Raw genomic sequence first — 72089 nt, forward strand, 5'->3', positions numbered from 1 at the left:
CAAGAAAAGAAAAAAAGGGTAAACAATTCAATGCCGTCGTTGACGTCTGAACTTCTGGTTTCCTTTTTTAATTTAACTTTATAATTAGGAGTACATTATTACTTTTTGGTTACTTCCTACCCTTCCCTTTTTCTACGGTCATTTTTCCCTCTTATAATAATGAAATTAATTGAACATTTTGAAAAACAAAATTCAAAAGTGCATTCTGTTTCGAATCCTAAAAAAGTACATTACATAAATCGTTAAGATATTATGTAACTTTCTTAGTTTTTATCTTTAAGGAAGTTTTAGATTTTAGGCGAGATTTTAGATTCTAGAGTCCCTTATAAAACCAAGGGAAAGAGGCTGAGATAAATCACTTTATGGAGTATATAAAGCATCTTATGGGCTGATAGAGTGTTTTTGGACACGTTAAAATATGAGAGCTATAAAATCACAAAATTATAACTTATTTACGGAAAAAATAAATATGTATGTAATTATGTTGGAGATATTATAGTGCAGAAGTGTACTCCCTTACACTTTAAATGGAAAGTTTAGAGCATTAATTGTATGAGGAATTAAATATAATATTTAGAAAATCAGATGGAGTTTTCAAAACTTATAGTATAAAAGATTGAAACAAATAGAAACAACATTTTTGTGATTTTTAACAAAACAAAAGAAACTGCCGATATTATATTTACAACTAAAGGTCTCATAATTTTTGTTAAAGATATTTGAATACATTAAAACTATACAATTGTGACGAGAACGGGTAAAAATGTAGTTTTGTTTATCATTTATGTAGGAGTACCGTACATTTTTTTTCATTTTTGTGTTTGTTGTATTTGTGTTAGAAATATATGGTTTTCATAAATTTAATGAGGTTTTGATAACTGCGCGAAGTTGGGCCAATTTTACTAGTTAGAAAATATAGCAGCACTATCCACTTAAAAGATGTCACTTTTGGAACTCAACCAAGAATGTGTCCCAAACAGGCTAATTTCTTGGAAACTACACTGGTGGGCACATCTTTTCTAGTAGATTGCATTGGGTTACTTTCTTGAGAAAGTTAACATATATATATTAACCAGCACCAAGGAGGTGCTTGTATCAATATTTACAACTACAAAAAGCCTTAATGGATTTCGGAAGGAATGTAGTACTCCAAGGACCAAATAACAATAATGTCAAATAGGACTAGAAGCTACCATTTACATGCTCCTACTTTACATGATTGTGTTCGTCTCCAACGTATTCTTTTTGTCCATTTTTCTTTCTTTGGATAATAGGTTAACTGGCTGAACTTATACCAAACGTGGTCATGTTTGTGTACTTTGATTCTGGTGTGTTTTTCTTATCACTTGGATGATTGCTTTTCTGACAAGTATAAACTTAAAATCAAGAGCAGTATGTCCAGGGCTTGTACCTTTTATCCCAACAATTGTTTGTGTGTGAGGGTGGGGTGGGGTTAAGAGACCACAAAAAATTGCCATTGTTTTCCTAAAATTGTATGTGAATGGGAGGTCCTCAACAATTGCGGTTTCCGGAGATTGATCTCTTTTACTAGCTTCCTAGAAGTGTGTGGTCTTGTTAATTTAGTTATGATATATTTGCGTTTTAATGCTTCTAAAAGTCAAGGTCTCTTTCTGGCGCAAAGTTTCTTAGCATCTTATTGAAGAAGACTAACGTGTATAGATCTTAATTTAGGAGCGTGCTACTGGTCGTTCTCGTGGATTCGGCTATGTCACATTTTCTACAGTTGAGGATGCTAAGGTGATTGTGGTTTTTATTTGTTGGTTTTCATGTCATTGTTGCAACCATGTTTGTTTACTGCTCTCGAGTAAAACCTTTGTACATGTTATGGCCTTGTTCCTTGTAGTTTTGATGCAAAGTTGACTCTCTATTCTTATGCATTTGTATGATGCAGAATGCGTTGTCCAAGGAGCACTTTCTTGGAAACAGAATGCTAGAAGTGAAAGTGGCGACACCTAAGGTGCACTGTTTTTACACTTTCATGACAACACTTTCTTTGTTACTTTAGGGTTTCTTCCAATGCTCTGCCATTACTTTCTAGGCCAACTATTAATATATTGCAGTGGCTATATTTGATTAAAATGGAATGGGTGACATGATTTTATTATTGATCTCTTTATTTGGTTGAGCATGAAAATTGCACTTGATCAAGTAAAATCCTAATTTTATAGTTATTGTGCCTCTAAAGGTCTTAGTTAAGGTCTAATACAGATGCTACTCATTCTTTTGGCAGGAGGAGATGAGGGCTCCTGCAAAGAAAGTGACCAGGATTTTCGTTGCTAGGATTCCGCCATCTGTGTCTGAAGCTACTTTCAGAAGGTATCTTGGAAGGATTGCTTAATTATGATTATTTTTAGCTGGTTGGTTGTTTTATTATTAGAATTTAGATCCTAATTTGAGTTTCTTTTGCAGTTATTTTGAAAAGTATGGTGAAATAACAGATCTATACATGCCAAAGGTTCACTTGTCTCTCCGTGACCTCATTATTATTACATATTTGCGTTGTCTTGTTCAGGCACTAAATTTTAGTATTCATGACTAACTAATCTTACCCAATCTGCAGGATCCATCTACTAAGGGACATCGTGGAATCGGGTTTATTACTTTTGCAAATGCTGGTATGTGTCCTGTCCTTTTTTTTTTTTTGTAGTTATTTTTTCCCCCTATTTTCCAGGTTTTTTTTTCTGGCCACCTTCAGTTATTCCTCTGCTTAATCCAGCTGTTAGGAACATGTTTTAAATTAAAAAATAGGTATCTTATTTCTGGCGGGAATTGTGTCTGATAGGAACTCTGTTTTTTATAGGAACTGTGTGAGAGAATCCCATGTACATCTTTCTATGCTTTTATATAGACTTGTTTAGACACTCTTCTTATATTTCAGGGAGGGAAAACCATGGAATTTTCTAGTTGCAGAGATAGTTTTCCTTCTCTCTAGTATGTGAGGGTATAAATTCTTGTAATTGCTTTAGATATGAAGATCTTGGACCTTTCTGCTTTCATCCATTACTCCTAAAACTTCACTTTCTTGATGATAGAAAAGTACCCTTTGCTTCAGATATTAGTGGTTGAAATATTTCTGTTATTTTTGGAGTAGACAGCTCACTGGCAAATGCATGAAAGATAAGTTTTAACCCGTCACCTAACAACGGGAAAAAAACAATCTGGGGAATGACACTTTCTTATTTATTCTATGCATGGTATATTGCCTTTCGGGGTGCTTACTTTGAACCTGATCATGGGTTGATGAGAAGGAATTTGACATTTGAGGAGTTTTTACAGTAGCAAAGCAGAAGTTCTGATCTAATCTGAGTCTTGATTCGTCCTCTAGTTCTTTTGTCAATTTGTATGACCCCCCCGTAACAGTTACCATTGGCAGTCTAGTTATACACCCTCGGTATTTTGAGTTACATATGCGTCTCACCTTTTAACGTCCTGTACTTGTGCTTCATCGCATAGAATTTTTCCTAAAGATTCAGTTTCTGTTAATTTGTGTAGGCATGTGGTAGGTACCACCTTGTTTTTATTTTTTTTACCCTCAGAAGGCAGTCTCCTACATGCATGCTCTTATCATATGTCTTCTAACAGACTACAGTTTCTAGTCCGTTTTGTAATGATTTCCTATGAATTGAGTCACTCTTGGTTTCTTTCCCAGAATCAGTTGATGATCTGATGAATGACACCCATGAACTGGGAGGTTCCACAATTGTGGTCGACCGAGCAACACCCAAGGCAAGTTAAACATAACCAAATTTTGATGTATCCCCGGTGCAACACCAGATTTCGCTGGACTTCACATTTTCTGCTGATGATTCATATCATTGACATTTAAATTTTCTGCTGATGATTCATTAACATTTACATTTTCTGCTGATGATTCTAGGAAGAAGATTTCAGACCTGTTAGTCGGATGTCTCAGGGTGGAGGAGGATATGGTGCATATAATGCATATATTAGTGCAACAACTAGATATGCTGCGCTTGGTGCTCCCACCTTATATGATCATCCAAGCTCTATGTATGGAAGTAAGTGAACAATGATGAACAACAAATAATGATAAATGTCTTAAGCATGATGCAACATCAATCATGCTTCTCATTTAACATAATTTCTATACTAAGAGAACTTAATTAAATAAACCAGGAGGAGGAGGAGGAGGAGGAGGATTTCCATCTCGTGGCGGCATGGGCAACAAAATCTTTGTTGGTCGACTACCTCAAGAGGCAACAACTGAAGATCTTCGCCAGTATTTTGGTAGATTTGGCCGTGTTTTAGATGTTTATGTTCCAAAGGTAAGAATTTCTCTTATTTTATTCCTTGTTGGTAACAGATCTTGTCTTAAATAATTTAGTGAATTGTATTATTCTTTTAAGATGGTAATGCTTATCTGGTGTAGGATCCCAAAAGACCAGGGCACAGAGGGTTTGGTTTTGTCACATTTGCTGATGATGGTGTTGCTGATCGTGTTTATCGAAGGCCTCATGAGATATGTGGACATCAGGTATTTGTTGGGATTCCTAGGGCCAGCTTCTTTATCTTTTGTAACTCCATCCCCGAAAGAAAACTATAGACACTGAAGTATCAGTTAATCAGGTTTTGTAATGAGACCATGGGTGAGGAGAACCCCCGCACCCGCCACAAAAAAGAAGGAATTATAGAAGGCATATAATTTAACTGAGGACCAGATGCAAGTCTCAAAAAAAAAAAAAAAAAAACGGAGGACCAGATGTGCGTGAAATTCTTGTCCAAACCTCTAGAGCACACTTGGTGGGGGATATCTTAAATTTCCCTGTCCATTACCTAGGATGTTCTACGACAAAATTAGGGCATTGGAAGATTGTTCAAAAGGCTATAGAATTGTACGAACTGTTTCTGCAAGACTTATAGCTTATATTGGTTGAAACTGACCTAGCCATTTTCGTGGATGTACTGCTACTAAAGGAGGCTACTAAAAGATTGTTCTAAAGACGTTAAAGTTGTATCTGCTTTTTTCGCAACACCTAGATAGATATATACATCAATGTGAAGTTACCTTTTGGGAGTTTGAACTTTTGCCTTTTGAATTCTTACCCTCCTAAAAGGAGAGCAGCTTGTGGTACCCCTTTTGGCTTCACTATTATCAGTGACATTCATGTTATGCTGTGTGGATCCTTATTCCTAGTTCGACCTTGCTTTTTAGGTTGCAATAGATTCTGCCACTCCCCTTGATGATGCTGGTCCAAGTAGTAATTACATGATGGATCCTCCTCCTGCTCCTGAAGCATATGGGGGATACGGTGGTCCTATGCGTGGCTATGGCAGGATGTACGGGGGCCTAGATTATGATGATGTAAGTATTTGAACCTTACTCCATTGGATAAACTTCTCTCTATGTTATCCTAACTTTTGACTTGATAAAATTGCTTTTTTATTGTTAACATTATTGTCATGGAAAGGCAACCCTCTGTTCCCTTGACTTTTTATCTGGGTGGATTTAAACTGCCAATCCTCCCGTACCCCTCCAGAAAAATGGTCAATTACTGGACCTAATTCCTGATTATTTCAGCTGTTCTGCCTGGAAAAAAATTCGTTGGTGAAATTTGTTCTCCTATCTGACTGACCTAGGCACGACAATGCATCGTGATGCTTTTCTTGTGAATGATTGTGAATGGAAGAACTCTGTCATGTTGACGACATCTATCCATCGTTCAGTGCCAATTATTTCAACTTAAGCAGCAATTTTTTTTTTATCTTGTTGATATTTACCATTCTCACAAAATAAAATTATTTATCCTGTTCATACCTCTTATCTTTCAGTTTTTTCCCGCACATCTATAGCATAGATAAAGGGCAGGATTGTACTGATAAACATATATTCAACCTTAGGCTTATGAACTGTCTGTTCCTTGTTAGTCCTTAACTTGTGAATAGATGAGAATTCTGATGACAACCTTTAACTATGTGACTTTTCTGGTTGACAGTGGGGCTACGGCCTGGGTGGAGGGAGACCTTCAAGATCAGATATGAGATACAGGCCCTACTAGCGGGCGTGCTAGTAGCTTTGTGTGGAAGCTTGGTGTCGGGTGTCGACATAGACATGTCATATTTACTCAGCTTATTAGGTAGACATCATAAGACGTGCTACTGATATTTCCTTAATTTAATTGAAGGAACAGTACTGATGGATTGTGCAATTCACTTCATGCTTGACCCTTTGTATTAGAAGTATAAAATAAACAAAGAACAAGTTTTTAATTTCCATCCAAAAGTACGGTAGTTGTAGTGAAGTGGCATACATAGACAACTGGGCAATGTTTTATACTTCTATCTCGATGGCCTAAATTTTTTCTTGGGATATCGGTCAAAAGAGTGATCCGACTGGTCGGAAGAATGATTCTGCTTCGCCCCTGCCTAATTAACGTGGCTGGGTGCAAAAAGAATTTAATTGTAGTTTTAAAATACAGCTGATACTGTCAAAGCTCCGTATCATTCGAAATTGGAACACTGAAATCTGTCATGAAGAGTATTTCACTTGTACAAGTACGATCTAGGACTTCTTTTTTTAATTATATAGGTGGTAGGGGAAGGGAAATGGGGGGAGGAGATTTGAAGTCTCACTAATAATATGAAAGTTCAGATAGCCAACTGAATTATTAGATCTCTACTACGATCTAGGACTTGGTACTTGTTAGACGAATTTTTTTTTTTTTAGTGAGTAGGATTTTGCCAAAAAAAAGGTTTCCATTGGTTTCTTGATTATAGATAGTTTGTACCAGTGAAGTATATTAAGTTGGCCTTCTAGTAAGGGTGGTCGGACATCATTAGGACATGCTGCACTTTTTACGAGCAAAAGAATGCATCTGATACCCCCACTGCATTTTTATTTTACCATAATTGGTTTTGGCGTACGTATTCTTGCTGCGTATTTCATGGTCATGAGACTGAGAGGTATCATCTGTACAGAATTCCGCCAGATTCAGTGACAAGGCCTGAATACATAATACTGAATAGAGCAGTCGGCTATGAGTTATCAGTTCCTAAAATCACCAATAACAACAGATGCTCCAGGATTTGACTTGAATTTTACTTTAGAATGCCTGTACACAATTAAGGGATACGGCAAACAAAGCAACTGCTAAATGAGGCAATCTTGAAATACTCCCGAAACGGAATGGTTCTCTGAGAATCCCTTCGAGACTGACGGGGCTGGCTTTCCGAAGTTGCACGTCTCATATCTTGGGCCTTCAGCTGAGCATATCTAAGCCTGTTCGTAATCTTATCCATGGTTGCTGACCTTCTCCTTTCTAGTTTCATCTGAAATGCAAACAATAGTTAAGTCCTTTGATGCTAGTCCTATCTTTTAGACAAGTTCCTGGATAAATATGCATAAATATCTTCAACGGACCTCAAGCTTTTGGATTTCTGCTTCAGCTTTGGCCTTCTGCAAGTTCTCCCAAGCAGTTATCCTGGCTTCCTCTCTTTGCGACCTTCACAATGAGGAAAGACGGAACCATTATGCATATTTAGTATCATTGCTCTTTGATAATCACCTACTAAGGTTATATTTTATTTGGGAATCTAGAGGTGAAGGCTAGTTATTCCGCTACTTGTCTAAATAGTTTCTACAATCTTTTGGAGAAGTACTACCAGCTCCCTTGAGAATATTTGGTACTGAAGGACAGGTTAGCTGCCCTAGCAAACATAAGAAGCAAAAATAAACTTGAAATGAATGCATACTTTGAAATGCTGTTTACTCCATCTGCAACATCCCACGGTGAAATTGACTCACTCACATCTGGTAATTCTTTCTCGGGTTTCCTTGCCCGGCTTTTCCGAGATAGCCCAGAAAAGGGGGCTCCTTTGTCAACCTGCACGTCTCTAATCTCGATTTTTGCAACATGCTGCTTGCTCTGCCCTACTCCAGGAGGGATTGAAGGTGACCTTTCTTGGGGAGAGGCATGTGTACTGCTATCAGGGCTCATTTGTGTAGCCATGTCTCTCCTCGAAACTGTGCAGGAAACAGAATCTGGCTCCTTGGTGTCATCATCTGGCCATTTGGATTCACCAGCAACAGAATATCATTGAATTATAGTGGTGTCCTATGCTAAAGACAAATCTTTCCCAACACCTTGTCTGTTGGTGATTTTACAATATGTTCTATAACTGAACAATGGCGTTTCGCTTGTCAACTAAAATAGTGCTTAACAAATCTCAACCGAAGGGTGGAAATCAGGAAGGGACTTCGGGTGTAGTTAAGAAGCATGATTAATGTCAAAAAGTCATGTCGACACTGCTTGTAATCCTAGCATAACAAGACGATTATTCATCTAAATCAATGATACAATTGCATACAGCTTTTGCATCTGTCATAGCACATAATTAATTGATTCATATGATAGAAAGTCCTCACACCTACCTTATGATGAGTTTGTTGCTTTAACTTTGATTAACCTTCTGTTTTAGAGAACACTTGTTACAAGATCCATGTATCACTGTTAGTTTATTTACTGTTTTTAAAATGTACCAGTTAGTTATTCCCAATCCAAATGCTTTAATCTGCAGGCTAGAACTTCCTCCTCTCAAGCATCAATGTGGAGACTAGAGTCTTAGTAATTAAGTTTAATCTATATGCATTTAAACCTGATACATAGACAGTACGATCCATCGAGGGCTTCTTTTGCAAGAACTAAGAATACTATTGCTAATGCTCTTTGATAACCAATTAAGATTCAAGAGATGAAACAAAATTATGGTAAAAACTAATGAAAGTATAGCTTATCTATTGGATAACAACCAACATTCAACAATTTGTCTAAAGAATCATATGCATTCAAATGCATAGGCTAATGCGGAAGACTCTAAAGCACACAGATTATCTGCAAACGGGAGGAAATTCATACCTTGGGAGCTTGTTTCTGAATATTCACTGGACAAATCTGACAGACGGGAAGCACTAGTTGCTCGAGCCATATTATCCTCAGCATATAGAGCACCAGGGATTCCAACACCTCTGGCACCATAATGAATGGATACACCATTAGGCACAAGTACGCCTGTTGTAAATGGTGAATTTGCAATGAAGTTACTTATACTTCCACCTTCTAACACTGGCATGGAGGGTGAATAGTTCGGCAAGTACATAAGCCCAGGCGCCCCAAGCGGTCCACTTTTTGACTTGGGGCGCCTGTAGAGTTGCGTGTTTGGAGTCTTCCAAACACCGTAACTCGACACTGGGCTAGTAATCCACCTTTCAGCATCATCCCATTTTGAAGGCACTGTCCTTCCACTATTGAAAGGCATCAATGCAGTGGCACTAATATGCCTGTTAATTGGCAATGGGACTCGTTCAGAACTCCAGCCCTTTTGATATCCTCTGACATGATTAATATCTCCATATTCTGGTGTTGCTGGGCTAGTATACAAACCCGAATTCCTCAAGGAAGTAGAATTCTTCTTCATGACTTTCAATAATGGCAAAATGCAAGCCACATTCCTTGGTTAAATCTTGCAACAATGACTCTATCCAAATAGGTAAGAAATTAAGAGACCATAAAAATTAAGAGACCATAAATCCAAAATAGTTTCAAAATGTTTCAGCTTTTGCCTATCCAAAATTTACAAATTTTACCTAGGTTATGGCCTGTCTTAAACAACACAGGGAAGCTATTTTTTTTTTTTTTTACAAGAAAAATATGAGATACTTAAATCCTGAAATTGTGGTCAATTTTGGGAATTAATTTAGAGGTCACAGTCATCAAAAGTGAGGACCACTGTAAGAGCCCGTGTGGATTGGCTTATAAGCTGTTTTCAGCTTTTTTGAGTGTTTGGCTGGCTAGTTTAAAGTCATTTTATGCTTAAAATAAGCTCAAAAAAATAATTGGACCCATTTGACTTAGTTTATCTAAAGCAGCTTATAAGCTGAAAATAGCTTATAAGCCAAAAAAAATAAGTTGGACTACCCCAACTTATTTTTTTCAGCTTATAAGCTGCAAACAGCTTTAAGCTGTAAGCCAATCCAAACGGGCTCTAAGAGTTTTAAAGTCCAAATACTGCCAGCATTGGAACAAATTTATTACTAGTAAGTTCAAAAGAAAGTCGACAAAACCTTACAGAGAAGGCGATTTCAAACCCCCAGAATTTAATTAATTGTATCTCCTGCCCCCAGAGTTCAGAACAAGAAGTAAAAAAAACCAATCAGCAAGAAAGTTGGTTATTCCAATTGCCACTTATGTACTTCTATATACACAAAATTAAAAAGGAAAAAGTGCTTCTTGCAGAACCCCCTAAAAAGGATGAGAGATAAAGGGGAGAAGCAAAAGCAGAAAAAGTTTCAAACTTTTAAAGCAAATGTGATTAAGTAAAGCTTACCCTTTAACTAATGCAGAGAGTTCAGCTTTTACCAACTTCTGTTGTGGTGCTCAAAGCTGATTAAAGAGTGTGAATAAAAGTTATTGGTAGTGACATCTGAGACAATTATTTAATACCCACAGAGTAAAAAACATAAAAAGGAATAAAGAAAAGGAGAAGGGTCACCTAGTGTGAAAAAAATCAAGAATTTAATAATGTAAGATTATAGTAACCGGGGATTCAATGATTATGGGATGTTTGAGGATTGGACCCTGCTCTTTATTTATTTTAGTGAAAGAAGAGTGAAGTGCTGAAGAGAGTGAGATTTTTGTACCATAAACTTGAGCATTAAATGAGGGAATAGAAGCGAGGTTTTGTAAGTATCGAAAAGGAAAGGAGGACCGACAGAGAGGAGAAGAGCCAAGAAATGGTTGAAAGTTGGCACAAACAAGTTTGTCCAAAAGAAGTGGGCATTCCCACGTGAGTAACCTGCCTAAATTACGGGTTATGCTGTTTGGAGCATTGCCCCTAATTCCATGCATTTCTTTTTATTTAACTTTTTCTTTAAAAAAAAAATGTTGTTCTCTTTTCGCGCATCTCAACTATTCATTGCTTATCTTGTACTTCTCGTTAGTATATGTACTCGATAATTTTGAGCACCAAAATTTAGACCGATGAAAAAATTACTCGATGTTTTTTTTATCTTTATTGAGATTTGAGCCTGATCTTTAAAATTTATATCGACTTTATTGACCTCTAGGTCACATTGATCCTAATATATAAATTTCTTTACTTAGTGGTACTATCTTCTCTCTTTTTTTCTTTTTTCTTAAAAGGTTTTTGAGGTGGGGGCCTGTAATTAGGAAGGAGAATGGTCAATGGATGATTTTGATGACATTTAAACCCATGCATTGAATTATGATTTTACAGGAGATCAAACAAATGGGCAGGAACTCCTAGGGTCCTAGCATACATGGCTAAAATCAGCTTATAAGTATCTGATCATTGAAAAAGAATGGTACTTTATTTAAAAGATCTGGTTATCTATCTCCCATATTATGAGACTCAGGGCTACCTTCTATTGGGTTTTCATGATAGACAGTGTGGGAGCATGTGGTATTTACTGATATTCATGGTGTAAGCTAAAAATACTGTCGAGTTTTTTGACTTGGTATTAATAATGAGTTCTCTTGGAAGAATAAATGATGGACATAGTTCTGTTAAATTAAGTGATATTCTATTCTAGTAGTATATTCTTAATTTATAGTACAAAGAGGCCTAAGAGGGTGGTACAACTGTCGAGCAATTGGGCACTAACGAATACATGCAGAAATGACACTTGAGAATTTTTTAATCTAAGCTTTGATGGGAAAGCTTGTTTGTCCTTATCTAGTGTGGGAAAGTGGTAGGTACTCGATAAATGACTTATAACATTGTAAAAAATGATATACTAAAAAGAGACAAGTCATATACTCCATAGTATCTGGTAATGTATTTTTTTCGAATAAGCTTAGCATGGAGGCAAAGGCTAGCTTTAATTTGGTTATAGTGTTAGGATTTCAAAGAACTTTTTATGTTTTCTTGAAATCGCCAATCTAACCATAAGAACAAAAAAAAAGTATTTTAGCACGGTAACATAGATTCATTATTAGAACCACAGTTGACATTATTCAATTAGTTAATAATTCAAATGTTGAAAGAAATACTAAGGGACTCACATACGGAAAAATGAAAAGGGAAGTACAGCATATCTTAATCCATTATTCTTGAAGGAAGGCTATGTCGACATTGCACGTGAAAAGTTCCTTTTTTTGTTAAGAATATATGGGTAAAGCTAGATACTCATAGTCCCACAATTTAGTAGACAGAGATATGAAATTTTGCTTATGTAGTTGGAAAAGCAAATTTATGAGCATCTCCAACAATTCCAAGTCTGATCCTAAACAGTAGAAATTGACAATTCCGATGTACTAATCTTGTGTATAAACTTTCAAACTTGCAAAACCAGTGTCATTTGCGAGAACGTCAATTCTATGCATTTTGATTGAGATATCGTGTATATATGATTCTAGCTAGGAGTAGTGGTGTTCCCTTAAACCAAAGAAAATGGAAAATGAAACTTTTTACGGCCCCGTATGGACATGATTTGAATTCAATGATTTGAAATCAGTTTGATTAAATTTTGTTTGGATATGCAATTTGAATTTCTTGAGTTGTAAGTTTTCTCATAAACATGAAAACCCCAAAAGTTGTGAAAACTATCAAAATCTCCCCAAATCTAATAAGGGCTTACCAAATGAGCAACCTATACTTCATAACAAAGTTAATATGTACAACATCTATTAGTCAAGCTTTAGTTCAATAAAAAGAAAAATTGAACATGAGTTGTAGTGTAACTACTCTTTAATATAATCCTCTCACGTGGCACTAACAATCTCTTCTCGTCGAGCCTGCATTTCTGATCAGATGACTGAGAAGACGAACCAACATTGTTACTTTGAGTCAAGTTTTACATTTTAAAAATATATCTACCAACTTATGAATCTTTTTTTATAAAATATAAACTTACGAGTCAAGTTTTACATTTAAAAAAAAAATTGAAATCATGATTTGAAATCTCAAACCCTACTTTTAAAGAATTTTAAATTTTGTGCAAATTTCAAAAATCAAAATACGAAATAATGATTCCAAATACTAATAAGTGGCTGAGATTGTTTCAGTCATGACTACAAATTGAGCTTTCATTAATAGGGAATCATTTAACAATCAAGCCGAGAATTTGGTACCAGTTGGTTCTTATTTTGGCAGACAAAAAACGAAGAAATGGATTAAATGTGCGGCGGCATAAGATTCCGTCTGGATTAGTTGAAAAAAAATGACTTTTAAACATAAGTACTTAAAGTATTTTTAAGTGATAAAAGTTATTTTATAAATAAGTAATTACGTATTTAGATAAAAGTGCTTAAAGAGTTTTTAGAAGTAAGAATATTAATAGAATTAATTGAAAATATAAGGAATAAAAGGATAAAATTGTTGGTCAAACCAAAATGACTTTTAAGCTAAAAAAAATAAGTTGGGGTTGAGCAACTTTTTAATTTTGGCTTATTTTAAGCACTTTTTAACTTAATTTAAGCTATTTTTTATTTTTAGCAAACGTTTAAATAAGTTAAAAATAACTTATAAGCTGGTCTGACCCACTTATAAGTTAATCCAAACGGGCTCTAATTCTGGTATTCGAGCTATATTTTAAAGTAAAGTAGCGAATTACTTTATGTTAAAAATGGAAGTATTAGCATTTTCAACTAAGCAAAGGACAGGGTATTGTATATTGGTTTCATTTAATTTGTCATTATCCCTTTTCTTTCTTTGGCCCTGCCTTAGCTTGTTTCGTCTCGTGACTCGTCTGTGATTTATAAATTGTTACCGTTTGAAAAGAAAGTTTTCAGAAGCTTGGCTGTGCTCGTATGACCAAAAATATATTTCGGAAAATGATGTTTGGTGTCGTGACTCTTGTCTGTGATTTATAAATTGTTACTGTTTGAAAAGAAAGAAAGTTTTCAGAAGCTTGGCTGTGCTCGTATGACCAAAAATATATTTCGGAAATTGATGTTTGGTTTCTAGTCCAGAAATACTAGATAATGTGAAGCCCGTGCTACACGAAAAATGAGTCGGTCTGATAACAAAATTATGAAAGTTTTATTATATAAACATAATTACAATACAATTCAAATAACATTTGTTATAATCCTATACTTTTACGTACAGACTAAAGGATTGAGCGCTAGCTTTGACGAGCTCCTTGTCTTCCACGGTTGAAATGAAGGGTTCAAATCCCATTAATTGTATATAATTCCTTTTTCCTAATTGCTCTCTCTTCGGATGTAATACGAAGAATTTTTTTTTACAAAACAACTACTGTATCTTAATCCTTTTAAAATAATATGTGTACACAAGTCTTGGTGTTTGACGGGTTCAATCTAAATCCGCCTTTTTTCTTTTAGTTTTCTCTATGTTTAGCTTTAATTTTTCATGAACTTATTATGACTCAATTTCGGATACACCCCTTATATTTTAAAAGTCAAACACTTATACCTCCTATGCTACAAAAATTATACACCTTCACCCTATGAGGTATATTTGTACTAAGTATATTAAAATGTAATTATTAAAAATAAATTACAATTATGAATAAGAAGCTATCATTTATTTATTTTATGAAATTTAATAAAGAAGATACATATTTCTTTGAATATCTTTATTCACGCATTTAATTAAAATAGAGAATAAATATTTCTAAAACATGTATCTTTAGAAACTTATTAATAAGAAATGAATACAACTTAATTATAAGATATACCAGACTATTAGTAATAATTTCCTACACTTTAAACATAATTTACTTTTATTTTATTAAAAGACATAAAAATCTTTTAAATATTAATTAACACATTTTTTTTAATATTCTGTTAATTTTGTACAATAACCAAATGTGGAAGTAAAATTTAATCATACCTTATATCTAAATTTTTTTCTTTGAATGAAATAAATAAAAAATTTTATCGTAAATTTTTATTATTTTATGCCTATATAAATGGAGCAGTGATGATCCGGTCCACACAAAATATCACTGCATCATTGAGGACCCCACGCATGACTTCTTTATGTAATGGCTTAAATAAATGTCCTCAAAATGAATTTTAATCTCCAATAAGTAACATGCACACGTGTAGAAAGCCAAAAAAGAGTTGCAAATGAAGCATGATTTACTCATACTATTGAACTTATATACGTAAATGCCATTCGGACGAAGACGATCTTGATTCTCACTCACTTTTCTATTATAGTAGAAGTTTTCCAAGAAAATTATTTTCCGCTTGAAGAAGGGAAATGATAAATGACCTCGCTCTGTTGGACATAAGTTATTTTCCTTCACAATTATCTCAATATTTTTTTAATTTTACATCTCTACTTTATCCTTTAACTAACATCTAAACACATTTTATTAATCTTTAATGCTTAGAAGTTTTCATCAAACGCTATTCGATGTGATAATATTATTATCAATATTTAACAAGTTATTTTTATGAAATTATTTTTCACTCATCCAAGCAAACACCGATAAAAATAATTATCCTCTGAAAAGCAACTTACGTTATCATCAAGCACACCCTGACTTTCTCTTAAAATTTCAAGGAAACCTCTAAGGATTTGAAGGTTTGAATTACGTAATGTTCATGCTATCAAAGGACCAAACTATAGGGCTTGGTGGAGTAACACTAGGAGTGTCCTAGAATTTAATATGTGTCCAGATACTTGTTTTTTGGTTGATGATGGATTGTCGACTAATGTTGATAAGATATGATAAAATTTCGATGAGAGTAATTCTGTTCTTATTACTAGATTATGTACACACTCAGATTCTCTTTGAATCTCGAATCGTGACATGATCAAGCTTCAACATTAGTTTCTTCTAGCTATTCCGTCAAGTAAATTGCATTTTACAGGTCCATAAGACCATAACCCAATAAAATAGATTTGATGAATATTCTTCAATTGCACAACTTTCAGCGAAAGGAAAAAAAAGGGAAGGGAGATACAAAGCAAAAAGGGGGAAAGCCTATATTTGATTATTCTATTCTTAACTAGTCAATTTCATTTTAAATAATAGGAAAGCCATTTCTAAAATATCTTGGCAAGAAAACAGAGACGTTTTAGCTTCGTACCACACGATTGCTTTACCACAAAAATACATGTGGATGAAGACTTGGATCAAATTTTCCACCACAAAACCATCAAAAAATCTAAAGCCAATGTCTATCTTCCTCAAGCCTAGGATAAGATCTTGTTCATAAACCAATTTCTTTGTAAACAATAAAGTCTAAACTCTAACGGTCTAACTCGTCAATTTCTGGAACCCCATACATGGTGGAGTAAATATCTCAAAAGGTCACTCAAGTATGAAGAATTATGTTGTAAAGTCATTGAACTTTGTTTTGTATTAATAAAATCACTTAACCAAATTTGTCATAAAAAAAACTACACGTCACTCTCTTAACATTTTGGATTTGGAAAATAATGCCCCTTCAAATGTTGAATGGGATAATAAACTCCCTCGATCTTAAACCCCTCAACTCTTGCAAAGTGGAGTTTTTCATGAAATAGCATATCCTTGTTCATGAATACTCATAGGAAATTATACAAAAAAGAAGAAGATAAACTTACCTGATTTGACCCTCGTAGAGTAGATTTGTACGTTGCAAGAGGTAAATAGATAAACTAAAATTAATATTTTTGAAATTCATATGAAAGGTAGAGAATTTCAATTGATTTTAAACTCTACTAATATGAGCAAATCTTTGTCAGAATTTAATTGGTTATTGATGGGTTTCTTAAAAGGAAAGAGATTATTCATTAATAGCTTAAGTTTGTAACTGATGGTTTTCTTCGACTGATGAGGAAATTGATAACTGTAATTTTCAATTATAATTACTCTACCCATTACAATATGAAAGGTTGTACTTTTTAACGCACAACCATTAATTATTATCCATTACCGTATAAAAAAAAAAAATCCACAAGCTTAGAAAATCTTTACAGAGAACACCATATTCATGGGTTGTCTTTCTTTAATTTAACTTTTTCTTTTATTAATCTTTATTAGGACGTGTATTAAAGAACCTAATAATGATCGGTACTGGAAGAGCCTCATTAGCATCATCTTTTTATGGGTAATGAGGTATCCAAGGAGCGATGGATGAAGGTGTGATGTTGAAGAAATTTTGCCTCAAGGGTTTGTGGTTAGAGTCAAGGAGAAAGGATTAGTTGTGTCAAAAAGTGTGCCTCATGCCCAAATAATAATTTTAAAAAAACACAAATTAGTTAAATCATAATTTTTTATATTAATAGCAATCAAGACATTATAAAAATATGTGTAGTAATCTAACTCATTTCTAACCATTGATTTAAGATTAAGAGAGTTTATTATCCATTCAAAATGTGAAGGGGTATTATTTTCCAAACTCAAAATGTTAAGGGGGCAAAGTGAAGTTTATTTTATGGTAAATTTGGTTGAGTGATTTTATAAGAGAAAAATCCTAAGTTAAGTGATTTTATTAATACAAAACAAAATTCAATGACTTTACTACATAATTTTTTATAATTGAGTGACCTTTTGAAATATTTACTCTACGTGGTGTTACATTACGTTAAGAAAGTTTAAGATATTCTTGACAAAGGGCTAGCTTTTCTTAAGATACAAGGGAATTTTTTTTCCCCAGCTTACTTAGCTACAGCAGACTGTAACAACAATTTACGAGTTTGAAGGACTTAACATTGTGACAAGGGGTATTAGAGCCAAAATTGTGAAAGTAATGACCTACTCGGAGTCCGCAACTTAAATGACTTAAAAAGTGGGTTCGAGTACCAAAATAATGCATTAAAAAAAAAAGTAACCAAAGTATCCTTTGCACACTAAATTAGTGCGCAATAGAACTAAACTACAAATTTACAGTTAATTCCTATTGCGTACTAAATTAGTGCGCAATAGGGGTTATATATATATATATATATAACCCCTATTGCGCACTAATTTAGTATATTTGTACAATTTTGTACTATATATATATATATATATATATATATATTTGTACAATTTTAAAGTTCTCAAATTCATATTTTTTTCATACTTTGATCAAAGATTAGTCATGTTTTAAAACGCCGGAATATCAATATTTTATATAGAACCTGATATATTTTTCTGCAAACAATATTGTAGGCTCAATACATTAAGTATACGTAAACGTTTAGATTGTTGTTTTAGGGGTTGTAAAGTGCCCCGAAGTAAGTTTTGTTTGTTTGAAAACTTGTCATCTTTAGCTTTAAGTGTTTTATTTTATAGAGCAGTAATCTACTGCGTTAAGGACGTCATTAAAAGAAATATTTGAATAACGCAGTAAATTAATGCATTATGCAAGTCCCATAATTTTTTTATCCAATAGACTTAAGTAGTTATAAAAATAAGATAAAATTATCAAATAATGAATATAGAGAGAAAAAATAGTTGTAAATTGGTGAAACTTTAAACAGTCATAACTTTGCGCTCGGACGTCCGATTTACGCGATTTTTTTTTTTTTTTTTTGCATTTTTTCCGAGATCTAGCTGCGCAAACTTTCGCAAGGAGGTTTGGCCAGGCCAGTTTTTGGAAAGCGTCTTTTATCCCATTAAATTTGAATTTTGCCCCAAATCGGTGCACAATTTTTATTCATCTTTAGTAAAAATCTAGTGATAAAAAATATATTTAAAGATGGTAATCCCGTGATAATGATGTTTTGAATGTCAATTTCAAGGTTCGAAATTCAATATACGAAACCAAGTTAGATAGCATTAGTGAACATTATAAAAAGTGTCTACATTGTAGCTTTCACTAACTTGGCTTGGTGGTTTACTTCTTTTTTATGCCAACCACCTGGGATTAAATCTAGATGGGAGCATTGAGAAAACAACTTGGGTGCATGAAGCATGGTTTAAGTAAAAATTAAGTATACTTTTATATTATTTTACTCTTTGTTATCATTTATAACTAACTCACGTGATATCTTAAACTATAAATAAAACACTTAAACCTTTAGATAATAAGATTCAAACAAACAAAACTTACTTCGGGGTACTTTACAACCCCTAAAATGACGATCTAAACCTTTACGTATACTTGATGTAATGAGCCGATATTACTGTCCGCAAAAAAAGATATCAAGTTCTATATAAAATATTAATATTTTAGAGTTTTGAAGCATCACTAATCTTTTATCAAAATATGAGAAAAACGTGAATTTTAGAATTTTAAAATTGTACAAAAAAATATAACCCCTATTGGCTATTGCGCACTAATTTAGAGCGCAAAAGTTACTTTGATAACTTTTATTTTTTATTGCGTTATTTTGGTCCTTATAACCGCTTTTTGAGTCATTTAAATTGTGGACTCTGACTAGTGGGTAACAGTACGTACTCCAGTGCTGTCGAAATGGATCAACAGTAATGGACTTGGATTTCCTTCTTACACAAATGGAAGGAAAAAGGGTCATAAATACCTTTCTATTTTGAAAAAAAGAAAAAATATCTTTTTCATCCTTAAAATTTTCAAATATATTCTTGTCTTGACGGAAATTATTCCCAAAAAGAACTCAAAATTATTTTTTAAATCTGCTCCATCATTTAAATCGGATCCAACTAAATAATAACCCATAAGATTCTCTTGTTCCCCCCAATTCCTTCAAACTTCAAACCTACGTATTGGGGGAATAAGGGGATCTTATGAGTTACTAATTAGTTGGTTCCGATTTAAATGATGTAGCGAATTTAAAAAATGATTTCGAGTTATTTTGGGAGATAATTTTCGTCGAGATAGAGTTATATTTGAAAACTTTAAGAAGAAAGAGGTATTTTTAATTCAAAATAAGTTCGGAAGATATTTTTAGTTTTTTTTTTTTTATAAATAGAAGGATATTTTTTATCCTTTTCCCTAAATTGGATGGAGAGATTTTGCGCCAAGTCTTTTTTTTTTTTTTAGATTTTTTTGAAAATTGTTTTTATTACATAGGGGGTAGGGAAAGAGGATTACAATGTGGGGATTCGAACCCTCACCAACAAGGTGAGAGTTCAGACAGTCAACCAACTGAGCTACTAGATCTCTATTTTTTTTTTTTTTTAAAGGAGGGTAAATATCATAAGATTTATAACCAGAAAACTGCTAACAGAGTTTCAAAAGAGCACAGAAGCAGAATTTGATTAGGTGCCATCAGCACTAAAACACTACAGAATATAACTGCAAAGTTCTGAAAAGGAACACAAAAAACTGCAATAACCTAAGGCCAAATAAGCTTCTACTTAGATCTCTGTCTCATCTTGCGCCAAGTCTTATTGCCTGTAATGTAACGTCCAATCAATGAAAGTTTGCAAGACTTGATGTCCGTTATAAATCAATGAAAGTTTACAAGACCTACTGTTCGTTATAAATCGCTTTTCGAAACTTGTTTCATATTTTTAAGGAGAAGAAAATTATGAAACAATTAAAAAAAAAAATCACCTTCTTTAAGTTCCGTTAACATATACTAACTTTTTTTAGTCTAATTATTTTCTGGCTGTGGTATGGTCTGGTCTGAGTTTGCAAGACTTGATGTCCGTTATAAATCAATGAAAGTTTACAAGACATACTGTTCGTTATAAATTACTTTTCGAAACTTGTTTCATATTTTTACGGAGAAGAAAATTATGAAACAATTAAAAGAAAAAATCACCTTCTTTAAGTTCCGTTAAAATATACTAACTTTTTTTAGTCTAATTATTTTCTGGCTGTGGTCTGGTCTACGTTGTGCAGTGTATGCCACGTAATCTATTTCCAATGTTCTTTTTATTGTTTTTGTAAGTTAGTCAATTACAAAATATCCTTAAACCAATTTTAGGTAATTACCACCAAATTTTAGGGATACCAAATTTTAGGGATAATATTTCTAAGTCGTTCGCATGAGAGAGACTTATCAGATATTTCTTCCTCTTTTATTTTAAGGTTGGTCAGATTATAAAACTACATAAAACTAGCACAACCACGGGCGGATTTAGAGGGTGTTCACCCGAACACATTCAATAAAAAATTACAATAACACGCTCGGCAAAAAATTACATTATATATAAGATAATTTTTTTATATTTATGTACATATATTAATTTAAAAATATCCTAAATAAATATAAAAGGCTGGCTCAAATAGTCTAGGATGCTCAAAATTAGGGCTGTTCACGGTTTTGGTTAAAACCAAAACCAAATCAAAAATTTAACCAAACCGAATAAAAAACCCGATATTTGGTTTGGTTTGGTTTGATTTGGTTTTAAATTTTTAAAACCGATAATATTTGGTTCGGTTATGGTTCTATTATAAAAAAACCGAATAAATAACTGAACCAAACCGATAAATTATATACATAAATTTTATAATTATTTATATGTATAATATTAGTTTTTCATAAATAATTATAAATATTTTATACCTTTTAATCATTAATTTAATTTTTGATTTACTTATTTCACATGATTGTTTAAGGAGAAAAGAACAACTCTATAGTCAAGACCCTAGCCTTGGGGATAGGGTCTGAAGTTTGGGATCATTACACAAAGTTTTTTAATAAAATGAGAGAATTGAGGGCAAAATGCAAGTACTGCCCCCAAAGTTTGGAATCATTACACAAAGTTTTTTTATTTCATATGTTTTAATTTTAATTTTAGGTAGTCTTTATGTTTAATTTATAATATGTATGTTTGTAACAACAACTAAAAGCTCATACACTCTACTTTATTTTCAGGTATGTGTATTAAGATGACAAAAATGGTGTAGCCACTACTAAGTTAGTTCTTAGCTCTATATGTAATAATTTAGCAACTTTGGATAACTTGAGTACTACACTATCACTAATAGTGAAAATATTTCTATGATGTATGTTTCACCTTAAACTATAAATAAAAGTTATCGTTTGAACCAAAAAAGGACAAGTATTTTTCAACTTTTTAATGTTTTACTGATAAGTCTTGTGGCTACTAGTCATAAATCGAAAAATTAAATCAAACCGACAATAACTAAACCGGTGGTTATTATTTTATTTGGTTTGATTATGATTTTAGACATTTAAAAACTGACTAAATTAATTTAGTTATAATTTTAATCAATAACCAACCCAAATCGAACCATGAACACCCCTACTCAAAATTATCTCTTCAGAAATAATATTACTTTTTATATTGAGCTTTTATTGTTTTTTCTAAATCCAAACCATGGTGGGTGGACCACCGAAAGGGAATCAAAAAACAAAAAAAGGAAAATAAACATCCACCATAAATGAGTAAACAAACGTCAAACATCTGCCTCAGCTTAGTAACCCAAAGAAGCAACAATGAGAAGCCACCTGGCAACATGCAATGTGCATCATTGGTTCATCTTCTCCACCATGGATTTTTCAGTCTTCCTTACCCCACCACTGTACTTATCACACACCACAATTTTCCACTTTCTTTTTTCCCTCCTCTATTGCTTAACTAACGCACTTTGGCCTAATTAACAATTCCCATAAATCATCCTCCACTTCTTTTCAAGAATCATACATTGATAGAGAAAAAAAAAAAACCAATCTTTCTTGAACTTGGTTTCAAGAAAGTTCAAGTAAAAGATGTATTCAACTGTCTTTTACACTTCAGTTCATCCCTCCATTTCAAGAAAGCAGTTGCCTTTACTAATTTCCAAAGACTTTCCTGCAGAGTTGTGTAATTATTTACCTTGCAAGAACTTAGAAAATGGACATATCAAGAAGGGTAAAGTAATAAAAGCAACAATAGCTGAAGCTCCAGTTACTCCTACAGAGAAAAGTGGCTATGGGGTTAACGGTAAGGTACCACAGAAGAAGCTGAAAGTACTTGTGGCAGGTGGTGGGATTGGAGGGTTAGTTTTTGCACTGGCTGCAAAGAAAAAGGGGTTTGAGGTATTGGTGTTTGAGAGAGATTTAAGTGCTATTAGAGGGGAAGGGCAATATAGAGGTCCAATTCAGATACAGAGCAATGCATTGGCTGCTTTGGAAGCAATTGATATGGATGTTGCTGAAGACATCATGAATGCTGGCTGCATCACTGGTCAAAGGATTAATGGCTTGGTTGATGGTATTTCTGGCAACTGGTAATATTCACATCACTCTTAATTTCTTTGTGCTAATTAAGTGCTTGTCTTTTTTGCACTGTGGCTGAATAGATTAATAGACATTAATTATACACACTTTTTTGCTGCATGATTCTTTTCTCTGAAGTGAAACAGCTATTGAATGATTGGATCATCTGTTATTCCACTCTAAAATTCATAACTAAGGACAATTTAGCAATACCTAATTCTTAGATATGAAAGGTTTGCTTTTACTGTTCAGATTCACTATTTAATACTCCCCTGTACCAATTTGCGTGACACAGTTCCAATTTCGAATATCAAGTTTTTTAATTTTGACTGTGAATTTGGATATAGAATTGCAATTTTTTTTAAAATAAATCATATATTTAGAAATTACATACAAGTACTATAAGTCACAATAATTAATAATTTAAAAATATTTAGAAGGCATTTAAAAGATTACGACCAAAGAAAAACTTGTTTAACTCTCAAAATCAGAAAAGTGCCACGTAAATTGGGAGGGAGGGAGTAGCGTTTAGATTTGAAAACCCTTTATTCTTTACTTTTATTAGTAACTATCACAAATACGCTTTTTACTTAGGAAAAAACAAGAAAATAATGAATTCTTCGAAATATTTAGCCTTTCAGAAACTATATTGGAATTAGTAGAATGGGGACATCCTTTAGAAATTAATTTAGTCGAAAGTTTATTGAGTCATAATTCTCAAACTTATGCCGGAAAAGCATTCATTTTTTTTTAACTTCAACCTTATTGATAAATTGGTCTCATTATTGTATAAGCAGCTTTCTTGTCTGAAAAATCTTTATTTATTACTTGAACTGCATGCAGTGACAATAGTTGAGTTTCAGGTATTGCAAGTTTGATACGTTTACTCCAGCAGTGGAACGTGGACTTCCTGTGACAAGAGTCATCAGCCGCATGACTTTGCAGCAGATCCTTGCATGTGCTGTCGGGGAGGATATTATTATGAATGAAAGTAATGTAGTAGACTTTGAGGATGAAGGGGACAAGGTAATGCTAGATTGGGTCTTTTTGTTTTCTAATATTCTCAATATTTCAAGAAAGATTATAACTTTTGTTAGTTTCATTCAAGATCGTGAAGATATTTTATTTGAAGTTTGCATCAGTGTCAACTCTAGCTAATTGTTCCGTCTTATTCATCAATTTTCATTATAGCTTTTCATGTGTTGTGTGAAATCAGGTTACTGTGACTCTTGAGAATGGACAGCAATATACAGGTGATCTTCTGGTTGGTGCTGATGGCATAAGGTCGAAGGTATTCAAAATTGGTCTTCTTTCTATTTCCTTTTATTTTTACTACTTTGCTTAGATATACTGACTTGTTTGGTTAATTCTACTTCGTTTAGAAGATCTCAAACACTGGCCTTTTATTGTAGGTACGGACTAATTTGTTCGGACCTAGTGAAGCTACATACTCTGGCTACACTTGTTACACTGGAATTGCAGATTTTGTTCCTGCTGATATTGAGACAGTTGGGTATGATATTTTTACTTATTGGATTGTGTTTTCCCACTTCATGTCCTTATCTGTGCTGGTCCAGTTATGCTCACGCTATGTTTTCATAGTAGAGGTTAAATTGTGAATTCTTTTCTGAAGGTACCGAGTCTTTTTGGGCCACAAACAGTACTTCGTTTCTTCAGATGTGGGTGCGGGCAAGATGCAGTGGTATGCATTTTACAATGAACCAGCTGGCGGTGTGGATAGTCCAAATGGTAAAAGTTTAAGGCCGCTTAAAGCTATTTACTATAATTCAGGATATAGACGTACTTACTAGAAAACATTTTTGAACGCTTGACTTTTATCATCACAGTTTAAATTGCCACTATGATGCTCAAGAGGTTGGGAAATATTTATAGTCATCTTGTGATTACATTGGTTGTTCAATGTTTTCTTTGTTCATGCTGCAGGTAAAAAGGAAAGATTGCTTAAAATATTTGGGGGGTGGTGCGACAATGTTATAGACTTATTGGTTGCCACAGATGAAGATGCAATTCTTCGACGTGACATCTATGATAGACCACCAACTCTTAATTGGGGAAGAGGTCGTGTTACATTGCTTGGTGACTCTGTCCATGCTATGCAGCCCAATTTGGGTCAAGGGGGATGCATGGCCATAGAGGTACACTCGTAATATTAGCCTTTGTGACTTTGTTTACTTAATATGGCATTATTAGTCGACTGTATCTCTTAGTCCCTTCTTGCTAAGAAGCAGGGCTGACTGAGGACTTACTAAAATCATGCAGACCACAATTCCTATGTGGACATGTTTAGGGAGATTGTAGTTGAGAGAACCTAAAAGTTTTTAGTTTAAAGCAGAGGTATGGCCCTGAACTTTTCCTTTTACGACTACAGGATAGCTATCAATTAGCACTAGAACTTGACAAAGCATGGAGCCGAAGTGCCGAGGCAGGAAGCCCTGTGGATATTATCTCTTCTTTAAGGAGGTAATCCATCATTTATTGGCTCAAGTGCTATATAGTTGTGGTTGGTTGAGTACAGGTTGCAACTTCATGATAATTAAAAAGTTAGTTCCAATCGGCCTGCTTGAAATGTCATAACTGAGCCAGTGAAGGAGACGAGTCATAATATTCACATAATATCTAAATGGAACTTCTGAGCTCAAAATTGTGAATCTATTTGAAAAGCTACTATTTCTGCCAATTAGCTGATTTTTTATGATTTCCATTGTCTGCAGCTATGAAAGTGCTAGAAAACTTCGAGTTGGAGTTATCCATGGACTGGCTAGAATGGCTGCAATCATGGCGTCAACTTACAAGGCTTATCTTGGTGTCGGACTTGGTCCATTATCAGTATGGAAATCTGTCTATCACTTGAAATTGAAGTAGCTAGTTTGTCTGATTTAGCCGAGTTTTTTCTAATATGGTTTTCTATTATTTTTGCAGTTTTTGACCAAGTATAGGATACCACATCCTGGAAGAGTTGGTGGCAGAGTATTTATTGACTTGGGAATGCCTCTAATGTTAAGCTGGGTTCTAGGAGGCAACGGGTAGGAATATGCAAGGCTTATCTTGCTTCAATATCTTAAACGTCATCTTGGTTTCCTAATGAGATCTGCCAATAGCTGGAGAGTAAAACTGCAAAGCTAAATAATTATTTTTGCTTCTCCTCCTAATAGCAGCTCTGGGGGTGACTCCCGCCTTTTATCACAGTTCATGATTATTCCGTTGATTCTTTTTAGTCAGAAATTTTACCAGAAATTCTTTTATTATATCTATAGCTTTGAATTGTTCGTTTATTTTTTTTTAAAGAAATATTAGAAATTGAGCTTTTCCTTATCTTATCAGGGGAAAAAAGGAATATTAGAAATTGACCCCCTCTATAGTTAGTTAGGGCAATGTCTATTGTCTAGCAATTGATTTGCTGGAATTTTCTGTATCTGGCACTACATCTTTGAAGACATTAATTACTGGAATTCCTGGAAGTTGATATCCTACGTCGTTTGACTCAAGTCTTTTTTTCTTGCAGCGACAAGCTTGAAGGCAGAATACAGCATTGCAGGCTATCTGAGAAAGTAAGTAGTGGAAGGAACTATTCACTCAGTACGCGAATGCAAAAAATATTTGTGGCTTCCATTGTTATTTAACTAAGGTCCAAGTATGAATTTTATGGGATTATTATTGTACTGTATTGTGGTGATGAAGGCAAACGACCAATTGAGAAAGTGGTTTGAAGATGATGATGCTTTAGAGCGTGCTACTACTGATGCAGAGTGAGTTTGAGAAGCATAACATTTACGAATTTTATTTTTATGTATGTCCTATTTTCTAGTTTTCTTGCTGAATTTGGTGTTTACTTTTCATCTTTCAGGTGGTTACTGTTACCTGCGGGGAATGGCAACGCTGCTTTACAACCTATTGTTTTAAGCAGAGATGAGGGTATCCCTTGCACTATTGGGTATGCTTCTATGTTATGGTTTATTGGATTTTAGATTGTTCACAGCTGGCTGCATTTCTTTACCTGAACTCTTATTACTTCAAGCTCCAAGTATCCATAATTATTCAAAAAATCATGCATTATGGTGCCTTCGTTCCAAATATCGCACCATCAATCTTCTCTAATCAACATATCCAATCAAAAGTGTGAAGCAGACAGGAAAGGAATGTCATTTAGCTGAACTTGGCTGTAACGGAAGAATCTATAATGCAGTATTGTTTCATTAGAATTGTTCCTGACAGTCTTTTGGTTTCAGGTCTGTCTCGCATACAAACATTCCCGGAAAATCAATAGTTGTCCCTTTGCCACAGGTGATCGCAATATGATTCTATAGCTAAGTATCTTGGACATTCTGCTGGTGAATGCATGCTTAGATTGTCTATTTTCCTTTTTAAATCTTAGGTGTCTCAAATTCACGCCCGGATATCATGCAAAGACGGAGCTTTTTTTGTAACTGATTTACAAAGTGAACATGGTACATGGGTTACAGAGTAAGTTCGACTCATCCCTGTATACAACTGTACTACTATTTATCACAATTTATTAAGACAAAAATAATGATTGTTCTGCTTTATGTAGTAATGAAGGCAGAAAATACCGGGTGTCTCCAAACTTTCCTACACGTTTTCATCCATCAGATGTTATCGAATTTGGTTCTGATAAGGTGAGATTCAAAAACTCTTCCTTGATATGCTTTTACATGAAGTATTGGCGTTAGCATTATTCATGAAGAACTTGTTTATTGATGTTGCCCAGGCTGCATTTCGTGTAAAGGTAATGAAGGTTCCTCCAAAAACTGCTGGAAGGACGGAAGAGCGCAAAGCAGTGGGGGCAGCTTGAGAATTATAAAAGCTTGACCTGATATAAACGGGAAATTGTACAGCATTTTATAGCAACAGCAGAAACTGAGCAATTTAAGCCCAGCTAATTGTATACTGTAGGTTCAGAAGATTGATAAGCAAACACCATGCAAGAAAATACAGAGATTATATGTTTCTCTAAAGAATTCTGGAGAAATTCATGGTCATTGTTTCTCTCTACCATTGCTAAAAATATACTTCGCTATGTGTATATATATATTTATAAGCCTGTGTCCTACTTCATAAGTTTCTTTTATATATTTTCTTATGAGTCTTCAATTCAAAGTTAACTGCTATTTTAGTTTTTGTCTTTCTCCTACTGGGACTTATCATAGTTACTCCAATTTTGAAGTAGCAGTTGAGCTGCATATCTAAACATAGGGTGTTTTGGTATAAAGGAAAATATTTGATCTTAAAAAGAGGAAGATGCATAACCACAAGAACAATAGTCAAGCACCGAAAGGGACAAGAAAAAGGAGGAAAATAAATATCCAACATAGATGAGTGAAGAAGCAGCAATGGCAAGCCACCTGGCCATAGAATCTGCGTCATTGGTGCAGCTTCTCCACCATGGATTGGTTCTCAATCTTCCTTGCCCCCCACCCCTGGCACTGTTTTTGGTTAACAATCACCGCTCTCACTACTACAACAACAACATGGCTAGTGTAATCTCATAAGTGGGGTCTGGGAAGGATAGGATGTAAGGTGAGCGGAGCCAAGTAGAGCTTAGGGGGTTTGTCCGAACAGTGTTTATACATGGTCATAATTATTTTTTATGAATATATAGTGGATGTTGGCTTTTTCGTGCGTTAACTTCTTCATATTTTGAACCTCTTAGTTGGCTCCACCATTGTGTGCGCGCAGGACCTTACCCCTATATTTGTGTGGGGGGGGGGGGGGGGGGCAGAGAGGCTGTTTCAGAAAGTTTTTTTTTTTTTTTTTTAAAAAGAAAAAAAGGAAAGGAAACTAAAAGAAATGGAATTCCATGCAACAACCAGCGCTCTCACTATCACCCTAAATTTTCACTTCCTTTTGTCCCTCCTCTCAAAGGCCTAACCTACGCACATTGGCTTAATTAACAATTTCCATAAAGACTTCTTCTTTCCACTGAATCATACATTGATAGAGAAAAAGCTAATCTTAATTTTCTTGAACTGTGGTACAAGCATGTATTCAACTGTGTTTTACACTTCAGTTCATCCCTCCACTTCAATTTTTTCAAGAAAGCAGTTGCCTTTATTGATCTCCAAGGACTTTCCAGCAGAGTTGTTTCATTCTATACCTTGCAGAAGCTTGGAATGGGCATATCAAGAAGGTAAAAGGAGTAAAAGCAACACTAGCTGAAGCCCCGGTTACTCCTACAGAGAAAAGTGGCTCTGGGGTTAACGGTAAGGTACCACAGTGAAGCTGAAAGTACTTGTGGCAGGTGGTGGAATTGGAGGGTTAGTTTTTGCACTTGCTGCTAAGAAAAAGGGTTTTGAGGTATTGGTGTTTGAGAGGGATTTAAGTGCTATTAGAGGAGAGGGCAATATGGGGGGCCAATTCAGATACAGAGCAATGCATTGGCTGCTTTGGAAGCAATTGATATGGATGTTGCTGAAGATATTATGAATGCTGGCTGCATCACTGGTCAAAGGATTAATGGTTTGGTTGATGGTATTTCTGGCGACTGGTAATATTCACATCACTCTAATATCTTTGTGCTAACTGCTTGTCTGAAGAGAAACTCTTGGTGTTACATAGAATCTGTTTTGCAGTAACAATCATATTACTGAAGAAAATCCAAGAAAATCATGAATTCGTTAAATATTCGAAGGCGTTTGGCCCTAAATTCCAAATATTTTTCACTTTATTTGAAATTTATGAAACAACATACAGGGGCGGACCCGTGTACTATTTTTTGGTGCTCAAGCACCCATTAACCGTGGCGGATACTCTATGTAGACATATAGCAAATATTGAAATTTTGGTATAAACTAATAAATAGCACCCAAGAACCAATAAAAGATCTTGGTGCTCTGGTTAAAAGGTTGTAGGCTTTAGACTAAGCCATGGAGGAGCCAAGTTCGAATCTCACTGAAAGCATATATTTTTTGTTGATTTTAAGGTGAGCACCCAGGACCATTGAATCCTTGGTCCACCACCGAACATACCCAGTGTAATCCATGGGGTCTGGGGAGGATAGAGTGTACGCAGACCTTGCCTCTACCTTGGAAGGTAGAGAGGCTGTTTCTATAGACCTCGGCTCAAGAAAAGCATTTCAAAGCAGTGCGGAAAAGGAAATAACGGAAGTGAAGAAGTCATGGCAAAATACTGTAGAAAGCATGACAAAGCGAAAAAGGAACAATAGCTATAACACAATAATACGATAATCGAAGTACAAGGAACAACATATAATAACAGAAATTGAAGGACAAGTAACTACAAGGGTAATATGGAATTCAACTCCAAGTTGTATTTGAAAACATTTAACCAAACATTGATTTTGAAGTAAAGGAAAAATTATTCTATAAAAAGTTGAATAATGCTCATGGCCAAACGGCTCCTTAGCCTTTCGGAAATTATACTGGAATTAGTAGAGGGAAAACTATTCATGTCGTCAAAACTTTATTGAGTCATAGTTGTCAAACTTATCCAGGAAAAGGATCCATCTTTACCTTCAATCAGATTGATAAATTGGTCTCATACTCTCATTATTGTATGAGCAGTTTTCTTGTGAGAACAGAACCATTATTTATTACTTGAACTGCATAGTTGGGTGTCAGGTATCGCAAGTTTGATATGTTCACTCCAGCAGCGGAACGTGGACTTCCTGTAACAAGAGTCATCAGCCGCATGAGTTTGCAACAGATCCGTGCACGTGCTGTTGGGGAAGATATAATTATGAATGAAAGTAATGCAGTAAACTTTGAAGATGATGGAGAGAGGGTACTGATAGATTTACTCTCTTTGTTTTCTGCTATTCTCGAAGTATCAAGAAAGATTATAACTTTTGTTAGTTTCATTCAAGATCATGTAGATCCTTCCATTGGAGTTCGCATCAGTGTCAACTCTAGCTAATTGCTGTGTCTTATTCATCAATTTTCATTATAGCGTTTCATGTGTTGTGAGAAATCAGGTTACTGTGACTCTTGAGAATGGACAGAGATATACAGGTGATCTTCTGGTTGGTGCTGATGGCATAAGGTCTAAGGTATTCAAAATTGGTCTTCTTTTTTTCCTTCTATTATTACTACTTTGGTTAACAAGGATAGATTGACTTGTTCATATGTTACTTGAGATTGTGGTCCAGGTTAAAAAATATAAGTCTGAATTGCTCAGTGAGCCTTTGTTGGTTAGTTCTACTTGGTTTAGAAGATCTCAAACAATGGCCTTTTATTGTAGGTACCGACTAATTTGTTTGGACCCAGCGAAGCTACTTACTCTGGCTACACTTATTATACTGGAATTGTAGATTTTGTTCCTGCTGGTATTGAGACCGTTGGGTATGATACTTTTACTTATCGGATTGTGTTTCCCTTTTCATGTCCTTATCTCTACTGGTCCGGTTATGCTCTCGCTATGTTTTCACAGTAGAGGTTAAATTGTGAATTCTTTTCTGAAGGTACTGAGTGTTTTTGGGCCACAAACAGTACTTTGTTTCTTCAGATGTGGGTGAAGGCAAGATACAGTGGTATGCATTTCACAATGATCCAGCTGACGGGGTGGATGCTCCAAACGGTAATTGTTAGGCCGCTTAAAACTATTTACTATAATTCAGGATATAGGCATACTTACTATAAGATATTTTTGAATGCTTGACTTGTTACGTAACTTCAATTTCATCTAAGAAATATTTTTCCTCGTTGAGACCTGATTGTAGTGTTGCAATAAGGTAAAGAAGAAGTCGAGATTACAATGAGATAGACTCCATGAATTATGAGTGGAAAGTTTTGAACTGAAGTGCTGCTTCGTGTATAAACTAAATTGTGGTAAGCAGGTGAACTCTAATACATCTACTTAATTACTGTAGAAGTTTCAGAGAATGATGCACCACAATTGTTTTGTATTTACTCATAGATGTGAGGTCCTTACTTCACCACAGAAATTGTTTATTAACTTGTAGCTGAAAGAAAAAGATTGTTTTTAATGTAGAATTTATTGGTGAGGCCATCTGATCAGTGTAGTGTAAAAAACAAAGTCAAAAACTGATAAGGTTTCAAGTAACACCCATACTTGCACGACATTTTTGTAGACATTTATGTCAAGTCTATAGAAGAAAAATGTCATCAGGTCTTTACCTATTACGCCTCCAATATTCCCTTTTCACTCTTTTGCCATATATATCTTGCAATCTTCTTCAGGTAAGTTTGTGATATTCATTCACAAGTTAATCCATCCTTTTTCTTTGGGGGTAAACAACAAATTGTTGGACTTACAAACAGTAACCTGGGATTCATTGGAAAATTTCAGAATTGGGTAGTGATTCAGTAGCAACTTAACAGTTTTTATTAGAATTTGTTCTTTTCCATATCAGTTCAAGGACAAGAACTTCTTGGAGGTAGTTCGCCCGAAATTAATCTTAACACTAGCCGAACATAACCCTTCTTTGATATTTTTGTAACGCAGTTTTCATAACTTGCTATTTAAGGACTGTTGAACTCGTGTTTAGGGGATTTAGGTTGGAACGGTAGTGTTGCTACTCAAACTATTGAGGAGATGAGTAACTTGAATAAGCAGTTGAATGGGTTCGGGGACTACTGATTTCTATTTCTAGAAATATACAATGAGTTCTAGGGATAAGGAATACTCATATATTACATTATATTTTCTTTCGATAATTGACATTTCGAGGACACAATTGTTGGAAGTGGACTGGAGTTATCCGGCAAGGGTACTGTGATTGACAATTTTTTCATAGTTGATTTTCAACTATAGCATGATTTAAGTTCATTTTCTTGCATTGAAAAGATTTGTCTAAAAATTGATTACTTGCATGGGGACAAGCGATAGTATGATCAATAATTGGATATGTACTAAATCATCTTTACCATGACTTTCACATACTTTATCCTTGAACCTCTGTTATTTATGAGGTGCTATATACTATTGGAATTGATTCTTGACACAGAAAGGATATGAATATATTTAGTACTATAAGGAAGATCCTTCAGGAGTAAACTTTGCCAAATCGCCGTTATCGAACGTCGGGATCATTAGAGCCGGTGCATCTTGTATGATAATTTTCCTTCGCTAGTAGGAAAGAAATAGTATTGTGCCAATACCCTATAGAAGGGAACCTAGCCGACCGGGTAATTAGACGGCTATGGTAAATCCATAGCGGAGATTGTACACTCGGTACTGGCATAGGGTGCTCCCAATAAATGACGATGTGATTAAATAACTAGGTTCAACCACAGTTTTCATACATGAATTGTTATGTTGATTTAAATAAGATATTTTTGATGATTTTATAAACTGCATGATTTCTTATGTATGCTTGTCCCAAATAAAATGCTATGGTTGATGTTATTACTCGCTCAGTCGGTGTGACTGACCCCGTTCTTTCTTCCTTTTCCCCTCTACAGATATTTTAGCTGAGAGTGACACTTTGACTTAGATGGAGAGACACACAGAGCTGATGACAGTTCCAGTAAGCCCCGCACTTGCTTTGCGTGGGCCATCATTTTGTTTAGACTACTGTAGTATATTATTTTGTTTAAATTCTAGAGTTTTGCTCCTTGAGTCAGTCTTGTAAATGTTGTTTTGGCTTGTGTTAGTAAAGAAGTGACTTGGAACTTCTAAAGTTCTAGTGAAAGCCACTGACTTCAGATTTTGGTATTCTCTTAGACTTAGTATGTTGGTGGTGTAGTATGTTGGGTTCTTGTTGACTGAGTGCTGACAGGTTGGATTTATGGATAGCTCCCGGTACAGAGGGAACTCTGTCAAACTTTTAGCATGAAAATTGTTTAGGCTTGCTTGGTAGGCTTAGTCTAACTTAGCGCCGGACATGGCTTAGGTGGGTCGTGACATTAGCGCTGCGGGAGATGAGTATGTTATCATGACAATTTAAATTTCCACTATGACGCTCAAGAGGTTGGAAAATATTTATAGTCGTCTTGTCATTACATTGGTTGTTCAATATTTTCTGTTCATGCTACAGGTGAAAAGGCAAGATTGCTTAAAATATTGGGGGGTGGTGCGACAATGTTATAGACCTGTTAGTTGCCACAGATGAAGATGCAATTCTTCGGTGGGACATCTATGATAGACCGTTAACCTTTAAATGGGGAACAGGTCGTGTTACGTTGCTTGGGGACTCGGTCCATGCTATGCAGCCTAATTTGGGTCAAGGGGGATGCATGGCCATAGAGGTACACTCTTTATATCAGCCTTAGCTTTTTGACTTTACTTTATATGGCATTATTAGTCTTCTTGCTAAGAAGCAGGGCTGACTGAGGAATTATGCAGGCCACGATTCTTATGTGGACATGTTTAGGGAGATGGTAGTTGAGAGATCCTAAAAGTTTTTTAGTTTAAAGCAAAAGTTGAGGAAACTTAAAAAGTACAAACTTAGTCAATGGTTATGGAATTTAACTAGACCTTTAATTTTTTTTTTTCCTTTTGCCTTTTAACGGAGGTGGAAAGTGAGTCAGATATTGGTTTCTGCCTATTTCTCAAAAGAAGACCTTTGTCATGACCAGACATTTCTGTATTTCTCTCCACATTGTTTCTGATGTTAAATAGGGGTAACATATTTGTGGGGAAAAACGGGGTTAAATATTTTCTTGTTAGTAAGCATCATGAAGTGTAAACTGGATCACCTAATTGTCTTTGTGTATCGTCATCTATCAAATACACGTATTATTGTGAGGTTGTGTGTGCCACTGAGTTTTTCCCTGTACAACTACGGGATAGCTATCAACTAGCACTTAAACTTGACAAAGCATGGAGCCAAAGTGCTGAGGCAGGAAGCCCTGTGGATATCATCTCATCTTTAAGAAGGTAATCCATTAGTTATTGGCTTAAGTGCTGTATACTGGTTGACTAAATACAGGTTGCAACTTCATGATAATTAAAAAGTCGGTTCCAATGGGCTGACGGCTTAACCTCAATCTACAACCGGCCAAAACACCTGCTTGAAACTGAGCAAGTGCAGGAGATGAGGCAATATTCGCATAACATTCTATATGGAACTTCTCATCTATTAGTTCTGAAGCATCTGTCTCGTAGTCTGAGCTCAAAGTTGTGGATTGATTTGAACAGCTGTTATTTCTGTCAGTTAGCTGATTTTTATGATTTCCCTCGTCTGCAGCTATGAAAGTGATAGGAAATTTCGAGTTGGAGTTATCCATGGACTGGCTAGAATGTCTTCAATAATGGCATCAATGTACAAGGCTTATCTTGGCGTTGGACTTGGTGGATTATCAGGATGGAAATCTGTCTATTCCTTGAAAGTGGAGTAGCTAATTTGTTTGATTTAGCAGAGTTCGTATAACATGGTTTCTATTATTTTGGCAGTTTTGGACTAAGTTTAGGATACCACATCCTGGAAGAGTTGGTGTGAGAGTATTTATTGGCTTGGGAATGTGTCTAATGTCAAGTTGGGTTCTAGGAGGCAACGGGTATGAATATACAAGCCTTTTCTTGCTTTCTGTGAAGAAATAAAGTTGATTCTTTGGAGGTACAAAAAATCCTAGATATTTAGTAAGGGATCTAGAATAGTCTAGTGTAGGATCTTGGATAATTATCCTAAAGAAAAATCTAGATATTCTAGAGTAGTGGTAGAAGATAAAGTTTACTAGATTTTTCTTGTAGATGTATCTAGAATAATTTCTAGAACCATCCCTACACAAGTATAAATAGGGATGGCCTTAGTGATTTGTAATGAACCCACTTTAAAGCAATTCAAGCCAATTCAAGAAATCTTGTTCCATAATAAAGTTCTCCTTTTCATAGCTTCCTCTTCTTTAGTTGAATCTTCCGATCTTAGTTAACGATCGTGGGCTAGCAGAAGGTCTCTCTGATTTATCTTTTCTTCTGCTATATTTCTCTACATGGTATCAGAGCCATAGCCGTAGTTGGCTTCTAGATTTTATTTCAAGATCGGGTTAGAGGTAGATTCAACTGGTTTTTCTAAATGGATTTAAGCGGCCGTGTTAATGGACTGGGGAGGAGTTGTTGCATCAGTCCAATTACAAGGTATGGAAGATATGTATGGAGTCATACCTTGTGGGGGAGGACTTGTGGGATGTTAATGGTAGTTACACAAGTCCTCCTACTGACAGACCGGAAAATAGTAGTGCATACAAGAAGTGGAAGCAGATTAATGCGAAGGCGGAGTTCATCCTAAAGAGGTCCATCTCACACAACTTGTTTGATCATAATATAAGGTGCAAATCAGCTCATGAAATTTAGAGGAACCTTGATCGTTTGTTCAACAAGAAAGATGAAGCCCGGCTACAAATATTGGAGAATGAATTGGCGAACACCACTCAAGGTAATCTTTCTATTGTCGAGTACTTTTTGAGGATTAAGAACTTATGTTCAGAGATCTCTTTATTAAATCTGGATGAGGCTATCTCTGAAGCACGAATGAGAAGAACTATCATTCGTGGTTTGAAGTCAAAATATATTCCTTTTGTTACATCAATTCAAGGATGGGCTCAACAACCATCCTCGGAGGAGTTTGAGAATTTGTTGTCATCACATGAGCTACTAGCCAAACAGATGGCTAGTGTATGTTTTAAAGAAGGGGAAGGAAATGCTCTTGTAGCCGACAAGAGGAACTTCAAAGGAAAAACATTTAGAGATACGCCACACTCTCGATCTCAAAGTGTTTCCAGCTCGCTAGAAAAGGAGAGAGAGTCTACTAATAACTATAAGAAGACTCTCAAATGTTACAGGTGTGGTAAAATAGGACACATAAAAAGATATTGCCAAACAAAAGAGAGCAACATGGCTCAAGTTGAGAAAGCTGCTGAAGAAGAAGAGGACTGGGGAAGGTGCTTCATAGTTGAGGCTCGAGTAGTAGATGCCCTGGCTTCCTTCAATTTCGAAAGAGACTGGATCATGGATTCAAGAGATAATACGGTCCATTACGTGGAGAAGGAAGGCATTGGTGTCATCAACAAAAAGCAAGCAGATTCCAAAGATGTTCAGACTAGTGACGTGGTAGCTGCTATCGAGGAAATCAACGAAGCAGATCCTAAAATTAGTAATAAAAGTCTGGACGTGGAGGATGTTGAAGTAGATCCTGAGCATGAAGTTTCTGAAACTATATATGACAATGGTGACCATTCTAGAGAAAGCATTGAGGGAGTTGTAATGGAAGTTGAAGTCTCTGATCAATCATCTGCCATATCAGAGTCAATCACTAGCTCAGATCAAATACTGGAAGCAGATGGAGAAGCTGACGGTCAAATAAATGAAGAGGTTGACCTTGAAGGCCCAATTTCATATGGAGAGACAGATAATATGGTTCTCGGATGCTCTGAAGCTGAAAAATAGTTCATTGAGGAGCTTAAAAAAGAATCTGGTGGTGGATCCTACGGTGGTGCTGAGTCTTCGCAGAAATTAATGGTCAGATCGTCACCGACTCAGGTGCTTCTCCAAATAACACAATTGTTAAGGACCTAAGAGAAAGGGGGAGTCTGGAAACTCAAGAATGTGAAACTCAGCATGAAGATGATTCACGTGGTTCGCAAAGGCCAAAGAGAAATATTGTCAAGTCTGGCCGTAACAGATATGAAAATTTTATCAAGACGTATTCATGCTTCTTTGCAGGCCCAATTAATGGCGGAAAACCTTTGTCATTTGAAGAAGCAAGAGGAGATAGGAAAGTATGTCTGAGATCTTCACCAAGGCACACCCAAAAGCTTCGTCTGAGTTCTTCTGCAACAAGCTTAGGGTAGTTTCCAAAAAATCACTTTATGGGGAAGTGTGAAGAAATAAAGTTGATTTTTTGGAGGTACAAAAAATTCTAGATATTTAGTAAGGGATCTAGAATAGTCTAGTGTAGGATCTTGGATAATTATCCTAAAGAAAAATCTAAATATTCTAGAGTAGTGGTAGAAGATAAATTTTACTAGATTTTTCTTGTAGATGTATCTAGAATAATTTCTAGAACCATCCCTATACAAGTATAAATAGGGATGGCCTTAGTGATTTGTAATGAACCCACTTTAAAGCAATTCAAGCCAATTCAAGAAATCTTGTTCCATAATAAAGTTCTCCTTTTCATAGCTTCCTCTTCTTTAGTTGAATCTTCCGATCTTAGTTAACGATCTTGGGCTAGCAGAACGTCTCTCTGATTTACCTTTTCTTCTGCTATATTTCTCTACACTTTCAATAGCTTAAACATCGTCTTGATTTCCTTATCTGATCAAACAAAAGCTGGAGAGTAAAATCGCAAAGCCAAATATTTATTTTTGCTTCTCCTCGTAATAGCAGCTCTTCGGGTGACCCCTGCCTTTTATCACTGTTCATGACTATTTACTAGAAATGCTTTTATTGTTATAAACAACTTGTAGATATTATCCGCTTTGGAGCCTCAACCCCTCACGGCTTTAAAACGCGTCTGTACAGGTAAAGGCTTCAGGCCCTGCTTATAAGCACGCACACAATCCCGTGTGCGAGCGATGTGGGAACTTCCAGCACAACATTTATTATATTTAATGCTTCAAAGTCAGAGATTTTATTGAAAATTCTTTTATTATATCTAAAGCTTCAAATTATTCGGTTTTTCAAAATATTAGCAATTGAGCTTTTCCTTACCTTATCAGGACAAAAAAGGAAATATTAGAGAGTGGCCCTTATATATTATCTAGCAATTGATTTTATTGAATTTTTCAGTTATTTGTCACTAAACCTTTTAAAGATCTATTAGTTACTCTGAAGTCAAGTGTCATCACGTGAATCCTTTCTCGGGAAAAAACAAACAGTGCAGGCATGTGATCCATAAAGAGTTTATTGGAAATCTTGGAAGTTCATGTCCTGTGTTGTTGTCTTTTTTTTTTTTTTCTTGAAGCGACAAACTTGAAGGCAGAACACACCATTGCAGGCTATCTGAAGAAGTATGTAGTTCAAGGAAACTATATATTCACTCAGCACACGATCACATAAAAGATTTGTGGCTTCCATTGTTACTTAATTAAGGTCGATGTATGAACTTTATGGGAGTATTAATATACTGTATTGTGGTGATGAAGGCAAATGACCGATTGAGAAAATGGTTTGTAGATGATGATGCTTTAGAGCGTGCCATGGATGCAGAGTGAGTTTGAGAAACATAATATTTACTAATTTCATTTTTACGTATGTCCTATTTTTTCTAGTTCGCTTGCTAAATGTGGTGCTTAATTTTTATCTTTCAGGTGGTTCCTACTTAAAACAATAGCTGCTAAAGCAGAGATGAGGACATTCCTTGCACTATTGGGTACGCTTCTAGGTTATGGTTTATTGGATTTAAGATTGTTCATAGCTGGCTGTTAGGTCTTAGCAGTTAGCACAGAGTAATCTTTGTTGATGTTTTGTTTATATGAGCAAATTGGCGTTCTAGTTGTTATGATATACAGCATTTAAATGACTTAATTGCCTTTGAGGAGATGGTTTAAGTCATTTTATTTGAAATGAACATTTAAGGCAAGAGTATAAAGGCTACACAACATGAGATTTCTCTTTGTTTTATCTGACCTCTTATTACTTAAAGTTGTCGACATATTCATAACTATACAAAAAAATCATGCATTATGGCGCATCCGTTGCAAATTTCTCACCATCTATCTCCTCTAATCAACATATCCGATCCATGAAAGGAATGTCATCTAGCTGAACTTAACTTTAATGCGGTATTGTTTCATTAGATGAAGAATCACTAATGTCTTTTGGTTTCAGGTTGTCTCGCATACAAACGTTACAGGGAAATCAGTAGTTTTACCTTTGCCACAGGTGATTGCTATAGCTAAGTATCCCCGACATTCTTGTGGTGAACCCAATGCTTAGATCGTCTATATTTTATTTTATTTTATTTTTTTGCAAATCTCAGGTATCCCAGTCTCCCAGATGCACGCCCGGATATCGTGCAAAGATGGAGCATATTTTGTAACCGAGCATTTCCCACCTCGCCTTTGATTTTCCTTGCCGTGTAGGTAAAGCTAGAAGAGCATCATTGGCCCGACGGCTGACAAGCAAACCTTCCATTTTTATGTTTACATCACTTCTCTCTTTCTCGCATTGACCGGACAAAGGTTTCAAATGAGCATCCCATGGGGCAGCCATAGCTTGTGGATTTTTTATTCTCATCCTTCCGCTTGGAAATTCAGTTTCATGATTGAGTTTCCCCTTTCTTCTACAGATGCTGGGGGTCCAGCCCTCATAGGAAATTGCCTATGAGATCGCATTCCATCGGTTTTTTAACTCTAGTGCTAAATAAAAAAGATCTTTGAGCAAGGGCTAGCTTTTCAACAGGCGAAGAAAGGCCTCACCAAACACTTCATGCCCAAAGGAAGAAGCAAATGAGCAATCGAGCCACGAGGAAACGAATAGTGATGCGATTTACGAAGTGAACATGGTACCTGGGTTACAGAGTAAGCTCCTGTATACAACTAACTGTACTATTAGTGTATCACACTTTATGCAAGACAAAATAACGATTGCTCTACGTTATGTAGTAATGAAGGCAGACGATACCGGGCGTCTCCAAACTACCCTACACGTTTTCATCCATCAGATGTTATCGAGTTTGGTTCTGATAAGCAGGTGAGAGTCAAAAAACACTCTTACTTGATTTGCTATACTTACACCAAGTATTGATGACTTTTAACATCTCAATCTGTTTGTGTATGCTGTGCAGGCGGCTTTTCGTGTAAAGGTAGTGAAAGTTCCTGCTGGAAAGAAGGAAGAGCGCCAAGTAGTGGAGGCAACTTGTACCTGATATAAACGGGAAATAGTACAGCATTTTATAGCAACAGTAGAAACTGAGCAATATAAGCCCAGCTAATTTTGTGTACTGTAGGTTTAGAAGATTGATAAACAAAACGCCATTCCTCTATGTGTATACATCATTATAGGCCAGCGTCCTACTTCAATAAATATATTTTTATATATTTGCTATATAAGTCTTTAATTAAAAATTAATTGCTATTTTTATTTTTATTTTGCTCCCACTGGAACTTATCATAGTTACTCCAATTCCAAGCTTATGTTTATCCTTAGCACTCAAACGCTTCATTAAAACACCGCACGAGTTTGATTTTGTTTTTGAACACCTTCAATAAAATATTTCCGAAGAAAACAATACTCCGACTAAATGGTCATGTTAACTAGTCATATTCGAAATGTTGTTACCAAGCGGGCCATGTAAGAGTTCTCTCACTGCCTTGGCCCTTTGGGCCTAATATTCAAAGTCCAAACAATTTGGGTTACTGATGTTTTACTAGAGTTGTTACTTTCTTAGTAGTAATTTTTATGAAAAATGACCTAATAATACTACTTAAGACTCTATATTACAAAACATAAGAATACTTTTTCTTATTTACAAAACATACTAACTTAATTACAAAACATAACGGATCTGAAAAAAATAAAAACTTATCCTTTCCTTCCCCTCCTCTAATCTGCCCAGATTTGGAAAAAAACAACCCACCCTTCCCTTCCCCTTCTCTCACACAATTTTCTCAGATTTGGAAAAAATAAAAACCACTGCAAGCCAAAAATAAGAAGTCGACTATGTGGGAATAGCTACTCATCCCGTCATCACCTCAGCCTTTTGTTTTCTCTGAATTTTATTTTTGCAAGGTCAAATAACTTTTGAGATTTTCTCCATGTGAAGTGTTTTGTATACCTCTCTATTTGTCATCTTTCAACTTATGCTTTTTCACAATCTTATCCTAATTAAAACACGAAATTCTGCTTTTTGATGAAAACTTTGTTTACAGAAAATAGGGTTTTCATTATGTTTCGGCTTTCTCATTTTCAATTTTGCCCATTAGATAGAACTTTGTTTATACAAATTTACTGGGTACACAAGATAGTTGAATTAATTGCCCCTCTAGAAATTCAGAAGAAACAAAAACTTCTATTCTGATTTTGGACTATTTGGAAATGTATTGATATTGTATGACAGTTGTATACAATGTTGTTATAGTTGTATTAAATTTCATCCGAATTTGAAGCGAGATACAAAATTGTATTAGATTTGTATACAATGTTGTTGTAGTTGTATTAAATTTCCAAAAGCCTAAAATGAACTTTGTACAAAATTTATACAATTATATACATATTTCATACCGGTTTTATACAATTTTCATACACGAAAAATGGGAGAATTCTAAGCTTTGAGCAAGATATACATATTTCATAGTATAAAATTTTCATACACAAAGTTGAGCGAAACTTTTAAGTCTTGAGAAAGATATAACTATTTCATACAGTTTTCATACACAAAATTTTGAGCGAAAATTTTAAGCTTTGAGCAAGATATACACATTTCTTACACAAAATTTTCGTATATATTTTGTAAGAAATCTATTGATATGTTTTGTAAACTGAAAAATATCGTCATATTTTGTAAATATACCCTATTCTTACGTATATATAGGTTATTCTCCCTAATTTTTACTTGGCATAGCTTACTATGTTACATATTTATGGAATATAACTATACTTTTTAATAATTAAGTTTAGTAGCTATAATATTATATTTTTGCAAAACTTATAGCTACCCACTTTTCTACCAATTAACTTACCACTCCCCACACCCCTATTTTTTAGCTACACACTTTCTCTCTCCCCCCTTTTCCTAAATATACACGTTTCTAACTCCCCATCTCCCCTAATTTCGTGCTTTTCAAACCAGTTTCTGATTTCTTTCACTTCTTTTTTTTACTTTGGATTAACTGCTCATTAATTTCAACCTTTTACTCCCAAAATTCAACTCTATTTCCTAAAATATGTAAGATTCTCTGTTATTTTTGCGTTTTAAACGACGAACATATATTTGAATTCATCTGTTGAAATATCGAATTCAAGTTGAGTTCATAATTGAGATAACAACGTTTTCACTGCAACTTTTTTTTTTCCTGAAATTTTGAAAAATATAGTCAAAATATATGAAAAATATATCTGAAATATAGTCAACAGAAACCAGAATGAGTAATATTGAACATATTAATCAAAATATAATTAAAAAATATAGTCATAATTGAGTTCATAATTGAGGTAGCAACGTTTTCACTGCAACTCTTTTTTTTCCTGAATTTTTTCTAAATATAGTCAAAATATATAAAAAATTTATCTTAAATATAGTCAACAGAAACAAGAATAAGTAATATTGAACATAATAATCAAAATGCAATTAAAAATATAGCCAAAATATATATATATGAAAAACAACTAAAAAGTTCAGAAAATATAAAAAATAAAAAAGTTGCAATTACACGGTGAAACGTGTAATTCAGTTGATGAACAAACCAAGCTTTGCATAATTTATCGAACTTTAAAAAGAGATTTTTTTTAATTATATTTTGGGGAAAAATATGAAGAGAGTTTTTGAATTCAAATTTTATGTGAATGATTAGATGTTGAATGAGATATGTGATTAGATATGGAAGAGAATAAGATTTGCGTGATTTATGAAACATTAAAAATAGATTTCTATTTAGTTTGAAAAATATTTTTTTCCCTTAAATAGAGGCATTATTTGCTCAACAGTTCCGTGTATTTAGTCTATATTTTGGCTATATTTATGCGACGCGTCCAGGACCTAAATATAGGAAAAACCAGCTACGAATTGTAAATAATGAACTTGTAGTTATAACTTGTTAGAAGCAGCTAAAAGGTAGCTATTTGTGAAAATTTTACTTCTTAGTATTGGATCGTCTTTAGTTTTTTTAAAGGAAATTTTACATAAATGACTAACATTTAGGGGTTTTAAATTGGGCATAGCTACATTTTAGCTATTTACATTTCGTAGCTACAGTGCGCGCTACAGTAGTTTACTACAGTTGATTGTATTCATAAATCGGATTGTATTCAATATTCGGTTGAGTGAGATTTTGTTGTATTCAAATCACATGTATTCAACTAAAACATCAAAAACACAAAAATTTGCACTAAAAATATTAACGAATACACTCAAAAACTGAATACAAGAAATAAATTTCACTCTATTCATTTGTATACACTTCAAAATTCACTGTATTCATTTGTATACAAGAAATAAAATTAACAAATACACTCAAAACTGAATACAAGAAATAAAATTCCGGTCAGATTTGGTTGTTCCGTCTAGATCTGACCGTTGTCACCGTTGTCGTCATCAACACCGGATTGTATTCAAAAATAGAAAGCCATTTCCGGCCAGATCTGACTGTTTCCGTCCGGATCTGACCGCTACGGGAGGCGGAGTTGTAAGCCGTTGTCGTCGTGAGGGAGAAGAGAGAGACGGTGAACAACAACAACCACCACAGCCAACAACAACAACAACACCGTCAAAATGAATACAAAGTCTCCTAATCTTCTCCGCCACAATAACAGCAACAGCCATCGTCGGAGCTTACTTCTCCGGCGAACCACAACAACAACAACACGAACCACAACCAACAGCAACATGAATTAATCAGTGATTGCCCAAGTACAAGAAATATCCCTACAATGCTCCGTTTGGCTTTCGCATGAAGCAGTGGTGACGATGAGGGAGCAGTGACCGGAGCTCGTTCGCCAGAGCTCCGACGGCGATATTGAGAGCAGAAGGGAGGGAGAAGGAGTGAGGAGAGAGAAAAGTGTGGATACAGGAGTTGCTTTTTTATTTTAACTTATTTTGTATGTTTTAGTTATGGAGTGTAATTGATATACACCTTTTAGCTATGAGGTGTAAATAAATTAAAGTATAGCTACTAGATAAAAATAAGGTCTAATGTTAGCTACACCATGTTGATTTCCCTTTTTTAAATTACTCTATGACCCGAAACCCCTTATTGGGAAATAAAGTTGGAGATAATAATAAGGGAAACTTACAGAAATGACTATATAATTAGAGTTGTTAACAATCCGTAGCTATGTTTTGTGTATTTATATTTCCTAGGTGGTTTTTAGGTGTATTCGCGTGTATTTGAGTGTATTTGAATACACTTTCGAGTTGTATTCGTAGCTAGGTTTTAAATATCCCCGCGTGTATTTGATTGTATTTGAATACACTACTCTGCCATAAAATATGAATTCAGGCATATACATATGTATATAAATACACATACAATTGTATTCAGCTTCTACAGTACATAACTCAAATACATATATACAACTGCATATAGCAAAGAAATGAAAATTACTACGAAATGTAATTAATTTAAATAATATACCTCTTAGAGTTAGCTATCATGTAAATTTTCCTAATAAAAAAGGTTACGAAATAGGAAAGAGCTGAACAAGATAGATACTAGCAATATTCCAAGGATATTCAAAATTTAATATGAACGTATAAAATATTTTTTGACTTATATATGTAGTATAATTTTCTATATATACAATATAATTTTTTGACGAAAAGTATCCAACCGGCTATTTTGGATCCACTGTGGGTTGGCCAGTTGGTCTAACAACCTTTCGTGACCCGTCGAATGAAAATATTCCTATAAATCATATCCATGAGACGAGGATCGTACCTAATTATATTACTTGAATCAAGCAAGACTTAAGCCAACATGTAATACGCTTTTCAATATTTTGCTTATATACGTACAACTACAAACCAAACATTACCACTTTCTCTCAAGCCTTTCTTGGTTCAAGATTCAATATTTTGGTGTTCTAGGTTTTAAAAATCTCTGAGACGCTGCAAGCAAATGGTTTGTGTACCGTAATGTTCCTAATGATCCACTATACTTAACAATATACTACTGTTTCTCGCTTCCTCTGATTAATTCATCTTTGCATGTATAGTTGTCTCTTGTCTTAGCCATCCTACCTAACTGACAATCTCATTTCCATTTTCCTTGTTTTACGTTACCTGGAGAAATGATAAGTTCCTAACCTTTCACATCTTCAATTTGTCGTCACATGGCAATTTGGGAAAATGGCGTCACTGGCGCTAGTATTCTCACTATTCAGCAGTAGACGCCCTCCAGCTATGAACATATAACTAACTTGTAAGATAAGGTCTTTGCACCATTTCACGGACCAAAAGACAAATTGAGGCCACTGGCCACCGCCATCACCTCTTCTTCAGACAAAAGACAAATTTCATTTAATGCTACATACCTCCTAACCGTCAAATTTTATCCCAAAACAAAAGGAAATAAAAAAACAGATAAAGGCCCCTCGTCATATTCTCTGGACCGGCAAACTAGAACACCCATATGACCGAATTACTAGCTTTAGTGGTAAAAATTATATGTCGCACTATTTTTTATAATTTCTACACGCAAGAGATCGAAGTTCAATTTCTTTGCGTCTTTTTTCCCCACACTACTTACGTGTCCTCTTCCATCCAACTTTTTTAAAATCAAATATGCGAATTTATTTATCATTTTTCAAATTCAGGTGAAGAAATTTCCCCTGGTCAAAAGAGGAAAGCCTCATTTTGTCACAAAACCTGCAAAGACTTAACAACTGTGGCTGAGCTGAGCTCCATACTCTTAATTATTTATGTGCAGTAGTAGTATTTAATATGTGAGAGAGTGAGATAAATCACTCTCTGCATGAGCTCGAGAGAGAAGGGGTTACACGCCAGTGTAGTACGGGTGGCACATGATGATCACAAGCGTATGCCTATGCATGGCGGTGGAATGACATGTGATTTGAGCCAACGGTCGGTTCAGATTCAGTTGGTGACCGTTGCTGCATTTACTTCTCTGTCATTACTCATTACCAATATCAGATTCAAACAATAAAACCTTGTGTATATAACGACGGCTTACATGCTAAAGGCAAAGGATGTTGCAATATAATCATGAAGTCAAAGGTTCATGTCCAAAACAAGTACTCCTATGTTCTATGTACTAACAAATATAAAAAGGCTTTTACAAACACTGGCGGAACAGTATTTTTACTTAAAACAGTAAAATTTAAAAAAGGTAAAACATACGAAAAATGGTAAGGAAATTTAATATCAGTCAAAAAAGTTATTACCCATATACACATTGTAACTCTTATGAACAATTGTCACTTTTTTTTACGAAGTTGGCTACACTACTATTTGCATTATAGAGATTGATAACTTAGAAATAAGACAGGATGATATTATCATGGCAAAGCCTTGACAAGGGATTAAAAAATGTAATACTGTAGTTTGAATCTATATTTCTCTTATGTTAAAGGACTCAAAATATATGTATAAATAATTATTGTTATCCTATTTATGTAAGTATAACTTTTCGATATATTGGAATCCACTTCATTACACGTGGCTCCACCGCTAACTAATACAACAGTTACATCACAATATTCAAAGTCCTAAAAAATTTCTAAAATCATAAAAGGATCTAAGTTAAAGCTATGGGTTCAAATTACCTTTTGCTTGCAGTTTCACTTTAACAGTAGTTGTAAACTTTGTATGTTATGCATATTTTTCTAAAATAAAACTATTTAATTGTTTATAATATAATTTGAGTCAAATAGTAGTAAATGCGTTCCCATTTACGGTCAACCAGATAGATCTGCCAGTGAAAATAAACCCCCGCCAACGTCTCCTACCCCACTTCGCTCTTTATTTTCCTTGGATTTTCTTTTTGTCCAAATGTTCTTCATCGTTTAATTATATCCTTTGAAAGGATTCCATTGGCATTATTCTTTGGCGAGAAGACCAGTCAAATTGTTATTTAGTCAAGTACAAAATAGTTATTACATGCCCCCGAGATTATGACTCCGAAAGCATTGTAATTTTCATCGTTTGGAGGATTTTTTCTAAGTTATAATCCAACTTCTCCTTTTTTATGACATGATATAAGGAATGATTATGAGGAGCCTTTTTGGATAGGCTTCCTCTCGAAGCAAATAGATGATCAATACTTAAATTTTGTGTCGCCAGAAAATGACCCAAAGATAATTAACCTGAAAACAAAGAGTGCCCATTTTCCCTAGGAGTGAATGATGACACTTGTCAAGCAAAAACTAATTATCGATACATTTAGAAAAAGGGGTTTGTTTTTAATTGTATGATTACGTTTTGAATAACCTTGAGTTAAAACAACAGTAATGTCAAGGCGAAAAACGAAAGGACTAGAGATAAATCCTAGTATTAGCAATTCTTTGAAGCGCTCCTAAAAGAATGCCGTTATGGTGTGATTGATAATAAAGTACCAAATGCAATAATAACATGTCTAACTTGTACTAATATTGGATGCTTCAAAGTGGAAAGTGGCCCCTACTAGCTAATTAAGGACATTCTTCATGCTTTGGAGTATTAGCCGTTCCTTGGATTTTGTTCATCTAAGCATTGAGTACCCCTTGCTTTCCTTTCTCAAAGGCCAAAGCTTAGCTATACATTTGAGATTCATGCTTCAACTTTCAAAAAGCCATGTCCTCTCACCCTTCACCCAGCCGATCACCCTTTTTTCTAGTGGACATCGGTACTATGTTTTACTCCGTCCAATCTCAACTATTAGTCATTTGATGGGTTTTAGAAAGAATTGTGTCAATCAAAGCTACGATGACGAGAGATAGCATCAATCTCACATCTTAATATTAGATAACAAAGTAGTAGATTTTTTCCCAAAAATCCTCCACAACCCGCCCGCCCCGCCTTAGGAGAGGCCACGACCAGCAAAAAATTTTCAAAATATTTGATTTTGTAAAAATCCTCCAAATTCACTTTTACTCCTTCAATTAAACGAGTGTTAATTAAGTAAAATATTTTAAATCTAAATAAAAAATTATTTAGATAAATATTTTTATGATGGAAATGAGTAACTATCTTTATTAAGGAGTGTGCAAAGACAATAATATCGACCAAAGGTATTGTATTTCTTTTTAACCTTTCCAAGTAAAAAAAAAAAAATATCTTTTCCAGACTCCGTTGTTGTTGTACCACCTTTTCAACTAGAGCAAAACTCAATTAATAAAAAGGGAATGGATATATTTTGTTAGCCTCTAATTGGAAGGTCTTACAAGGATAACTTGGCATACTAACGAGATTATACCAATGTGCTATTATCACTACCAAACGATTGTCACTATGTATCATATGATCATGAGCCCGTTTGGATTGGCTTATAAGTTGTTTTCAGCTTTTTTGAGTGTTTGACTGACCAGCTTAAAGTCATTTTGTGCTTAAAATAAGGTCAAAAGAATAATTGGACCCATTTAACTTAGCTTATCTAAAGCAGCTTATAAGCTGAAAACAACTTATAAGCCAAAAAAAATAAGTTAGACTACCCCAACTTATTTTTTTTAGCTTATAAGCTGCAAACAGCTTATAGGCATAAGCCCATCCAAACCGGCTCCATAACAGCTGACAAAGACAATTATGCTGTCAATTATATAATTCTTAATTTTAAAAGTTAACTACTCAGATACAGTTTTTTCTTTTTATTTTTGTAGAAAATTTTGATGTTACAGCCAGTGACGGATCCAGAGAGTAACATGTTATTCACAAGAATCGAGTAACTTTTGTCCAGACCCAATATATGTAATAAGATTTCTACAAATATTTAATTGTGAACAGAATTATCATTGTATAAGCCATATTAACTTCAGATAGTTGTAAAAATTCATAAACTTTAAATCCTGAATTCATCTTTACAGGAAAAAAACAATGTCAACGGCTACTCGATCGATGCCTAACTTTACGATAGAAAGGGAAGGAAATGGTCTATTCGGGAAATGGTGTCAACGTCAAGCTGAAAAACGAAACGAATCCGAGAGTAGTAGATTGTACATGCAAATCCAAGAAAGCAAACGGTTCGTAAAATTTAGAATATGGTCAAACTTCATGAATTAAACTTGTTCCGATATACATACTGGTTCTAATACCGTTCTACAAAATTGTGAAAAGCAATACCAGCAATTATTTGGTACATCGCATTGAAAGTGTCCCAAGATTACAAGGAGCGTCTGATACTCAAATGCAACCAATTATTTGGTACATCACATTCCACAAATTAAATTTATTGTTTTGAATTTGAAGAAATGGTAACAAAAATGTACAGATCTAGAACGTGAAATTAGTCCCCACCAGTTGGTTCAGTACGCACCATTAGTGTTCCCCCAACACAACATGTATAAACTATACCTTCCAAGCGTACGATCCTTCCTATTATATCAATCTTACAAGCCACCTCACGTGCTCCACTTTTTTAACTGGATTTGCTTGTCACCCACATTTGGTTGTTATAAACTCACATTATTGTCTTGAAATTTAAAGTTTGAAATTCAAATTCTTTTACATAATATCAAAATCAATTTTTGGTAAGTACGTCCTTTTTGTCATTGTCTCTGCCTATTTAATTCCTCTGAGTTTTTTCCGGCAACTCAGCCAATTGAATCGCTAACCTTGTTCTTAAATCACTTAGAGCCATTCCGAAATGTCTGTTGAGGAAAACAAATTAAGAACCATTATCTTTGCTACAAACCAGTCCTCAAGCTTCTCATTTATATAATTAGTACATTTCATTTGTCAATCATCAAAACTTACCTGAGTTGACATAAATCTTGTTGAGCAATCTCTTTTGTATGACTTGATTTTAATTTCACACAATTATTAGAAATCAATAGATTTAATTGGAGACAATAATATCAAAATAAGAATTTGAAGATAAAAAGTAAGTACATAAAGATGTCAGATCATATTAAACTTTATAATAGTAGCAAAAGTATACTCCATTAATCCTATTTATAAATTAGAAGGCTTATTTTATTTTAGACAAATTATTTTTATGGCGGAATATCAAAGGAAGTCTTTCAAACAATATGCAATATAGCATAAACTACTAAAATCAATATCCAATCTCATGGGAGGAAGGTGGGATAAAATTCTACGAACCTCTTAATTAAAAGACAAGTTGACTAATTAGTCCGTGAAAACCAAGCAAGCAATCCCTCGTTAATATCCCATCACTCTGACTTGTATAATGAGTTAAGTAAAAGAGACAAGTGTAAACAAGATTAATTTAATTTTAGTACAAACAAACACTATGTCTATTGCTAATCCGAACTGTGTGGGAACAAAGAGACCTTCCAACTATACAACTAGGAATGAAGAGACCAAGCAAAAACAAAGCAATAGATAAAAGGGAAAGAAAGGGAATAGAGACAGAACCGGAATTATTGAAGGTTTCAAAAGCAAAGGTAGTACCTCGTTGTTGTGTCTCTCAAAAGCCAAACTATGAGAAGTTTTCAAGTGTCAGCCTTCCTCTGCCCCTATAATATTCATACAAAGCCTTCCCAAATTCCAAAGTAGAAATATAAAGTATGTACATTTATACATTGCTATCCCTATCCCTTTCTCAGTGTCTCAACTCAAATTGCTATCCCTATCCCTTTCTCAGTGTCTCAACTCAAAGACAGTGCCTCAAAAGAATAGTCATTCCCTTTCACTTGCTACTCCCGTGTAACTTCAATTCTTCCTCCCTGACTGTCACGCTATATTTTCTTCCCTATCGATAATTTCCACTCATACGCGGACGATAATATTTGGATTAATTTGCGGGCATATCAACTACTTAACCGAATAATTGTAACTTTTTCATCAGCATTTGCTCGGTAATTACACGGAGTCGATACTTAGGAGTCGTTTGGTATATGAAATATTGATAATAATTCCGAGATAAAATTTGAAAGTAACTTTAAGCCCATGTTTGATTTGAGGTATAAGCTAATCCCGAATTATTTTATCCAATCATTTATACTAAAATAGTAAAATTACTATCCCATATAGATTGCTTATCTCATCCGACTTACCAAACGACCACTTGTGTTAAAACATCCAACTGAGCTGATTTGAATTCTACATTTACATATAGGTTTTTGTGCATCCTGAAAAAGGGTTAATGTGGAAGGAGGAAAAAGGAAATAAAAGCAGAAAATTTCATACTGAATTTCCTGCCAGACCAAACAAATGGAGTACATACATATTATCTCTGCACAATTTGCCAAACAGCACGAGCATACTCATTTATTTCACTGATGAGCCACTGACAATTATAAAAACGACGCCGTGGGTGGCTATCGCTTACCTCGAAAGCAATGACACTGTCCCACCCCCCACCCCCCGCTACTGCATAAACTCAAACCCCTATCTTAGGCCATTGATTTGAGTTGATGCAAGGCTAAGTTCAAGGGACGGACCCTAAAGCAACGTCTCTTTTTCCAAAGAAATGCACACACGTGCACTCCCCCATTCGAAACCTGTGCCACCTACTCATCCTTACCAACTATAGCATACCACATTATTATAAGTTCACTAAAACACTTCAGCTGGCCTAATACCCATAATGGTGGTGGAGTTCTAGATTTTGGGCACACAACCAGCCCGCAAATACTCCCAACATGCTATAATATTCTCTATTTTGAGCTAAATTTGTTTTTTTTTTTTTAAATCGCACTGTTTACCCTTAACACAGATAACAATTAAATTTGTACACGGTGCTAAGAATATGTGATTTGATTTAACACAACATTGAATTATGTGACAAACGATGAAGTAAAATGAAATATAACAGATCTGATCGCGATGAGTATCGATCGGCCTCGGGTACTAAGAACCGAGATCAACCAACTGTGGCCGGATAATGAACAGTGAACAATGGTGAAGAACTTAGAAAGATGAATAAATGCTGATAATTATATTGCTTGCTCAATACATAGGTGTGCATGTAAGAAAACTTTGGCAAAAATAAATGGAGGCCTCCTCTTTATATAGTAAAGGAGTCCTAACCCTAGTACAAATCTAAATAAGGCACAAAATCCCTCAATAACTGATAGCGACATCGGTGTCGAAATATCCGACTGGTGACAGATATTTCGATCTCCCCCTTATGGTGATTAACTGCCTTCCTATCGTGTCCCGGCATCTCGTTCCAATCCGAGCTCGAAAACTTGAGACCTAGTGTGACAGTTCTAACTCCAACCGAACCTAGCTTTTAGATCTCCCCCTTATGGTGATTAACTGCCTTCCTATCGTGTCCCGACATCTCATTCCAATCCGAGCTCGAAAACTTGAGACCTAGTGTGACAGTTCTAACTCCAACCGAACCTAGCTTTTATGTCGGGAAACTGAGGATATCCATGCCCTCGATTTTACCAGTATACACACACCACTATTAAGAGTTTTCGACACTTTAGTTATATGTAATAATACCCTACCCCTTAGTCATATGTTGACTCTCAATCGTCTCATACAATTTAATTATATGTTCGACTCTCAATCATCTCAGCTAGCAAATTTTGTTGTGCACCCAAAAAGTAAATACTTATTTAATTTTAATAAAAAATTTCAATTTCGAGAATGGAGTATCAAGTAACCTTTATAATAAATGCTTTACCTTGAGATTTTTTGGAGCAATACAATTTTAATCGTGCCCCTGAATAAATATTAAACACGATGAAATATAATTAAAAACAAACAATAAAGAACTTGGAGCTGTATAACATTAACATTTTTACCAACAAGCTATATATTCCAATACGGAAACAACTTTAATACACTTTATCGCAATTTATCCCACCTTTTGAAATTCTTTGTACTTTAAATAATACATCAACGCGTATTTGTTTTTTGTTTTTTTTCTTTTTCTTTTTCGCCCTCTTAATATCAATTGGTACCCAAAAAGAGGCATATACCAAACCCGAGGTTTCGAAAATCTAAAAAAGAACATACAAAAAAAAAAAGGAATCTCGATGTTTGCCGGTAGCCTGTAGCCCAACTCTATGATGATGACCGCGAACGCGATACCGACTCAGCCAGTTTCCCGATTCTTTCGGCTAACTCAGGTGACAACTTCTTAGCCGGTTTCTTCTCCTTCTCGGGTCGATAATCAAACCCGAGTGCGTAAGATACTTCTTCGGAGCTCCACCCGGCTTTACGAAGCGAATCCGAAAACCGATCCGCTTTCACAAGGAGAGCATCTAAAACCGCTTGATTATCCAATAATATCATTTCACCTTCAAAGAAACCAGATGCTGAAACTTGTACTATCTCTTTCACATCTGATTCAGCCCACCCGCCTTCTTTCAAAACTGACCCGATATTATCTACGTACTCGTCCACCCATTTAGGCATTTTGGACTTTGGCATTTCAAAGTACCTGAAAAAATATATTCATAAACTCTATGAACCAATGAGTATGAAAATAGCCACTAACATACCTATAAATAGTACGAAATCTATTCCTATATAAATTTAACTACAAATTCTAAGCGTACATGCTACTCCATTCATCCCAAAATATGCAAGTGTTTTTTAACTATTAATTGCCTCATAGCATTAAAGAAGTAGTCACTCAATTTTCAAGAAACATCTAGGCTAATTTAGTAAACTCGATGGACGTGAATTTTGGACAGTACGTACCTTTCCGGTGAGGATGAACATGAGGATGATGAATTGGAGCTCCTCCGCCGCCGATCTACGGCGGCGTCACTCCAGAACTCCACCCAACGCGGTGTCCGACCACCGGAAAACGCATCAAGACTCCTTCTCGAGAAGTTGGTTGACGAACCAGCTGATTTTTCACTCAAAGAGCGTTGTTTTGATAAAATCTGAGGATCTGAGTTACTTTGGAACAATAAAGATGATTCACGATCAAAGAAATCAGATAGATCAAACCCACAGCAGAAAATCCGATTTTCATCCACGTAGAATATTGGGTTACCAGCTAAAGAAGGATTACAAGGAATATAACAATGGTTAAAAATGGGTATTAAAAGTGGAGCTCTTTTGAGTGCATTTCTTGCAATCTTGATTGCTTTCTCTGGGTCACATGGTCTAGGTCCCCAGGACTTAGACCAAAGAGCATTACGTGCAATATGAAAGGAAATAGCAGCGATGGGTAAGTCAATAGAAGCACGAAGATGGAACCGGGCCGGACCGGTTGAGCGCCAGTCAGGAAAACCCGGTCCGATTGGTAAACCGGCTGACAGAACCGCTTTTAAGTCAGGTGGAAAAGCAAACCCAAACTCAGCTTCAGCTCTAGCGAACTCAACATCGGATAACCCGGTTTGGACATGGATATTAGAGGTTTTGAGATGAGATATAACTTTATCGGCAAGAGAGGAAAAGGAAAGGAGACTATTACGTGGAGGAACAGGAGTGGATGGTGAAGAAGCGGCGGCTCTAGCGGAGAGACGGCGCAGACCGGCTAAGTGAGCCGGGTTCAAACCGGTCATTCTCCGGTCTACGTCAACCATTGTAAAAAAAAAAAAACCGATCACAACAATAAACGGTATTCTCTTTAATGGAGCAAAAGGGAGTGTGTGGGAACGGTGAAGAGAAGTGAAATTTGGAAAAAGGAGAAATTGAGATTTTGGATCTTAGAGAAAGGAAAGGATATTTATAGCAAGTTTCTGGAGAAGGGTCCCACTTTAAAGATTTTGGAAATAGACCTTTTTTCTTTTCTTTTTTGTTTTCTCCCTATACTTCATAATTTACGGAGGTGACGCTTGATAGCATATATAGTTTTAGTTACGCCTTCAATTTAAATTGGAGTAACATTTGGAACTTCTCTACAACATTCTACATCTTTGGTTAAAAGTGATACTCCCCGTAAGTTTTTCTTTTTCTTGCTCCTTTCTAACTTCTAAGAGTGTGTTCAAGTTTTCGCACCCATCCACCCCAATTTAAATATCTCAACTGATTTAGTATTATTATTAAAATGATAGAATTTTTGGTGTGTAAATAAAAATATGTGTAAAAACAGAGATAAAGTTAAATTTAAAGCAATTTCAAAGTTATTTGGAATAAAAGTGAATCTCAGAATATCATTTTTGCAAATATAATTATTAAAGGTACATATAAGTGTGAAGAAAATTATATGAGATCACAGTTCCATTTCGGGAGAGAAAAATAAATAAATTCTCTCTTCTCTTTTTCTTAAGTTTTGGTGTGCAAATTACTTGTTACCTATACTAGTAAAATCTGTAATGATGAAACAAAGTAGAAATATGGTGAAATAATTAAGGTGCAACCTGACAACCTAAAATATGATAATATAATTAATCTAGAATATGTGGGAAATGATTTGTAGTATTATATAGATCATGGGATCATGTTTTATTTTTCAGAAATGATTTTTCGCTAATTTGTGTTTTCCAAAATTACAAATTCCAACATGCAATACCATATTAACTTGGCAAAAGCATATAAATTTACTTTGAATATTGTCTTACTAAAGGAGCCAGTGGATCTATTAACAGCCAAGGCAAAAGAGAAAGTTGCAGCATTGAGGTCAATACTACTATAAGAGAGACGCTTTTAGGGGAACGGCACGTTGTCTTGTAGAAGGAGGACCTATTTTGTGGTCCACTTGGAATTTTATTTTCTTCTAAAAGGAAAAATAGAATGCAACTCAATACTTTATCCATAAGCACTATTGATGCTATTTTCCAAACAAAAAAAATGTAAATATTTATATGACCATATATCCCTCCGTTTTCAGTATTATTTTAACCAGACTATGTCCTTTACGAGAAGAGTTGAACTGCAAGTATTTATGTTAAGTCAAATTTTCTGAGAAGTTGAATAAAGAAACGGTCATATTAAAAAGAGTGACTTTTGGCAAGACCTAAAAATGAATGTAATGAAATGCCTTATTTTAAATTTTGGATTGTTCAAAAATTGTGCTATTTTCCAGAAAGAAAAATACAGTAAATTTTACTAACGATTCATTCTATTTTCAAGTTCTATTATAAAGGTGGACTTTGTTACACTATTGGACCTATTTAATTTAATTACGTTTCAATTCTAACTTTATCAACTGCACCCAACGGAGATGAGAGTCTAGATTGGAACAAATGAATAAGAAACAAATTACCATTGATTAAGTAAATGTAACACAAAGTTACCACAAAGGATTGCTAAGTATACATAAATGAATTATTTATATTTTTGACGCGCTAATTTCTAAGCAGTGGATTTTCCTCTGTATAGAAACTAGCTGTCAAGGGCAAAGTTAAAAATAGGAAGTAACTTCCTTAGACCTTAAGATGAATAAAGAAAAGAAAATAGTTGACTATAAGTGTTAAAGCCCAACTTTTTTTTTTCTTCTTCCAACTCTTTTCCCTGTCTAAGATAAAGTGAACAGAAGAAATGTGTAACGGACAAAGCCAGTTTAAGAAAAAGAGAAAGCCAAATTGAGTATATGCAAATGGATTATAAGTTTGAGTCCCATTGCAGTGCGAAGTGTTATTTTATTAAATTTGGATATATTTAACTTGTAATGCCGAATTTAAACGAGTCGCTAGTCCTAGAATAGTAATTTTCATAATTCTAGACTTGAACGAGCTTTTAAATGCAGGTTTGACGTGAACAATAAAGATTAGTATAACAAAGTTCAACTTAGGCATAATACCTCGAGACCTCTAAATTTGATATTGTCGTATCAATGCATACTTAAACTATTTACTGTGGAAATTAAAGGTTCAAAAACAATTCACTTGAAAGTTGTTTTTCTTCTTCACTCTCATGTGCCTAAAAGAGAGTGTTTATGCCCTTTATCATGTCTATCATCCTGGGATGAAATACTTAAGACAATAAATAGTTTAGATATTTAAAGAATAAATGATGTCCAGTTTAGAGAGTTCCGAAATATTATATCGTGCAACTTACTTTGAGATTGAAGTGCAGTTATTATCATAGAAATCTTGAGTATTTTCTTGATTATGGTGGAGCATTTAATTGGTGGTATATGTAAAGAAAGTTGTGTATACCGCTGGGGATTAATTAATTTGTAGAGTCGCTTTTGGGAAAGATTCACATGAAGTAGTTGATCATATGCAGGCACGAGATTACCATTAAGTATTAGCAATTCTCTAATCACCTAACCACCGCCCTTTGTAATAACTCCATTCACTCTCAAATTGGTTATCAAAATATAACAGTTTTTTTTTTTTTAGAAGTCGTTGGATCAATGCTTTGCCTGACAGGAATTCACGTGCTCAATTTTTTAATGACGTCCAAGGACTTCAAGCATTTATGTTTTTGGAAAACTAAATCTAATAAGATGATTAGTTCTGACGTTAATTAAAAAAAGTAGCACTAACGGTTACTTTTCAAACAAAATATGTTCAAACATTGATCCAATTGACAACATCTCTTAGATGGGCGAAAAGGAAAAAGAAGACGTAAATCAGGCCCAAAAGTTTTACCCCTAGTACAATAAACCGAATGCAACTTTTATTAAAATAAGTTAAGTTGGTCCGTTAATAATGGCAAAAACATATACACAGTACATTTATTTAAGAATTTAATTGTACGTGAAAAAAATTCAATTTGTTAGTAATTTGACAAATATAAAAGCTGGTGAGCATTTCAAAATGATGGATGACAAATGGTTTGTTTTGCCTGCCACTACATGCAAGTCGCAAGATGTTTTTCATGTTTTTTCTATAACGTTGAAATTAAGATATACACCGGCTGTCGTTTCAAATAGAAGATTTTTTTTTTTTTTTGACATACTCAAGGTATATATAATACGCCGTGAGATAATGAAGAAATTATTGTCCAACTAGCATGTGGAGGAGGTGACATTAACATTTCGTAATTGTTTGACTAAGAAATATGATGGCCATTCATACTTGTCGGCTTCGATCAGACGTATAGTGTTGTTACTATAGTAAATTTGCGGTTTGAGTTAGTTACTATAGTAAATTTGCGGTTTGAGTTAGTTACTATAGTAAATTTGCGGTTTGAGTTAGTTATACACTATTTGGCCCAAAGATTTGGTCAGTAAGCAGGTAAATAAAAGTCAACGTTTTGGTTGCTCGGTATATGACAAAACTGAGCCCACATTTCTTTACAAACCTGACTTTAATCCTTCTATATGTTAGAAAATTAATAAGTATAGTCACTCTGGTATCTTCAACTCTTTATGTTCAAGAAAGAGATGAAATGGAGGCACCATTTATAAATTTCTACTTATCAGATTTATCTAAAAGATAAGTATAGTTAACTGTGTAGACTAAGTGAGATAAAGAATATGCTACAAGAGGTTAATATATATTAATAAGATAATTTTCTTATAATATTAATATAAATTATAAGTTACGTATATTATCATAAAGCAATACCAAGTCCTTTTTCTAATTAGCTTATTAGTATGGACTATATGACGCGGGAAGTCACTACAACCAAATTATTCAATGGTTCTACTTTCTTCATTAAAGGATTAATTTTCACTTTCAGGGCGTCTACGGATGACGTGGGAGAACCACTTTTTCATTTTTTTCTGTTAATGTGGCTAAAACAAAGGTAGTTGTAAAATGTAGACGAGTTCCTATTGGCTCGAACATTAGATTTCATAAACATATAACCATAAGTTGTAATAAATTTACGTAGTATATATATCTCTCTATATATATACACACATCTTATTGTTAATAATATTTTTTTGTCCTACATTTAAGACGTTTAGCTAATAAAGCAGCACGCCTTAACACATATATTTTCACATAGAAAAGAAGAGGATGGAGTTAGCTAGATTTGTAGGACATAGGAAGAGCAGGTACGTCATATTCAATAAGCAGCACTTATGTCTCATGAGTCATGCCATAAGCTATGGGATTCCATGAAATGTCACAAAGCTGTAGTCAAAATCTATAACACAGAGAGGACAAAGAAAACTCTTTTATTTGGAAGAAGAGGACGAATACTCAGGGTGGATGTCTAATACAATTTATGAATTCGGCAGAATCCAGTGATTTTGGTACAAATGATGTATTTGTGTTGAGAAGTCTACTTAATATATATAAATAATCTATTCCAAATTCAGTAAACGATTCTGTCCTAGGATTCAAATTTTATAATTTATAATTCTGAATCCGCCTCTAAGAGTCGATCTAATGGCCATGCATTAGGGGGTCCACTAAGAATTTGATTTTGTGAGCTTGTGGAACCGTAGTGGGGAGCCATTGCTTCCTTGTCCTCCCCAGATCTAACCCTACTGTTCCCTTAACTTGTGATTAGTCATTCTATCACAATTCCTTCATTTGCCATGCCTCATACGGAGCCTTTAGAAATGCTGTCCCTTAACTGCCACAACGATTAAAGATGGCGATTTCTCACTATGTTACGTTGCTTTTCTTATTAAATTGTTATTTGGGTGATGCCGTTGATTAACACACGTAAGATAACTAGCTATACATGTGTGCTAGAGAACTTCTCATTCAGTAGGGATCGAATTATTGAAAATATGACCAAATTAATATATTTCACCCTTGTCAATTTAGTTCGCAGGAATGCATCAATTTCTCATTGGAAAAGACAGTGAACTTATAAATTGGACAACTTAAATCATTAACATGGCTTTGTGTACAATGTTGATCTTAAAGCTTCGGACTCCGGGGGATTTGAGGTGGTCGTAGAGGGAAATTAAGTAAATATCTTGTTAAATTAATTGAATCCACAGGACTTAACTTATTCTGTAATAATGATATATATTAATATAGACGGTTTTAGTGATAGTCGCGTTCGTACAATAATGAATTATTTGGTAGGTATACCTTTAACACAAACCCAAACTTTTTTAATATTAATAAAGACGAAAATTATATAGAAAATTCCTATAGCTCCATGTGCTGCTTATAATTAACAAATTGCTTCATCAAGAGAACTTGGCTCTGTAGGAACAAATCTATCATTGACCATACCAGGAGAGCCGTAACATGGAAAGCCTAAAATATATATATATATATATATATATATATATATATTAAGAAGTCGATTTCGGAAAATAAGGATTGCGCTTCGTTACTTCACAATTTATTACTATAAAATGTATTCATCTAAGGATCATCAAGAAGCACTTGCTTAGATAATAATGATTTAATGTGAACATAGTACTAGATAGATAACCAGCCTAGATTAATAGGGACATCATAAAGCAACACAACCAAATGATGTGTTATCAAGTACTGACGCAAAGTTCTGAATATTATAACAATAATAACAATGATTACATAAAAATCAACTAAAGGTCAGCGAAGCGGGTGATAATGAATGGAATCATGGTTTAAATCTCAGCAGAGACAAAGTCATTGTGAGTCGAGTTATGTAATACCCGCTATTGGTCGAAGCTAGCAATTGTTAAAGATATAATTAAGTAAAATACAAGTGTGTTCCCTGAAAGAATTAGACATGCACATAAGGAGGTGTATTGAATACATAATTAAGTTAATAAAGTGTGTTCTCTCCGGCTAATTTCCTAAACTTTTAGATGTGATGTTGATAAAGGTTCAAAATCAACTACCTATTGTAGTAGTAAAGATGAGCTCAAAATGATCCGGACATCACACTTATTAAAAAAAAAATACTAGGAATATTTCCTAACCTAGCTAGTTGGAGTAGTGGCTGTCAATTTCAAGAGTATGGAAATACATCTTAGAGCCTTGTAGGTGGAACCCAGCTTTGATATGTATGGGCAATGTCAATGGCCCAAACTTGATAACTTCTGATGGACTCCTTTTCCACTATGAGATTAAAAAAAATGGAACGTATAATCTAAAAGTAAATAAATACAAGTAGTACTCTTTTTGCTCCGCTCGTGTGGTGATTGCCTTTTGTTCTAATCTATCTAATGAAAGTTCTATCTAGATGTCTTACCTAAGAAAAGATAGGTACAAACCTATAAGTAAAAAGTATGGGGACCAAATAAAAGTTTTATGAGAATAGAAGATTAAAGTTTACAAATGGCCATCCCTTTCATTTCATTTATGGGATACCTTGCTTTTGATCGGATTGGAATAAAGCAAAGTTTTCATTTCAAAGTAAAGTTAATCTGCTAAAATATATAGATCTCGTTTGTGCACGGGAGATATACTAGAGATGCTATTACGTTTTTTCCTTTCTGATCATAACTTTGAAATATAAATGATGAATGAAAGGTACCTAAAATGATAAAATAATAATAATCAATAAAAAAGATAACAGCTTTTGGGTAAGAAATTAAAGAGTACTCTCCTTTGAAAATTTCCATCAACCTCTTTTGCTTTGACGAAGATGCAAAACCCAAAGGGTACGAAAAGAATAATGGGTCGGGTACCATTTTAAATAGTTTTTATTATTTTGAATCATTCACATCTAGAGAAAGATATTTGGTGTTACTTATATTTATCAATAATGTCTTTTCAGGCACCATATATATACTTTCTCCTTGCTCATTGTATTATGACTCTATCTAAATCATGAAACACGCGTAGACATAATATACTTATAAATTTATGTACAAGACATGCTCTAGATTAGACATGTAGCTAGCATGTACATGTCCATGTAATGTAAGGTGAAAACTTGATTTTTGCGAATTTCTTTTTACAAAATGTCCTTACAAGCTTTGCAAATGTATCCAGATGACCAATATTTTAATTGAACCCCTTAGTAGCTCTTTGCCAAATTTGAATGTTGCAGCTATATGTTCATATCCCATTAGTGCTTAATAAGAGTTGGATATATGCAGTGAAAGCTTAAGTTTGGTGACCAAGAGAGTATAATCCAACATGTAAAGGTGAATAGTTGTTTGACTAAGTTAAATCCTTTAACAGATGATGTATATTCATACATATCACTGCGACAAAATATGCTTTTAGCGGCAATAATTTAATTGTTTGTCGCTAATTATATTTTAGAATCAATTATTACCGGCAATACAAAACTTTAGCCCTGACAATAAATGTCGCTAAAAGCTTTAGCGGCCTTGGATCTAATGACATTAATCAATTGCTGGTAAATGTTTTTATGACAATAACTATTGTCGCTAAAAGGAAAATATATTGCCACTAAAAACCTCTTTTCGTGCGGGGCATGTTGTCTTGAATCATACGTAATACTGAAGTTGATTTTTGGGTACCACAATCATGTGGTCGATAGGCACGTAAATTAAAGTCAACGATTTGGTTGCTCATCGGTAAATGGACAAAAGTGAACTCACGTTTCTTCGCAAACCTGAAATTGACAAAATACCGTTACCGCTAATTCTTTCTGTGAGCTAAACCAATGGAAAGGTAAAATATAATATTGGACACTTTTTTCTTAGCTTTGCATGGCCTGGAAGTCACTGCAACCAAATTACTCAATAGTTCTACGTTTCTTCATTTACGGATGTGTCACCTTCATGACTTCACTTTTTCCCCTCTTCTTTTGTTATCATATCCTAATGGTATTGGATGGACACCATATACATTGACAGAGAAAAAAAATTACTATATCTAATTAAATTGAAACTAGCACTAGAATAACGGGTTTTAACCATTACGTTTTTCTAACTCCAAATCTATCTTTACTTAATTGTTATTGTTATGAACCAAGCCCGTGAAGTATTTTCTTGCTTATTGGGTAAAGGTGAGATCTAATTAAGCCAAGGATCTCTTATCTGCTTGGATGTCTTACATATATATCACTTAGCCAAATAAAGCAGCAAATGATATCTAACGTAACACAAATTCAGTTAGAAAACAAGAGTAGTGGATTAGCTAGATTTGTATGACAAAAGGAGAAGGCAAATATTCGACAGCCCTCATGCTACTATGAACTATGTAAATCCATGAAATTTCACAAAGTAAAGTTGTAGTCAAGGTCTACAACCCAAAGGAGACAAGACAAAACCCTTTGCAAAGAATTTGGAAGAAGAAGATAAAACTTCAGTGTTAACATGGCCATGCATTATCCATAGGGGCCCATTTAGAAAGACCAAAATCACCTTGTTTCATTTTGAAACCAGCTTGTGGAACAATAGTGGGAGCCATTGCTACCCTGTCCTCCCAAATCCTATACATATTTGTTCCCCTTAACCTTTGATTGGTATTCTATCACTTCATTCATTTGCCTCTACTCTGAAGTACAACGATTGTGATTTATCACAATGTTACGTTGCTTTTCCTATTCAATATCATCATTTATGAGATAATTGATTAATTCACACGTAAGTACTAGGGTAGAGAGCATTTCATTATTGAATGATTTGAAATTATTGCCAAATATGTGTCACCCTGGCCTAATTATTAGTTAACAAGCATGTTTCTCTTTCTCATCGGTAAAGACAGATGAATATAATTCGACCACTTTTAATTTGTATCTTTCAAGGGGAAATATATTGGGTGTGATCTAATCTTAGTGAATTATCCATGTATTAAAATTCGCATAACTACTATGCTTGGTGGAAGTTTAGTTTCTATGTATAAAATTCAACACACCAAGTATACAGTGTTTGGTTACCAGTTTACAATCCTGCATAACTAATATATGTATAAGTTATCATGGGGTAATCTATGTATTATTTTATGCAAAATAGAAGATGGAATAATTAAACCCTACATAACTGCATAATTAATTCATGCATTTCTAATACTTGCATAACACTTACCAGCAATCAAACAACCCCTTAAGGCTTCGTTTTAGTACACCACAATCCTTAACTTTTTTTGCTAGTATTTTAATGACATTTTAATCATTTTATCATAAAATAATTATCAACATCGGTTTACCAAACACACTAAATGTGGTATTATCAGTTTCAACACTTCTATCCAAATATGTAACTGTTTATTTATAAAATTAGATTTAGTACTTGATAGTTATCATCTACTTTTAATCAACTAATCCAAAGAGGCTCGAAACTTTCAAATGGGATGTGTCTGACAAGTTACCAAAGTAAGCAAAGATCCTAAGTTCAAGTACTTTGAGGCAGGGGCAGAGCTGCACTAGGTTGAACATTTGTCGCCAGAAAATTGTACTATGTATATAAGTAAAATTTTATTATATTTCTGGATATATGGTAAAATGAACCCCCTTCAAACAAAGAAGGAGTTAGTCCAACGGTTAAGGGTGTCCAAAATGCCCTAAAGATTGCAGGTTTGATCCCCTACTTGCTCGAGACAGACCAAATGCTGGCTTCATTTACTTATTTTTATTAATAAAAAATGGAGTATTCTATGGTTGGAATTACGTCACAATACATGGCTTTTAGAATAATGATCTTATTTTTTAATAAATTTATTTTTAAAATGGGAAAACATTTTTTTTTTAAAATAGAACAACAAATTTTCTATGCCTGCTAATATTAGGTAGTTAGATTTAAAATTTTATGTGCACCCACACATCCATTTTTTTTTAATTATTTACTACTTTAAGATTTGAATACCCTTAGAAATTTTTTTGGCTCCGCCACTGCTTTGAGGCAACTCATTATTAAAAGGAAATCAATAGATACATAATCAAGTAGAGATGGTCGCATTTGTACACGACTAGAATCATGTGATATGGCGGACTCGAACACACTTGCTATATTTCTTTATCACAATATAGATTACTGAATAAATAATTAAAGAAAAAAACATCTTAAAGTAATTCACCCTTGCATGTGCTTCGTCAACCGTCCTATAATTAACTAATTGCTTAATCAAGAATAGAAGTCTCATAGGCTCTATTGGAACAACCTATTCAATAGAAAATTAAATACTATCAGTAGGAACAATGGGTCCTTAAAAGCCTAACAGAAGTTTTACGGAAAATATGGACTGCTCTTGGTTACTTGATTATTTTATTAGAAAAGTCACAGGCTCAACCATACGAAAGGCTTAGATAAAAGGTGATCCTCCAGAAAGCAATTGATTACATATTTATTTAATGGGAAAGCATATTAGAAAGAAAACCAGCCGAGATTAGTAGGGTAATATAAAACAACTCAACAAAATGATGTTTTATTAAGTAAAGGAATTGGGAAGAAAAGTTTCTAATTATATAACAATATTAGTTAACGATAATTACAGAAAAGATTTCGAAAGTAAGTCTATAGTGGCTGTCAATTTCGAGATTGCTAACACATCCTACTCGTACATTGGTAGAAACCAATTTTGATATGTCTAAAGGGTCATAATTTAAAACTTGTTATGGAGTTAAGCAAAAGAGGAATCATTTTTCCATTTTTTTTTATTTATTTTTTTGGCTTTTCCACTGTGGAATTAAAAAAATGGACTGATAATCTAAAAGAAATTACTACATAGTACCCCTTTTTCTCCGCTCGTGTGGTGGTTGCGAGTCCGGAGCCAAAATGGCATATTTTTACAGCAATTAGACCAAAATATGCTGTCTTTCTTTTTTTTTTTACCCAAATGGGTATTTCGTTGATCATTCAACGAAATACCCCAGTTACTGTTCATAGCAGCAACTCTTTTTTTTTTTTTTTTTTTTTTTTTTGCTATTTCGTGGATTGTTCTACGAAATAGCTTTTTTTTTAATTTTTTTTTGCATTTCGTGGAACAATCCACGAAATAGCTTTTTTTTTTTTTTTTTTTTTTAATTTCGTGAAAAAAATGATTTTTTTTTTACATATCATGACACAATCCACCAAATAGATGTTTTTTTATTTTATTTCGTGAATAAAAAAAGAAATAGGAAATTATAAAAATTTTTTTGTTTTTGCATTTCGTGTATTAAAAAACGAAATAGGATAAAAAAATTTCTAATTTCGTTCGTATAAAAAGGAAATTGGAAAATATATATATATTATTTCGTGTATTAATGAAGGAAATTGATTTGTTTTTTTATTTTTTTTGCATTTCGTAATCTAATGAACGAAATAGGTTTTTTTTTTTTTTTTTTGTATTTAGTGAATAAAAAAACGAAATAGGAAATTATATACATATATATATATATATATTGCATTTCGTGTATTAAAAAACGAAATAGGAAAATAAAAAATAGGAATATATATATATATATATATATATATTTCATTCATGTACCAATGAAATAGGATGAATATATATATATTTTTGTGTTTCATTTATAAAAACATTTATATATTCACGAAATAAAAAAAAATCTTATTTCGTTTTTTAATAAACGAAAAAAAAAATAGTTGTAAAGTCAAGACATAACTTTATTTTAAATATAAATATAATTCTAAAAAATATAGGGAGAAAAACTAGTTGTAAAGTCGTCAAACTTTAGATGGTCATAACTTTGCGCTCGGACGTCCGATTTACGCGATTTTTTTTTTTGATTTTGGGCATTTTTCCGAGATCTATGCACACAAACAGCCGCAAGGCGGTTTGGCCGAGCCGATTTTTAAAAAAACGCCTTTTATCACATTCAATTTCAATTTTTCCCCAAATTGGCATGAAATTTTCAGTTTTATTTACTTATAAGATGATGATACGCAATAGATTTCAACGTAAAAATCCAGGGATAATGTATCTGTGAATGTCAATTTCACTTCTGCGGTTTCAATTTTTGAAAATAAAGCTGACTAATTTTCTCGATATATAAAGTTGACTAAAATAACCTTACAGTTAAACACTAAGTTTTTTGAAAAATATATTTTAAAAAAATTAAAAAATGGCTTTTAATCAATTTGGAATATATATATATATAAGATCAATTTCAAAAATATATAAAAAACTGTTTTTTTTTTATATTTCGTGGATTGTTCCACGAAATGCAAAATAAAAAATAAAAAAAAAATAGTTTTAAATTAAAAAATAAAACAGTTTCGTTAATATAAATAAAACTGTTTTTTTTTTTTTTTTTTTTGCATTTCGTGGAACAATCCACGAAATATGTTTTTTTTTTATTTTTTATTTTGCATTTCGTGGAACAATCCACGAAATATTTCATTGGTACATGAATGAAATATATATATATATATATATATATATATATATATATATATATATATATTCCTATTTCATTTTTATATAAACGAAATGAAAATAAAATTATTTTCCTATTTCGTTTTTTAATACACGAAATGCAAAATATATATATATATATATGTATATAATTTCCTATTTCGTTTTTTTATTCACTAAATACAAAAAAAAAAAAAACCTATTTCGTTCATTAGATTACGAAATGCAAAAAAAATAAAAAAACAAATCAATTTCCTTCATTAATACACGAAATAATATATATATATATATATATATATATATATATATCCTTTTTATACGAACGAAATTAGAAAAAAATTTATCCTATTTCGTTTTTTAATACACGAAATGCAAAAACAAAAAAAAAATTATAATTTCCTATTTCTTTTTTTATTCACGAAATAAAATAAAAAAAACATCTATTTCGTGGATTGTGTCATGATATGTAAAACAAAAATCATTTTTTTCACGAAATTAAAAAAAAAAAAAAAAAAAAAAAACTATTTCGTGGATTGTTCCACGAAATGCAAAAAAAAATTAAAAAAAAAAGCTATTTCGTGGAACAATCCACGAAATAGCAAAAAAAAAAAAAAAAGAGTTGCTGATATGAACAGTAACTGGGGTATTTCGTTGAATGATCAACGAAATACCCATTTGGGTATAAAAAAAAAAAAAAGACAGCCTATTTTGGTCTAATTGCTGTAAAAATATGCCGTTTTGGCTCCGGACTCGGTGGTTGCCCTCGGTTCTTTAATCTTCTATTGAAAGGCCTCTCTAGATGACAAGCCAAGTCTCTGTCATTAGCCTTGAAAAGAAAAAGAGATGACTAGCTAAATCGTGATAGGTGCCCTAGACCTCAAAGGTTGTGGGAACCAAATAAAAGTTGTATGAGAATAGAAGACTAAAGTTATACAAAGGGGGAATCACCTTCGTTTAGATTAATGGGGATCACAGTGATACTTTGCTCTTGATCGGATTGGAATAAAGCAAAGTTTTCAAATCAGAGTAAAGGTTCCCTAAAACAAATCACATTATGTGCTGGGGAGATGCAGTTACATTGTCCCTTTTCTTTCTGATTTACAGCTGTGAAAGAATGAAAAAGGAAAGCTACTCAAACAAAAAAAGAACGAACTATAGCAAAAAGGAATATCTTGTGGATAAGAAAGAGTCTTACAAATTTCATCAACTCATTATGCTTTGGTGAAGATGCAAAACCAAACGATAAGGGATTAGTCTGAATCATTTGATTGTTAGACAGAGATATTAGTTAGTAATTAAATCCACCAATGATGTCCTATCAAGCATATAGTTATCAGAAATTGATGCTGAGTTGGTTTAGGTTATTCGTGGCTGGCACGAGCACACAAATAAAATCATCTACAGTCTCCAATATTTTTCAATAGTTCCAGTCCGACAATATGATCCAAAATATCTAACTACACACCCCTTCCCCATGTCCTTCTGTCAACCCATTAACAAACACCACACATCTTCGCTTGCCAATGGCGCGATCTACGCTTGCTTTATCCGATATATCGTTAGGTTGATGCCACCTTCAAAATGGTCTTGCGTCGTTAACGATATAAACATAATTTTACCGCAGGTCACATTCTAAACATCATTTACAACTAGTTTTAATCATTACAATGCCAATATTATATCGAGGTTACTGGCGTGAATATTAAAATTTTAGGACTTTCCTCTCTTCGTTTGTTCTTCCAAAGGGAAAGCTACCTGTCTTCCAGGCCAAAACTGTGACATTTTTGTTATGACTTTTATCTAGTAGATTCAAAGCACTGAATTACTACAAGATACTACACGTTGTTTCTTTTTTGTCTGCAAGCTTTTAACCTAATCTCATCTAGTTCTTGTTTTGAAAAAATTATGACAGTTAAACCTTTTTCCATTTCTCAAAGGGGTGCCACTCCGTCATCCTCATGACAAAGATGCAATCGATCGGATCATAATGCACTTTAGCCTACCACCGTCATTCCAACTATTTTCTAACCTGGGTAAATCCTTTAAACACATCACCGTTCTCATGTGACATCAACCTCCTGTATCTTTAACATTTCTTATTCTGGGGCTATGCTTAGTTCCCGGAGCTATACTCTATTCCCAGAGCTCCGAGGATCGCAAACTAGTTTGCGCGGCGTGTTGCATCTACACGCACTGGGCAATTTCAGATAATTACCTAAAAAAACGATAGTATCTTGATTTATACATGCATGCATGCTTGTAGAACTTCAAGCTCATCCAAATCTATTCTTTCGCTAGCTAAATCTTTTTCCAGCTTTTGGTAATTCACTTGGTAAAACATGTAACAGGCACAAGTTCTGGTATTGATACATTATCCTAAAGGAGCTCAAATAATTTAATTATCACGCTAAATATCCTCTAAAAATTTAGAAGAAACCAAAAACAAATAAACACAACACAGGAATAAAACATCACACCATCAACCCAAATTCTGCTTCAGCATGAGTTAACCAGTAACAATACAGCAGTAATATTTTTTTTAGTCGTAACAATACAGCAGTACTATATACCGCACACAGTTAACACTCGTTCACCTTGATCAGGTTTATGCATCCAGTCATGCCTGAAGTATCAGTATCTCGATCGCCTCCTGCTGCAATATGAGCTCATGTAAGTCATCTAGCACATCAAAACAAAATGGCAAAACACGCAATTGAAACTCACCGAGGTGAGCGAGACCGGGAAATGGAACGAGAAAGAGAGTGTGAACTAGAGTGAGAACGCGAAGGTGAATGTGAATGAGAGTGAGACCGAGTGCGCGACCGTGAGTGAGACCTTGAACGTGAACGATATCTACGAGAACTCCTTTCTCTGCTGGGGCTCCGGCTACGTCGATGCCTTCACCCATTTCAAATAATTCAGTAGTTAGCAGTGAAAGATAATAATTTGCAGAGACATATGATGAGAAAGTCAACCAAATCTTAAAAAAAGAAACAATCAAACAGAAGAATAACACTGCTAAATATTGTTCAATTTAAATACCGGACCTTTTTTTTTTTTTTTGGGGGGGGGGTAAAGTAAGCAAATTGATTCAGAAAGGCTTCAAGTAGATGCAAAGTTGCAGAGAGGAATCTAAGCTTCAAACATATAGCTACATGAAGCCAACAAAACCTATGCTACCTTACAAACTCTGCCAAGTAAGAGTCAAGGAGCCAACAAAATCCAAAAAGTTATCAACACTGTTTACAAGAGTATGGAAATGCCAACTAAACAAACTAATGAAGCAGATTCCTTTCAAAGAACTGGTAGGAGTTGAAGCATAACCTGACAAAGAAAAGATTTAGTAATACATAACAGATAATGATTTGTGGGGAAGCACAAGATGAGCTGTTGCCTAATAGCATCAATGTGACAGCGGAACTAGGGAATTTTCTTCTAAAAATGTTTTCTGTTAGTTGGCAATGTTCGAAGCTTCTTCGGTGCTAAAAACTAAGGTTCAAGAGACTAGGAAACATCATCCAAGTGTTAAGAGGAACCAAACGCTTCAGAAGGATTGGAGAAGTCTTTTGACTACAAGTGTCAACTGGGTGGGGGTCAAATGGGAAGGTTAAACGGGTTAAGTAATTGAACTGATCTACCTGATACATCCGTATTTTTGCTTGGGACGAAGTAGGTTAGTTCAATATAGATTAGCAATGGGTCATAACTCAACTAGTCCAACTCAAATTATAAATAGGGCACTACATCCATGCCCGTGTGTCAACAGAAACTGCAGAATAATGCATCAATCAACAATTATACAACCACATAGTTCGATGACTTTGATCTGCATTCCCCGTAGAATGCAAGCAGTAGCAATAATGTTCTCTCCCACTTCCTTGACACTTCCTCTATCCCACTTCACATGACATTAAGTTAATAGGGGAGAAATAATTTTGTTCTTTGACTAGAAATTTTTTCAAACATTTGAAGTACTTTTAATCATAAAACTTGATTTTCTAATATGTTTATGTAGCTTTAAATCAGAAAATTAACTTCTAAAAGAACAAGGAATTAATGGCCAATTCACACTAAATCTAGGAGTAAATTATTACAGTGAACCAGAAGTTATTCAGGAGCACAAGTTCTTCAGGAGGTCTCCAACAAATGAAACAAAGGACTGCTTAGATAGTTAAATCTCCGTCTTAACTATAGGAATTCCTAAACTTTAGCAGTCTCAAATAAACCAACTTTCTCTACTTACAATTTTGCTCGAGTTTGTTATGACCTCAAATGTGACTTTTTTTTTTTTTTTTTTTGGGTGAAGTAAACAAATTTCATTAGAAAGGCATCAAGTAGATGCAAGTTACAGTGAGCTCAAATGTGACTTCTTCATCAGACAACACCAAATGTGTTTTAAAAGAAAACAAACAAACAACTTCAAGTAAGCAAATGCTTACTCCCTTTTCACTCCA

The 72089-nt window shown here is 34.3% G+C and overlaps 5 protein-coding genes and 1 pseudogene across 10 annotated transcripts in view; 3 read left to right on the forward strand and 3 right to left on the reverse strand.

Moving 5' to 3' along the window:
* LOC132621087 (uncharacterized) overlaps positions 1 to 6253 on the forward strand; it is a 7920-nt gene extending 1667 nt beyond the window's left edge. Inside the window, exons 4-14 of one of the 4 annotated variants that reach the window (XM_060335231.1) lie at positions 1693 to 1758; positions 1913 to 1978; positions 2252 to 2337; positions 2431 to 2476; positions 2582 to 2636; positions 3671 to 3751; positions 3903 to 4040; positions 4162 to 4307; positions 4412 to 4516; positions 5195 to 5344; positions 5976 to 6253. In XM_060335231.1, coding sequence (XP_060191214.1) covers positions 1693 to 1758; positions 1913 to 1978; positions 2252 to 2337; positions 2431 to 2476; positions 2582 to 2636; positions 3671 to 3751; positions 3903 to 4040; positions 4162 to 4307; positions 4412 to 4516; positions 5195 to 5344; positions 5976 to 6038 — 1002 coding nt within the window. In that variant the 3' untranslated portion in view covers positions 6039 to 6253. Of the gene's footprint in view, positions 1 to 1692; positions 1759 to 1912; positions 1979 to 2251; positions 2338 to 2430; positions 2477 to 2581; positions 2637 to 3670; positions 3752 to 3902; positions 4042 to 4156; positions 4308 to 4411; positions 4517 to 5194; positions 5345 to 5975 lie in introns of all 4 variants that reach the window. The other 3 variants (XM_060335230.1, XM_060335232.1, XM_060335233.1) reach the window with 3 other exon arrangements.
* Positions 6254 to 6849: 596 nt separating this feature from the next.
* LOC132621086 (uncharacterized) lies at positions 6850 to 10731 on the reverse strand. Its single transcript, XM_060335229.1, has 6 exons — positions 10528 to 10731; positions 10363 to 10418; positions 8895 to 9513; positions 7732 to 8041; positions 7400 to 7481; positions 6850 to 7308 (listed from the first exon to the last, which is right to left on the reverse strand). Exons 3-6 carry the CDS (start codon positions 9451 to 9453, stop codon positions 7102 to 7104), a joined length of 1158 nt encoding a protein of 385 aa, XP_060191212.1. The 5' UTR covers positions 9454 to 9513; positions 10363 to 10418; positions 10528 to 10731; the 3' UTR covers positions 6850 to 7101.
* Positions 10732 to 22383: 11652 nt separating this feature from the next.
* Positions 22384 to 28176, forward strand: LOC132621944 (zeaxanthin epoxidase, chloroplastic). Its single transcript, XM_060336424.1, has 16 exons — positions 22384 to 23051; positions 23904 to 24066; positions 24257 to 24331; positions 24453 to 24553; positions 24674 to 24789; positions 24985 to 25196; positions 25430 to 25521; positions 25773 to 25887; positions 25981 to 26084; positions 26564 to 26609; positions 26740 to 26807; positions 26906 to 26992; positions 27288 to 27342; positions 27434 to 27522; positions 27611 to 27695; positions 27788 to 28176. The coding sequence occupies exons 1-16, from the start codon at positions 22552 to 22554 to the stop codon at positions 27869 to 27871; spliced, it is 1992 nt and encodes a 663-aa protein (XP_060192407.1). The 5' UTR covers positions 22384 to 22551; the 3' UTR covers positions 27872 to 28176.
* A 687-nt stretch (positions 28177 to 28863) lies between these two features.
* Positions 28864 to 40988, forward strand: LOC132623107 (zeaxanthin epoxidase, chloroplastic-like; annotated as a pseudogene).
* Positions 40989 to 53459: 12471 nt separating this feature from the next.
* LOC132622309 (uncharacterized) lies at positions 53460 to 55328 on the reverse strand. The gene is made up of 2 exons (XM_060336895.1): positions 54371 to 55328; positions 53460 to 54107 (listed from the first exon to the last, which is right to left on the reverse strand). The coding sequence occupies exons 1-2, from the start codon at positions 55204 to 55206 to the stop codon at positions 53729 to 53731; spliced, it is 1215 nt and encodes a 404-aa protein (XP_060192878.1). The 5' UTR covers positions 55207 to 55328; the 3' UTR covers positions 53460 to 53728.
* A 14649-nt stretch (positions 55329 to 69977) lies between these two features.
* LOC132625019 (uncharacterized) overlaps positions 69978 to 72089 on the reverse strand; it is a 6397-nt gene continuing 4285 nt past the window's right edge. Inside the window, exons 12-13 of one of the 3 annotated variants that reach the window (XM_060339786.1) lie at positions 70360 to 70533; positions 69978 to 70285 (exon numbers count right to left, since the gene is read on the reverse strand). In XM_060339786.1, coding sequence (XP_060195769.1) covers positions 70267 to 70285; positions 70360 to 70533 — 193 coding nt within the window. In that variant the 3' untranslated portion in view covers positions 69978 to 70266. Of the gene's footprint in view, positions 70289 to 70359; positions 70534 to 72089 lie in introns of those variants that run through there. The other 2 variants (XM_060339784.1, XR_009576611.1) reach the window with 2 other exon arrangements.

The sequence above is a fragment of the Lycium barbarum genome, chromosome 12, assembly GCF_019175385.1.
Source record: "Lycium barbarum isolate Lr01 chromosome 12, ASM1917538v2, whole genome shotgun sequence".
NCBI lineage: Eukaryota > Viridiplantae > Streptophyta > Magnoliopsida > Solanales > Solanaceae > Lycium > Lycium barbarum.

Bases quoted from the DNA above. Each gene is read 5' to 3' on its own strand.
- LOC132621086 (XM_060335229.1), bottom strand. From the start codon at position 9,453: ATGAAGAAGAATTCTACTTCCTTGAGGAATTCGGGTTTGTATACTAGC. The intron at 8,042-8,894 runs GTATGAATTTCC...CCAAATGGCCAG, and splicing joins TTCAGAAACAAGCTCCCAAG to ATGATGACACCAAGGAGCCA. The intron at 7,309-7,399 runs GTCCGTTGAAGA...TTTGCATTTCAG, and splicing joins CAGAAATCCAAAAGCTTGAG to ATGAAACTAGAAAGGAGAAG.
- LOC132622309 (XM_060336895.1), bottom strand. From the start codon at position 55,206: ATGGTTGACGTAGACCGGAGAATGACCGGTTTGAACCCGGCTCACTTA. The intron at 54,108-54,370 runs GTACGTACTGTC...ATATTTTTTCAG, and splicing joins TGTTCATCCTCACCGGAAAG to GTACTTTGAAATGCCAAAGT.
- LOC132621944 (XM_060336424.1), top strand. From the start codon at position 22,552: ATGTATTCAACTGTCTTTTACACTTCAGTTCATCCCTCCATTTCAAGA. The intron at 25,197-25,429 runs GTACACTCGTAA...TTACGACTACAG, and splicing joins GGGGATGCATGGCCATAGAG to GATAGCTATCAATTAGCACT. The intron at 26,808-26,905 runs GTGAGTTTGAGA...TTCATCTTTCAG, and splicing joins CGTGCTACTACTGATGCAGA to GTGGTTACTGTTACCTGCGG.